We start from the raw sequence: 71299 nt of genomic DNA on the forward strand, positions 1-71299 counted from the left end.
CTGCTCTCCAAGCACACGCCTGAACATGGTGTGTTGGAGAACAACTGAGTTACACAACCGAAATTCCGCGTAAATCGTAAGACACATATCACAAATCACAAGCATCGGCCTACACTCTCAGGCTGTCCAAAATACGTGGACAATTCCGGAGCGGCAAACCTCACAAGCCAATGTGACGTTCGCCGTTCCCGAACGGGTGACGCATACGGTTCGCTACGGTTAACGATTAAAACTAAACTCTAAACATTAAAACATAACTCGGAGACAAAATATGAATTTGAATTAAAGCAATAAACAGTTAAACTAATCACAACACGACAAGATGACTAATATAAATTAATGACCTCGGAGCCTCGGCAATTATACTTGCCTGATGGCGCAAATGCGGGCGAGTCGAGGCGGGCGACGACGCAGCTGGGAGATCTTCGCGACGGAGCGGGCGGGCGTGTGGGCGGCGGCACGGCGCAGGGAGGCCGTCGCGATGCGGTGCAGCGCGCCTCGGGCGGGACGACGGCGCGGCGAGGGACGGGCGGGGTGCCTCGGACGACGGGCGTGCGGGCAGCGGCGTGGGGCTCGGCGGGGCGGGCGTGGGGCTCGGCAGGCGTGCACGGGCGAGGGGCGCAGCGTGTAGGGGTAGGGGCACGGCGTGCAGGGGCGGGCGTGGGCCTCGGCGGCGTGCAGGGGCGCGGTGAGCGTGGGCTCGGTGGCGCGGGCTCCCTTAGCGCGCGGGGCGGCGGCGTGGCACCGGCGGCGCGGGGACCGGCGGCGCGGGCACCGGCGGGCGGGCGCGGGCACCGGCGGGCGGGGTGGCACCGGCGGCGCGGGCACCGGCGGGCTCCCTTAGCGCGCGGGGCGGCGGCGTGGCGCGTCGGCGCGGGCACCGGCGGGCGGCGGGCGGTGGCGCGGCGAGGGGAGGGCGAGCGTGGGGCGGCGGCGTTGGGTGAAACGAGTGACGCGCGATTGAAACGAGCGGGGCCGAGGACGACGATGTTGGGCCTCTATTTTCGTCGGCCTCACTAGGCCGACGAAAATAGAGTACGGTTAATGATGTATTTTCGTCGGTTTGGCCATGGCCCACGAAAATAAGCGTTATTTTCGTCGGCCTAGTGACCGACGAAAATACGTTTTTGTATTTTCGTCGGCAGGTCGATGGGCCCACGAAAATACGCATTATTTTCGTCGGCCTAGGGACCGACGAAAATAATGTCAGTATTTTCGTGGGCCGGCCGACGAAAATATCTCGGCCCACGAAAATTTAGGCGTTTCCTGTAGTGAATCTTTACACCTAGTGCAAACCATAACATGTTCTACACAAGAGTTAGATTTACTAGCCACTTCTAGTTTAGCATTTAAATCATTATTAACACCTTTTAAAGTAGCAATGGTTTCATGACAAGAAGATAATTCACTAGAAAGCACTTCATTTCTTTTAACTTCTAAAGCATAAGATTTTTGAGCCTCTACAAATTTGTCATGCTCTTCATATAAAAGATCCTCTTGTTTTTCTAAGAGTCTATCCTTTTCATTCAAGGCATCAATCAATTCATTAATCTTATCTACTTTAGTTCTATCCATTCCCTTGAACAAACTAGAGTAATCTATTTCTTCATCACTAGACTCATCATCACTAGAAGAATCATAAGTGACATTGTTTTGATTACTTACCTTCTTCTCCCTTGCCATAAGGCATGTGTGACGCTCGTTGGGGAAGAGGGATGACTTGTTGAAGGCAGTGGCGGCGAGTCCTTCATTGTCGGAGTCGGAGGAGGAGCAATCCGAATCCCACTCCTTTCCGATATGTGCCTCGCCCTTGGCCTTCTTGTAATGCTTCTTCTTTTCTCTGTTGCTCCCGTGTTCCTGGTCACGATCATTGTCGGGACAGTTAGCAATAAAATGACCAATCTTACCGCATTTGAAGCACGAGCGCTTCCCCTTGGCTTTGGTCTTGCTTGGCTGTCCCTTGCTTCCTTTAAGCGCCGTCTTAAAGCGCTTAATGATGAGGGCCATCTCCTCATTATTTAGCCCGACCGCCTCAACTTGCGCCACCTTGCTCGGTAGCGCCTCCTTGCTCCTCGTTGTCTTGAGAGCAAGGGGTTGCGGCTCGTTGATCGGACCATTCAAGGCATCATCCACGTATCTTGCCTCCTTGATCATCATTCGCCCGCTAACGAATTTCCCAAGTACTTCTTCGGGCGACATCTTGGTGTACCTAGGATTTTCACGAATATTGTTCACCAAATGAGGATCAAGAACAGTAAAGGACCTTAGCATTAGGCGGACGACGTCGTGATCCGTCCATCGCGTGCTTCCGTAGCTCCTTATTTTGTTGATAAGGGTCTTGGGCCGGTTGTATGTTTGAGTTGGCTCCTCGCCCCTTATCATTGCGAACCGTCCAAGCTCGCCCTCCACCAACTCCATCTTGGTGAGTAAGGTGACATCGTTCCCCTCATGAGAGATCTTGAGGGTGTCCCAGATCTGCTTGGCATTGTCCAAGCCGCTCACCTTATGGTACTCGTCCCTGCACAAAGAGGCTAGCAACACAGTAGTAGCTTGTGCATTTTTATGAATCTGTTCATTAATAAACATGGGACTATCCGTACTATCAAAGTGCATTCCACTTTCTACAATCTCCCATATGCTAGGATGGAGAGAGAACAAGTGACTACGCATTTTGTGACTCCAAAATCCGTAGTCCTCTCCATCAAAATGAGGAGGTTTACCAAGTGGAATAGATAATAAATGAGCATTAGTACTTTGAGGAATACGAGAGTAATCAAAAGAAAAGTTCGAATTGACCGGTTTCTTCCTCTCGTATTCGTTGTGGTCGTCGTCCTTTTGGGAGGAAGTAGACTCATCGCTGTCGTAGTAGACGATCTCCTTGATGCGTCTTGTCTTCTTCTTCTTCCCATCTTTGCGTCTGTGGCCCGAGCCCGAGTCGTTGGACTTGTCATCCCTTGGCTCGTTGACGAAGGACTCCTTCTCCTTGTCGTTGATCACGATTCCCTTCCCTTTAGGATCCATCTCTTCGGGCGGTTAGTCCCTTTGTGAAGAGAACGACTCTGATACCAATTGAGAGCACCTAGAGGGGGGGTGAATAGGTGATCCTGTGAAAACTTAAACTAATAGCCACAAAAACTTGTTAAGTGTTAGCACAATAATTGCCAGGTGGCTAGAGAGGAGTCACAACAAAACACAATACCACAAAAGATCAAACACAGAGATGACACAGTGGTTTATCCCGTGGTTCGGCCAAGACCAACGCTTGCCTACTCCACGTTGTGGCGTCCCAACGGACGAGGGTTGCAATCAACCCCTCTCAAGTGGTCCAAAGACCAACTTGAATACCACGGTGTTTTGCTTTGCCTTTCAATATCCCGTTTGCGAGGAATCTCCACAACTTGGAGCCTCTCGCCCTTACACTTAAGATTCACAAAGAAATACGGAGTAAGGAAGAAACTCGCAACACACACAAGACTCAAAATCAGAGCAACAGCACGCACACAAGTCGCAACAAGAGCTCGCAACACAACTCAATGAGTTCACAACTCAACAAGAGCTCTAGATGCTATCACAATGAACCAAATGCGTGGAATCGATGTCTTGGTGCTTAGGAATGTTGTAGGAATGCTTGGTGTACTCCTCCATGCGCCTAGGGGTCCCTTTTATAGCCCCAAGGCAGCTAGGAGCCGTTGAGAGCAATCCAGGAAGGCTGATCTTGCCTTCTGTCGACTGGCGCACCGGACAGTCCGGTGCACACCGGACACTGTCCGGTGCTCGATATCCTTCCTAAAATGGCGCAGCCGACCGTTGCAGATCTGGGAGCCGTTGGCGCACCGGACATGTCCGGTGCACACCGGACAGTCCGGTGCCCCCTTCCGACCGTTGGCTCGGCCACGTGTCCCGCGCAGATCGCGTGGCCGACTGTTGGCTCACCGGACAGTCCGGTGCACACTGGACAGTCCGGTGAATTTTAGCCATACGCCGTCGGCAAATTCCCGAGAGCGGCCACTTCGCTCGAGGCAACCTGGCGCACCGGACACTGTCCGGTGCACCACCGGACAGTCCGGTGCCCCAGACCGAAACAGCCTTTTGGCTGGACACAGCCAACTCTCCTCTTTTCTTCTTCTTCCTGTTTCTGATACTTAGACAAGTATATTAGTACACAAAACCAATGTACTAAGACTTAGAAACATACCTTTGCTCTTGATTTGCACTTTGTCCATTCATGGGCATAGATTCACATTTAAGCACTTGTGTTGGCACTCAATCACCAAAATACTTAGAAATGGCCCAAGGGCACATTTCCCTTTCACCTTCAAGATGCTGAATTCGATTGGATATATATGCAGCAGATCAACCCAGCAAGTGTGTAATACACAGTTCAGTGCACATCTTTTGGATCGAAATCGACCCCCACCCACTCCACCTGCTCGCATTTGATACCTTCGACGTATAAAAACAAGACGACGCGATTTAATCGAGCTTCATCTTCATCCATCAATTGGTTAAAAGACGAAGATGTAATCGATGATCAGGGAAAATAAAGATAATAAGGATAAATATGTGTAAAGTAAAGAAGATGAGGCATATGGTTCAACCTTACAAGATATTGTTTTCTTCTATTATTACTACTTAGCAAGAGATTACAGGGTATACTTTCGGCTCCTTGTAATTACAAGATGAAGGTAAAAGAAATACAACTTCAGACAGAGCAATTCGACTTTCTTTGGCCAAAAATACGTGTCTAATGCATGACATTGTTACTCTATTTATAAGCGTACAACTTTGATTAAATTAAAAATATACCCTTGAGCCCTGCATATTTGTAATAAGGATAATGTTGTCTTTTCTTCCTGTATTCTTGTTGAACAAGTCTTAAGGATTTCATATAGCTCCGACTTGCTTCGTCTGCTACACATGCGTCGTTAGTCCGAAGCTGGTGTCTTCGTCCTCACATCTGTGATGGCTCGAGTCGAAGGTCTTCTTCGGCATTCTTCCTATTACACTTAAAACAAGCTAAAAAGTAAATGTTAAGCTAATGTTTTGAGAACCTTCGGGAGAATAAGACCCCCAACACCACCCCTCATTATTCTTTTCCAGATTTTTTCTGGGTTTATGTTGCTCTGATCTTGAACTTTAATTAGTGTTGTGCTCCTCCCATTAACCAAAGGGCAATCGCCCACGATTATAAATAGCTAGCCATACCTGTGCCGACCACGGTTCTAAATAGCGCTATATACTAAATTTTTGAATTGTTGTTGCCACTCTCAAAGAGTATAATTGCTTTCTTCTTCTTCTTCTTCGTCTCGCCTCTACTATCTACTGGCAAGTCTGAACTCCCGTCGCCTCAGATGTTTTCTTTTTTATCTACACTAAGAAAAGTGTAGATCATGCCACGTGGACACAATACTTTTTCCGCTCCCTAGGGCTCGGGATTTGTTGTCGACCGGTTCGTTTGACACAACAATGTCAATTCTATAGAGCAAGCTCAGGCTATCTCCAACGTCTCCCCCTCCCCCTCTGGCCTGTGTACGACTGCTCCCTATGATGCTCCAACGATGCCCCCTCCCCCTCCGGCCGGTGAGCGAAGTATTTCACCCTGTGGAGATGGGGAGCTGTAATCTTTCCCTCTCCACTAATTATTGTAAAATTAATTATTTTCAAGTGTAATTACCTGATAACAATCCCTACTACTCCTTAAGAGCCTATTGTAGGCGTCCACAACAGTGGTTCTGCCTCGGCGATCAACGCCTGCGTGACCCCCGCCATCCTCCCCACCGCCCGCGCGACCCCCACCATCCTCCCCACCGCCCGCGCGACCCCCGCCATCCTCCCCACCGCCCGCCCTGGCACCTTCGGCCTCCACCCGTGCGGTCGCGCCCCTGCGCCCCCAAATCTCACATCCCCACCCTCCTCCCCACGCCGTCAATGGCGCGCGCAGATCCCAGGTTGCTGAGGATCCGCCCCACCCTCCTCCCCACGCCGTCGATGGCGCGCGCAGATCCAGGTGGCCGAGGATCCGCCCCACCCTCCTCCCCCACCTTCTAGGCCCCTGCCGTGCCCCCACATGCAGGTATGTCCCCCATCGCGAGATTCCGGTCTCCATCAGCGCGATCTAGTCCCCCACCCATCCGCGCGATCCCTTCCCGTGTTGCGGCGCAGATCTCCTCGGCGCGCAGATCAGCGCGATCCACTCCCATGTCGCGGTGTCCTCCTCGGCCTCTCCCCCGTGACCCAAAAACTCGGTGTGATCTCTCTATGGATTGAGCCGACGCCTCCTGAAGGATCTACAGCGGTGGCGAGGTAAGCTCTTTTGGTCTTTTTTCTGTAGCGGTGGCGAGGTAATCTCTCGGGTTGGCACAACCGTACAGGTTCGCTTCTTGGTTGGATTTCCACCTCCTTTATGCTAAACCGTGACTTAATTAGGCTTGGGAGATTTTCTCAAATCCGACAGACATCATGAGTCGCCAAAAACATTACAACACCACATGTATAAGACCTTTTTAGCACATACGAATTATAAGAGGTAGCAGTCATTACAAACCTCCATACGGTGTGGTAGATTGGCTCATCCACATTTAAAAGTACTCGGATAGACATCAATTAGTATTAGACAATATGTTTCTACTATATGTATTGACCAACCTTGAAGAGGTGACGCCATACATGGAGCAATTTCTTCATGAATTCTGGCGTCGATCAAGGGACCCAACTCCACAGGAATATGATACCCTTCTTCGAAAGGGTGCGAGAAATGGATTGCCCGATTTCATTTCCTGGTTTAAACGTAAGGTACGTGCTTAGTTTGTCATTTGAAGTTGCTCTTACGTGCGAATAATATAACAATCTAGCGTGTTTGAACTTGCAGGGCCAAAGAGAGCCGTCTATGAGTGCCGAGTTGAGACAAGTAGCCAATGGCTTTGCCTATAGGGTCAGGAAATTTTCTGGGTATGACGTCAATGGATACCGTTTTCGCACAACAAGCTACGACCAAAGCCGGCCCAATCGAAAAACCACGTGTTCTGGAGTCTATACGCCCGGGCTTGACGAGGTCGAGTATTATGGAAGAATTGAAGATATATATGAACTCAATTTTTATGGTTCCAAACCTCTTACTCCAGTGATATTCAAATGTCATTGGTTTGACCCTGAAGTTACGAGACGGACACATTCTAATCTTGGGCTAGTCGAAATTCGACAGGATTCCACCTTACCAGGAGACGATGTCTATATTGTGGCCCAACCGGCCACACAAGTGTATTATCTTCCATATGCGTGCCAAACGAAACAACATCTTAAGGATTGGGATGTTGTGTATAAGGTATCACCGCACGCTAAATTACCTGTTCCAAACGATGAAGATTATAACTTAGACCCGGACACATATGACGGAGAGTTCTTCCAAGAAGATGGGCTCGAAGGGCAATTTGAGATAGACTTAACCGAAGCGATCGGAATGGAAGTAGATATTGAAATGGTTGTTGATGACGAGGATGATGAGGTGCAAAATGAGAATGACTTAGAAATACTTGAAGGCAATGCCAATGACGAAATTGCGCCTTCAGATGATGTCGACTATGAAATGGTTGATAGTGATGATGACACTTATGATCCGGCTAACCCGGACACATATGAAGATTATTTTTAATCGATGTAATGCTATATTTCATTTATTTTGCATATGTTTCTAAATACATATTTTTTATCTGTGCTTAATTGTTTACTCTTAATTGCAGGTTGTTGGACAAAGATGGTGGGCGGTGGGACGAGGACGAGGAGGGGGAGGGGGAGGAGGAGCACCCGTAGGACGGAGGAGCAGGCGCAGCAGGACGACGCCGTACAGCAGCAGGTGGAGCAGCAAGCCGCTGTCGATGCGGCACAGCAGGACGACGACGATGCGGCGCAGCAGGACGACGACGACGACGACGCCGCTCAGCAGGACGTCTCAGGTTCTGGCTCCTCAGGTTCGAGGAGTATCTACCTGCGAGGTCCCGCGAGCCTCCCTAAGCGACCCATACTTCGTGACAGACGTCCGCTGATACGACCCGATGGAGAGAGGTAGGTAACTTTAGATATTGTTGCTGCCTTTTCATATTATATGTTCAAATTAATAATAGAAACTAATACTTCATCTTAATCACTTGGACAGGTCTTGGATGGTTTTGGAGACTGCAGGGGGTCACGGCCGCAACCCCAATGGCATCCTGGGCCTTCTATGCCGGGAACACTTCCCTGGACTTGTCGAGTACGCCGGAGTGACGAGCCCAGCATACACCTTCGACCACTACGCCGTCGCCCCCGATGCAGTAGATCGGGACGGCAGACAATTCAACAACAAGGCGGAGCGGGTGAAGCAAGAGCCGTGGGTAAGTCTTCCTCGCACTATATTGTTTAATAAGTCGCATTTGTTGCATATTCTTGAAATAATGTATGGATACATCGTCTTTGTATGTAGGATTTCTTCAGGTGCGATGCTGGATACGAGGCCAGGGTGGATGTGGTGTCCACGACATGTTGTAAGAAGCTCGTCGTGGACATGCACTACGAGGCGCGCATCCAGGCCATCGTCACTTACCACGGCTCCGTCCTTGGGGAGAAGGTGAACAAGAAGGATGCCCGAACCATGTCGTTGACTCCGGACCAGTACTTGCAGGTAAATACAAAACTTTATTATTGGTACTAAATATGCTTATTTTTTTCTTCTGATATGCTGTGTACTTATATTTTTTTAGATGATTCCTCATTGGTGCGCCGCGCATCCTGAGTGCTGGGAGCAGATGGTGCAGAGGTGGTGCTCGGCTGAGTGGGATGAGGCGCACAACGCTAGCCGGGAATGGCGTTTGCTGATGCAAGGTCCCTCCCACCATCAAGGCAGCCGCAGCCTGGGCAAATACGCGGAAGCATGGGTACGCGCTCTTTTTTATTTAGGTATATAACTATCGATTAGACATGATTTCTAACCATCTCGTTGGTTTTCTCGCAGTCGGCGTCACATGGTGGCGCGCCTTGCTCCACGTTCTCGGCATATGCCATGGCCCACAAGGGGAAGGCGACGTCCGACGTCACCTACAACCCGGATGACGGGCCCGAGGCGTACACCAACCCCGCCATCCACAGCCGACTCAGTGAGTACACCGCCATGGCCAAGGAGGTCCATGGGCCAGATTACGATCCGAGGACCGAGGACATCGACGGAGATGTCCTCATGAGGGTCGGAGGAGGCAAGAGGCATGGGCGGTACTGGATTGCCGACGGGGCAATCGACTCGTCCTCCACTCCCACTCTCTCTCAGGTGCGAGCAAGGAGCACGAGCGCGAGCCCAGCCATACGACCTCGGCAGGACACCTCACAGCATCGTATCCAGCAACTCCAGGTTATTCCTTATCTATTCATCGTTCATTGATTTTTATATATCTTCTCTTTGCATTATCGTAACATTAGGGCGAAATATTACAGACTCAGCTAGATGATGAGAGGAGGCAACGTGAGGAGCTAGAGAAGAGGATGGCGGAGATGTTCACGTACATGCAGAGCCTTGGCGCCGCACAGGGTCATGCTCCACCACCTCCGTTGTTCCCTGCAGCTGACCCTACAGAGTTCACTACTCCTGTGAGTATCAAAATTTTAGTACTGCATGATATATATTCATATGTTCTCACACATACAATCTCTTCTCTGTGCAGGGTCAATCGGCGGCGTCGAACAACCCTCATGCTTCGTCCAGCCCTTCGCCAAACCAGTCCAGATGCCCACCTCATTGATGATTTGTTTTGTGATGATCCAGACTTACCTTTATGAGTGTTGGTGATGTTAGTTACACTTTATCTTGTGAGATACTTGGTGATGTTAGTGATGATGCAGACTTGTATCTGTTTTGTGATGATCCTGACTTTAGTGAGACTTGTGATCTGTTTTGTGAGACTTTGTGATATATATGGTGTTGATGATAAATGTGTTCATTCTGTGATGTGCTTGATATATAATGTGATGTGAATGATATATATCTTTTGTTTGTTTGGATGGAACAACAAAAGCAAATAAAAAAGGGACATCCTGGTCACTTTGCCGAGTGTAACACTCGGCAAAGGGTCGCTTTGCCGAGTGCTATGACCATGGCACTCGGCAAACAAGGCAACCTGGGAACCGGTAAAGCCATCTTTGCCGAGTGCTGACCATGGCACTCGGCAAAGAAGGAAACCTGGGAACCGGAAAAGACATCTTTGCCGAGTGCTTTTGCTAAGGCACTCGGCAAAGATACTGGCAAAGGGGCCCACTGGAGGGTTCTTTGCCGAGAGCCAGTCCACCAGGCACTCGGCAAAGAAACCTCCTTTGCCGAGTGCCTACTGGGGCTCTCGGCACAGGGACTGGCTGTGGGGTCCACTGGACCAGTCTTTGCCGAGTGTCGTCGTAGGCACTCGGCAAAGGATCCGTCACCGTCACTTGGCGCCGTGACGGTGACTTTTCTTTGCCGAGTGCCAAATGGCACTCGGCAAAGTCTTTGCCGAGTGCTCGACAAAAAGTACTCGGCAAAGATGCTGTTGCCGATGTACAGTTCGCCGAGCGTTCTTTGCCGAGTGTTACACTCGGCAAAGCCTTTGCCGAGTGTAAAATAGCCTTTGCCGTGTGTTTAGAACACACGGCAAAGGAGCTGATTCCGGTAGTGCAACCACCTGTCGCCGTTCCTAAATGTTTTTAAAATGACAAATGTAAATTATAGTCATAAACACTTACTTTTACTTAATATGAAGCTAAAAAGTTTTTTTCCTAAAACTTGGTATATATTTAAAAGTTTAGAAAAAACTAGACTTTACAACCTATATATATTATTAGAGCAGCGGCTTCGAGCTCTTGCTCTTCAACTTCTCCGAGAGAAATCCGATTCTCGGGATCAGACCACCCAACCCTGCACAACCTCCGGAACTGCTAGTTGGATTCTAGGTGAGTCACAAACCCTAAGTTAGGAAATCGATGAATATGAGGCGATTTGACATGTGTGTTAGTGCAATGCAACTAGTTTAGATCACAGAACCTATGTTAAGAAATTTATGAATCAGTTCAGTCTTTTGGTGAGCGTGCCCACGATGATGCTGGGTTGGGGCAGCATCCATCAAGGGCACGAGGGCATCGATTTATTTCTTAAATCGGTGTCCATGTGTTTCTCAGCCTCAAAGATATGATATACGATATATTTGGTGCATACTTGATGTTTGGGGGACGGAGCTCCATACCTTTAGGGGTCTAGGGCGGCGCCCCCATGCGCCCTCTATAGGATTGGATCTGGCTGTCAACTATTGTTGTACAAATTTTGGCCAACTCGACATGTTTGGTTCTCTAACCGAGCATTTCGACCAGATCACCTATATGGCCCCTACTATATACAATTTAGGTCTCTTGACCTATCTCCTAGAAAACGCTCCCCTCGACTGTTTCCATGGAGCTAGTCTTATTTCACTTCATTTCTTGTATTTTGTCGTCTCCCGGAGGCCACCTGAGCGCTATGCATGGTTGGCCACACCTCACTCTCCCTTTTTCTCGCCACCTCGTTTTCCTCTAGTCCTATGGAGCTCTCCTCTCCTCGCCATAGCTCCTCTCCCTGGTGGCTACGGGCAGACCTATGTTGCTTGGAGTGAGGGCGCAAGCCCCCGCTCATTTTTCTCGTGCAAGTAGTAGAGCACAAATTTTCACTGTTAGGTTCCCTGCCTAATCCAACTTAGATGCCCTCGCTCTGTTATTTTGGTACTCGTCCTCATAAATGCGCCCTCACTCCCGCTTTGTTCTGGGTCCGCCCCTGCTCGTGCCCGTTGTCTGGGAAGATGCGGCCTAGCATTCCCAGGCCGTCGCGGCACGTGCTCGTCGAAAGGAGCTCGATGCCCACACCGTCTGGGATGAGCTCGACACCCGCACCGTCTGGGATGAGCTCGATGCCCGTGCCCACATCTAGATCATCGAAGACGACGCCGCGCATGGAGGGAGCAGGAGTCTACGTTGACGCTGAGGTGGTGGATGACGTGCCAGAGAACGAGGAGTTTGAGACCAAGGATGTCGGCGAGGATGACGAGAACGCTTGCGCCCGTGCCATCATCATCAGTGCCACTACTGTGTTTGGATCAACAACGACAACGGCGGTGACAATTTGACACTGAGAGTAAGGAGGATGGTGTATGTAGGGCTAGAAAAAAGACTCGAGGCTCATGAGTCGTTAAGTAACTATAATAGTACATATTTTATATTTATATACTTGTCGGCGTTTCGAGACCGGGGGGTCCCTTGGGCCGACGAGTGAGTGTCGCCGCGTGCCCCAGCCCAGATGGGTCGAGCGCGAGGGCGAGCGCGAAGGGGGGAGAAGCGAGGCGGCCGGAGACCGGCGTGAGAGAGGTGGGAATCCCGCGGCCTTCGTGTTCGTCCCGTGCCTAGGTCGGGTGCGCTTGCAATAGGGGGTTACAAGCGTCCACGCGGGTGAGGGAACGAGCGGCTTCCAAGCGAGCGCCTGTCTCGTCCTCGTCCCCGCGCGGCCAACCCTCTCTAAGAGGGCCCTGGTCCTCCCTTTTATAGGCGTAAGGAGAGGAGCCAGGTGTACAATAGGGGGTGTAGCAGAGTGCTACGTGTCTAGCGGAGGAGAACTAGCGCCCTAAGTACATGCCGATGTGGCAGCCGGAGAGATTTTGGCTCCCAGCTGGTGTGATGTCGTGGCCGTCGGAGGAGCGATGGAGCCTGGCGGAGGGACAGCTATCGGAGCGGTTGAGTCCTTGCTGACGTCCTCTTGCTTCCGTAAGGGGGCTGAGAGCCGCCGTCGTCACAGAGCATGCGGGGCGCCATCATTGCCTATCTGGCGGAGCTAGCCAGATGGGACGCCGGTCTTGTTCCCTGCGGCCCGAGTCAGCTCGGGGTAGGGTGATGATGGCGCCTCCTGTTGACGTGGCTGGCCTGCGCCCTAGGTTGGGTGATGTGGAGGCTCCTCCGAAGCCGAGGTCGAGTCTGTCTTCCATGACCGAGGCCGAGTCTGAGCCCCTGGGTCAGGCGAGGCGGAGGTCGTCGGCAGAGACCGGGGTGGAGTCCGAGCTCTGGGGTCGGGCGAAGCGGAGTTCGTCGTCTTCTGGGGCTGAGCCCGAGTCCGAGCCCTGGGTCGGGCGGAGCGGAGTTCGCCGTCTTCCGGGACTTAGCCCGAGTCCGAGCCCTGGGTCGGGCGGAGCAGAGTTCGCCGTCTTCCGGGACTTAGCCCGAGTCCGAGCCCTGGGTCGGGCGGAGCGGAGTTCGCCGTCTTCTGGGGCTGAGCCCGAGTCCGAGCCCTGGGTCGGGCGGAGCGGAGTTCGCCGTCTTCCGGGACTTAACCCGAGTCCGAGCCCTGGGTCGGGCGGAGCGGAGTTCGTCGTCTTCCGGGATTTAGCCTGAGTCCGAGCCCTGGGTCGGGCGAAGCGGAGCTTCCTATGGTGCCTTTGGCAGGGCCTGACTGCCTGTCAGTCTCACTCTGTCAAATGGCACTGCAGTCGGAGTGGCGCAGGCGGCGCTGTCCTTCTGTCAGGCCGGTCAGTGGAGCGGCGAAGTGACTGCGGTCACTTCGGCTCTGCCGGGGGGCACGCGTCAGGATAAAGGTGTCAGGCTACCTTTGCGTTAAATGCTCCTGCGATTTGGTCGGTCGGTGCGGCGATTTAGTCAGGGTTGCTTCTTAGCGAAGGTAGGGCCTCGGGCGAGCCGGAAATATGTTCGCCGTCGGAGGGGGGCCTCGGGCGAGACGGAAATCCCCCGGGGTCGGCTGCCCTTGTCCGAGGCTAGGCTCGGGCGAGGCGTGATCGAGTCGCTCGAATGGACCGATCCCTGACTTAATCGCACCCATCAGGCCTTAGCAGCTTTATGCTGATGGGGGTTACCAGCTGAGAATTAGGAGTCTTGAGGGTACCCCTAATTATGGTCCCCGACAGTAGCCCCTGAGCCTCGAAGGGAGTGTTAGCACTCGCTTGGAGGCTTTCGTCGCATTTTTTTGCAAGGGGACCAGCCTTTCTCGGTTGCATTTTGTTTCGGTGGGTGCGCGCGAGCGCACCCGCCGGGTGTAGCCCCCGAGGCCTCGGAGGAGTGGTTTCACTCCTTCGAGGTCTTAATGCCTCGCGTAATGCTTCGGCTGGTCTGGTTGTTCCCTCATGCGAGCTGGCCGTAGCCCGGGTGTACGGTCGGGTCCCAAGTTCTCGGGTTGGTATGTTGACGCTGTCAACGGTTCGGCCGGAGCCGGGTTTGCGAGAGCAGCCCCCGAGCCTCCGCACAGGGTGAGAGGGCGATCAGGGACAGACTCGGCTTTTTTGCATACGCCCCTGCGTCGCCTTTCCGCAAGGAGGAGGGGGGGAAAGCGCCATGTTGCCCTCGATGGGCGCCGAACATGGTGTCTCCGGTGAGCTGCAAGCGGGTAATCCGAGTGGACGTCCGTACCCCGTTCGTTAGGGGTCGGCTAGGGGCCCAGAGGCACGCCCAAAAGTACCTGCGGGTGATCTGCCGGACCCGGTCCCCTGGCGACGGGGTCCGAGGGCTCGATGCCTCCCTTTGATGGGATTCCGTTACAAGATCGCTCCCGCTGGTCTCGGAAATGTCCTAGGGTACCTCGGGAGCGCAGCCCGAGCCTTGGTTATGTATCGAACGTACCCATGGTCATCCCTCGCTCGGCGTCTGAGGCGGCTGTGAACCCTTCGGGGGCCAGCCTTCGAACCCCTGATCAGTAATGGGCGCGGAGCCCGAGTAGCCTGAGGCGGTCGTGGAACCCTTCGGGGGGCCGGCCTTCGAACCTCTGACCAGTAGTGGGTGTAGGGCCCACGTGATCTGAGGCGGCTGTCGAACCCTTCGGGGGGCCAGCCTTCGAACCTCTGATCAGTAGGGAGGCTCGGAGCCTGGTTCCTTCCTGGGGAAGGATCCTTTTCGGGGTATCCCCCTTTCCCGGTCCCTGTTGCAAGAGAGAGAGAGAGAAAGAGGAAAAAAGGAAAAGGATACGAAATCGAACGACGCGGCGTACCTTTACTGACGCGGTCATTATGGCGAAGGTGAAGCGTCGCCCGCTTCTCCTGCCAGAGGCGCCGCCTGTCCCGCCGCGGAGTTAATGCGACGGGGCGAGTGGTTGGCGGGGCGGCCGTTGCGCGTGCGCGGGCCGTTCGAGGAACGGATCACGGGCGCGTTGTCTTCACGCCGTGAGAGGGGGTTCTCTCGCTGCCCCCGGATGGGACGTGAGCTTGGCTGACGACGTGACCGCTGCTCCCGCCCGCCTGCCACCGTCATTACTGCCGGCCCATTTTTGGCCGCATTGACCGCCGCGCCAGGCTGGCGCTGCTGGGTCGTGCGCTGGGTCGCCTCGAGTCGCGGTATTGGTTCCGCAATCGAGGAGGCGCGGTGGTGGCGCAAGTGGCAGTGCAGTTGCTTGCATGAAGCATCCGGCGCGCCGGTTGCGTAACGCGTGGGCCTGGGCCTCCGTGCTGGGCGTGTCGGGAGTCGGAGAAGCGCGTCCACTTGGCGCGGTTGCATGCCGCCTGCATGGCCGCCCGCCCCTTTCGCCCGCTGGTCTGGGCAAAAGTGGAGGGTCACTTGTAACCGCTGGGCGGTCGTGCGCACCACACGCGGCGGTTTGGCTTCTTCTGCTCTGAGCCGGTTTGCATGACGTGTGGGACCCAGCCCCCGCGCCGCAGGGGAGGGCCTTGGAGCGTGTTGGAGAAGACTCAGCCCGTGACGGCTGGGGACGCAAGTAGGGATAGTTGCCTTTAAAAGGAGGGTGATCCCCTTGGAAGGCGACCATGTCTTCGCTCTCCCTTATGCATCGTGTCTTTCCACCATCCAAGCCCCCGGATGGGGGATACCCGCCGTCTTTCCGTCTCATCGTTGGAGGAACGCAACTCCGCGGGAGTTGGTACCTTTTAGCCATCGTTCGGCTTCAAGGATTTTCATCAGCCAGCCCGGCTGTACCCCCCCGCCGGTGGTCACCCAAGACGGTGACCACCAGCCCCTGGGTGGGGAGAAGCAAGCCGGGCTGCGATCTTGGTCCCACCCTCAGCTTCAAGGATGTTCATCATCCTCGCTGGGGTGGAGGTCGGGCTGAGCCGGAGCTCTACCTCCCGCGCGGGTTCGTGGGTCACCCTCTCCTGCGGCGTTCGAGGGAGAGGGTGCTCACTGGCCCTGCGGGTGGCCCGGACTTCGACAACGCGGGGCTGGTCGACGGAGGGCGTGGTCACACCCAGCGTGTCGAGCTCGTTGGCTTGGCTCCCGGTGGCCCCTCCTGCCGGAAGGCGGTTGCCGCGCCGTGTGCACGGGAGGACCGCCCAAGATGCCGCGCGCTGCTAGGGCGGCGTTCGTGTTCTGGGGTGGTCCTGCCTTTGCACCGGTATGGCGCCTCCACGCGGAGGTCGGTGCCCCACTCGTCCGGGAGGATTTGAGTGGGGATCTGCCGGAGGGCTGATGGCCCCTGCCGTCGGTGCCGAGGCGGAGGCGGCTCGGGAAGTCCCCGTCGCCGACGGGATCACCGCCACCATCCGCGCTTCGGGCCTCCGGCTCTTTGTACTTGTCCTCGCCCCTCGAGCGTCGGCGTGGGCGAGGGCAAGATTGCAGCAGCGCCCACCCTGAGGCCTGCGCTGCTGCAGTTCGGCCACCCAGAGCGGGGGTCGTTGTCGTCGCAGTCGGAGCGGGCGGCGGCGAGCCGCCCGTCAGTCTTCTGTTGCTCCGCAGGCCCTCCCCCATCGAGTGGGGTTGTTCGTACCTGCGGAGGGGGAACCGGAGTTCCGTTTGTAATGGCACTTTGAATGCCAGTGTTTTTTTGTTCATTGTGGCTGTCGAGGCCTGAACATGTATGTAATCTTGGCACGGAGCCGTGTTTTTTCCTCATTTTCGAGCACTAAGACTCGCCTGTTGGTTATCTGAACCGCTTCACCAAGCGTGAGTCGCCCCGTGTCCAGGTGACGAGTGAGGTATCCGTATCCCGGAGGCGTAGGAATCCCTCGGCTCGGTCGGCCTTGTTGTCTGAGGCTTCTCTAGCTTAGTTAAAGGGACCCCTTGGCCGCTCTTCGATGAGCCGAGGCCAGGGGTAGCGATATCAGCATGAACAGGGGCAGAGTTGGCTCAAAAATGAAACCTGGTTGGCCGGAGCCTAGCCGGGTCGTCCGCTGGCGGGACCGATGCTGGAGTTGACCAGTCGAAGCCTCGGGTCGGGCTGGCGCCCTCTAAGGACGGCTGGCCGAGGCCCTGGGGCAACCGGCCGAGCCGCCTGCTCGGGCCGGATTCCTAGAGAAGACCCTGGCAGCGATTGCCCGGGCGTGGCGATGACGTCGTCCTTCGGAGTGGAAATCCTTGGACCACGTCGCCGTCCGAGGCTAGGTCGGACCTCGTCGAAGGTGTCGTCGATGCCGAGGGTGCTGCTGCCCCCTTCCAGCGTCAAGACCCGAGCCTGCAGGATCAGATTGTCTTGTAGCGTGTGCCTTCTGCGGCCGCCGAGGCCAGAACACACACCCTTGCTGCGTTGTAAAGTTGCGTCTCTTTTCCTCTTGTTTCAAGTATCTAGACTTTTTTGTCGGCAACAGGGATGTTTGTGCGAGCGAGAGTTGCTTCTCGCGGAAGGTGATGAGTGAGGTATCCGTATCCCGGAGGCGTAGGAGTCCCTCGGCTCGGTCGGCCTTGCCGCTTACGCGCACTTTTACCCGTCCATGAGGCTCTGTCACCGACTCAGTCGAGAAGGCTCGAAGGATCGCTTCGGCAGAAGAACTTCCGAACGTGAAGACTTGTTCGGTCCGCGGAACCACTTATCCGAACGTGAGTTACTTATCGCAGAAGGTGATGAGTGAGGTATCCGTATCCCGGAGGCGTAGGAGTCCCTCAGCTCGGTCAGCCTTGGCTGCTTACGTGTACTCCGTCGTTTTTAGGATCCACTTTTCGAAGTAGTCAAAAAGCACGAAAGATATTCTGGCAGAGGAGATCTTTTTTCGAGGAAAAATTTCGACGCAGAGGGGGTTGTCCCCCTTTTAGCCCCCGAGGGAGGGTCGGGCTTTGCCGAGGCGAGGCCGACCCTTCCTTGATGACTAAACTTTGCGTGGGTGCGAGGTATATGAACAACTTGAAAACATCTTAAGGGTAGAAGCGACGTAGCTGTTGGATGTTCCAAGCGTTGTCGTAGACCTCGCCTTGACTGTTGGCCAGCTTGTACGTTCTGGGCTTCAGAACCTTGGCGATGACGAATGGTCCCTCCCAGGGGGGCGTGAGCTTGTGCCTCCCTCGGGCGTCTTGTCGCAGCCGAAGCACCAGGTCGCCCACCTGGAGGTCTCGGGACCGGACCCCTCGGGCGTGGTAGCGTCGCAGGGACTGCTGGTACCGCGCCGAGTGTAGTAAGGCCTTGTCCCGAGCCTCTTCTAGCTGGTCCAGCGAGTCTTCTCGGCTAGCTTGGTTGCTTTGATCGCTGTAGGCCCTCGTCCTCGGGGAGCCATATTCCAGGTCTGTGGGCAAAACGGCCTCGACCCCGTAGACTAGGAAGAACGGCGTGAAGCCCGTGGCTCGGCTCGGCGTTGTCCTCAGGCTCCAGACCACCGAGGGGAGTTCCTTCATCCATCGCTTGCCGAATTTGTTGAGGTCGTTGTAAATCCGAGGCTTGAGCCCCTATAGAATCATGCCATTGGCACGCTCTACTTGCCCATTTGACATGGGATGAGCCACGGCGGCCCAGTCCACCCGGATGTGGTGATCCTCGCAGAAGTCCAAGAACTTTCTGCCGGTGAACTGGGTGCCGTTGTCGGTGATGATGGAGTTCGGGACCCTGAAGCGATGGATGATGTTGGTGAAGAACGCCACCGCCTGCTCGGACCTGATGCTGTTCAGAGGTCGGACCTCGATCCACTTGGAGAATTTGTCGATGGCGACCGGCAGGTGCGTGTAGCCCCCGGGCGCCTTCTGCAAAGGGTCGACGAGGTCCAGACCCCACACAGCAAAGGGCAAGGTGATGGGTATCGTCTGCAGAGCCTGAGCGGGCAGGTGGGTCTGCTCCGCATAGAATTGACATCATTCGTAGGTGCGGACAATTCTAGTGGCGTCAGCCACCGCCGTTGGCCAGTAGAAGCCTTGTCGGAAGGCATTCCCGACAAGGGCTCGAGGCGCTGCGTGATGGCCGCAAGCCCCCGAGTGTATCTCCCGCAGGAGTTCCTGACCTTCGGTGGAGGAGATGCATCGCTGGAGGATGCCTGAGGGGCTGCGGTGTTAGAGCTCCTTCTCATCGCCCAGCAAGACGAACGACTTGGCGCGCCGCGCCACGCGCCGAGCCTCGGCTCGGTCGAGGGGTAGCTCTCCTTGGTGGAGATATTGCAGGTACGGGGTCTGCCAGTTTCGATCAGGCGTGGCCCCGCTTCGCTCCTCCTCGATGCGCAGTGCCTCACCCTCGGAGGCCGAGGGTACCTCGGGCTGAACCGAGGGCGCCTCGGGCCGAGCTGAGGGTACCTCGGGCTGTGCCGGGGGTACCTCGGGCTGGACCGAGGGTACCTCGGACTGGGCCGAGGGCGCCTCAGGCTCGGGCGTGTCGTTGATCTTGACGGAGGGTTGATGTAGATCCCGGGAGAAGACGTCCGGGGGTACCGTTGTTCGCCCCGAGGCTATTTTAGCCAGCTCGTCCGCAGTCTCGTTGTAGCGCCGAGCGATGTGGTTAAGTTCGAGCCCGTAGAACTTGTCTTCGAGGCGCCGAACCTCATCGCAGTAGGCCTCCATCTTCGGGTCACGACAGTGGGAGTTCTTCATGACTTGGTCGATGACGAGCTGCGAGTCACCGCGGGCGTCGAGGCGCCGGACCCCTAGCTCGATGGCGATCCGCAACCCGTTGACTAGAGCCTCATACTCAGCCACATTGTTGGACGTCGGGAAATGGAGGCGTAGCACATAGCGTAGGTGTTTCCCGAGGGGCGAGATGAAGAGTAGGCCCGCGCCGGCTCCCGTCTTCATCAGTGACCCGTCAAAAAACATGGTCCAGAGCTCCGGTTGGATCGGAGCCATCGGTAGCTGGGTGTCGACCCATTCGGCTATGAAGTCCGCCAAGACCTAGGACTTGATGGCCTTCCGAGGGGCGAACGAGATTGTCTCGCCCATGATTTCCACCGCCCACTTTGCAATCCTGCCCGAGGCCTCTCGGCACTGGATGATCTCCCCCATGGGGAAGGATGACACCACAGTTACCGGATGAGACTCGAAGTAGTGTCGCAACTTCCGCCGCGTCAGGATCACTGCATACAGCAGCTTCTGAACTTGTGGGTAGCGGATCTTGGTTTTGGACAGTACCTCGCTGACGAAGTAAACTGGCCTCTGAACGGGCAATGCATGCCCCTCTTCTTGCCTCTCGACCACAATCGCGGCGCTAACCACCTGAGTGGTCGCGGCGACGTAGACCAAGAGGGCTTCTCCGACAGCTGGAGGCACCAAGATAGGCGCCTTTGTGAGGAGCGCCTTCAGGTTCCCGAGAGCTTCCTCGGCCTCAGGGGTCCAAGTGAAGCACTCGGCCTTCCTTAAGAGGCGGTACAGAGGCAGACCTCTTTCGCCGAGGCGTGAGATGAAGCGGCTCAGAGCTGCAAGACATCCCATGACCCTCTGTACGCCTTTTAAGTCCTTGATGGGCCCCATACTGGTGATGGCTGCGATCTTCTCCGGGTTGGCTTCGATGCCCCGCTCGGAGACGATGAACCCCAAGAGCATGCCTCGGGGCACCCCGAAGACACACTTCTCGGGATTGAGCTTGACGCCTTTCGCCTTGAGACATCGGAATGTCACTTCAAGGTCGGAAAGGAGGTTGGAAGCTTTCCTCGTCTTGACTACGATGTCATCGACGTAGGCCTCGACCGTGCGACCGATGTGTTCGCCGAACACATGGTTCATGCACCGCTGGTACGTCGCGCCCGCATTCCTCAAGCCGAACGGCATGGTGACATAGCAGTACATGCCGAAGGGCGTGATGAAAGAAGTCGCGAGCTGGTCGGACTCTTTCATCCTGATTTGATGATACCCTGAGTAGGCATCGAGGAAGGACAGGGTTTCGCACCCAGCAGTGGAATCCACGATCTGATCGATGCGAGGCAGAGGGTAGGGAACCTTCGGACATGCTTTGTTGAGACCTGTGTAGTCCACACACATCCGCCATTTCCCCCTTTCTTTCTCACAAGCACGGGGTTGGCAAGCCATTCGGGATGGAATACCTATTTGATGAACCCTGCTGCCATTAGCTTGTGGATCTCCTCGCCTATCACTCTGCGCTTCTCCTCGTCGAATCGGCGCAGAGGCTGCTTGATGGGTCGGGCTCCGGCTCGAATATCCAGCGAGTGCTCGGCGACATCCCTCGGTATGCCGGGCATGTCCGAGGGACTCCACACGAAAACGTCGGTGTTTGCGCGGAGAAAGTCGACGAGCACTGCTTCCTATTTGGGGTCGAGCCCGGAGCCGATCCGGATCTGCTTGGAGGTGTCGCCGCTGGAGTCGAGGGGGACGGCCTTAACCGTCTCCACTGGCTCAAAGTTGCCGGCATGACGTTTCACGTCCGGCACCTCCTTAGAGAGGTTTTCCAAGTCGGCGATGAGGGCCTCGGACTCGGCGAGGGCCTCGGCGTACTCCACGCACTCCACGTCGCATTCGAACGCGTGCTTGTACGTGGGGCCGACGGTGATGACCCCGTTGGGGCCCGGCATCTTGAGCTTCAGGTAGGTGTAGTTGGGAACGGCCATGAACTTCGCGTAGCATGGCCTTCCCAGAACCGCGTGGTAGGTTCCTCGGAACCCGACCACCTCGAACGTCAGAGTCTCCCTTCGGAAGTTGGAGGGCGTTCCGAAGCAGACGGGAAGGTCGAGTTGTCCGAGGGGCTGGACGCGCTTCCCAGGAATGATCCCATGGAAGGGCGCAGCGCCTGCTCGGACGGAGGACAGGTCAACACGCAGGAGCCCAAGGGTCTCGACATAGATGATGTTGAGGCTGCTGCCTCCGTCCATGAGGACCTTGGTGAGCCTGACGTCGCTGATGACGGGGTCGACGACGAGCGGGTATTTCCCCGGGCTCGGCACGTGGTCGGGGTGGTCGGCTTGGTCGAAGGTGATGGGCTTGTCGGACCAGTCTAGGTAGACTGGCGCCGCCACCTTCACCGAGCAGACCTCCCGGCGCTCTTGCTTGCGGTGCCGAGCCGAGGCGTTCGCCGCTTGCCCACCGTAGATCATGAAGCAGTCGCGGACCTCGGGGAACTCTCCTGCTTGGTGATCTTCCTTCTTGTTGTCGTCGCGGGCCCTGCCACCCTCCGCGGGTGGCCCGGCCCTGTGGAAGTGGCGCCGAAGCATGACACACTCCTCAAGGGTGTGCTTGACGGGCCCCTGGTGATAGGGGCACGGCTCCTTGAGCATCTTGTCGAAGAGGCTGGCACCTCCGGGGGGTTTCCGAGGGTTCTTGTACTCGGCGGCGGCGACAAGGTCCGCATCGGCGGCGTCGCGTTTTGCTTGCGACTTCTTCTTGCCTTTCTTCTTGGCGCCGCGCTGAGTTGACGCCTCGGGAGCGTCTTCTGATGGGCGGCCCTGGGGCTGCTTGTCCTATCGGAAGATAGCCTCGACTGTCTCCTGGCCGGAGGCGAACTTGGTGGCGATGTCCATCAGCTCGCTCGCCCTGGTGGGGGTCTTGCGACCCAACTTGCTCACCAGGTCACGGCAGGTGGTGCCGGCGAGGAACGCGCCGATGACATCCGAGTCGGTGATGTTGGGCAGCTCGGTGCGCTGCTTCGAGAATCGCCGGATGTAGTCCCGGAGAGACTCTCCCGGCTGCTGCCGGCAGCTTCGGAGGTCCCAGGAATTCCCGAGGCGCACGTACGTGCCCTAGAAATTACCGGCAAAAGCTTGGACTAGGTCGTCCCAGTTGGAGATCTGCCCCGGAGGCAGGTGCTCCAACCAGGCGCGAGCGGTGTCGGAGAGGAACAGGGGGAGGTTGCGGATGATGAGGTTGTCGTCGTCCGTTCCACCCAGTTGGCAGGCCAGACGGTAGTCCGCGAGCCACAGTTCCGGTCTCGTCTCCCCCGAGTACTTTGTGATAGTAGTCAGGGGTCGGAACCGGGTCGGGAACGACGCCCGTCGGATGGCCCGGCTAAAGGCCTGTGGACCGGGTGGCTCGGGCGAGGGACTCCGATCATCCCCGCTGTCGTAGCGTCCCCCACGCCTGGGGTGGTAGCCTCGGTGCACCCTCTCGTCGAGGTGGGCCCGACGGTCGCGATGATGGTGCTCGTTGCCGAGGCGGCCCGGGTGAAAGGGAATTAGGCTTACACCTAGCTCCTAATTAATTTTGGTGGTTGAATTGCCCAACACAAATATTGGACTAACTAGTTTGCTCTAGTGTATAAATTATACAGGTGCAAAAGATTCACACTTAGCCAATAAAAAGACCAAGTATTGGGTTCGACAAAAGAGCAAAGGGTCAACCGAAGGCTCCTCTGGTATGGCGCACCGGACTGTCCGGTGTGCCACCGGACTGTCCGGTGCACCAGAGGACTCAAAACTTCAAACTCGTCACCTTCGGGAATTTACAGAGGCCACTCCGCTATAATTCACCGGACTGTCCGGTGTACACCGGACATGTCCGGTGCTCCAAGGAAGAGCGGCCTCCGGAACTCGCCAGCCTCGGGAATTCACTTCGGCCACTCCGCTATAATTCACCGGACTGTCCGGTGTACACCGGACAGTCCGGTGTAACAGCGGGGCAACGGCTATTTCGGCGCCAACGGCTACCTGCAACGCATTTAATGCGCGCGCAGCGCGCGCAGAGGTCAGGCACGCCCATGCTGGCGCACCGGACAATCTACAGTTCATGTCCGGTGCGCCACCGGACATCAAGGCGGGCCCAGAAGACAGAGCTCCAACGGTCGACCCCAACGGCTTTTGGTGACGTGGCTGTCGCACCGGACATGTCCGGTGTGCACCGGACTGTCCGGTGCGCCATCGAACAGACAGTCTCACCAAACGGCTAGTTTGGTGGTTGGGGCTATAAATACCCCCAACCACCCCACATTCAATCCATCCAAGTTTTCCACTTCCCAACTACTTACAAGAGCTCTAGCATTCAATTCTAGACACACCAAAGAGATCAAATCCTCTCCAAATTCCACACAACGCCCTAGTGATTAGAGAGAGAGAGATTTGCTTGTGTTCTTTTGAGCTCTTGCGCTTGGATTGCTTTCTTCTTTCTTGATTCTTTCATTGCGATCAAACTCACTTGTAATTGAGGCAAGAGACACCAAACTTGTGGTGGTCCTTGTGGGAACTTTGTGTTCCAAGTGATTGAGAAGAGAAAGCTCACTCGGTCCGAGGGACCGTTTGAGAGAGGGAAGGGTTGAAAGAGACCCGGCCTTTGTGGCCTCCTCAACGGGGAGTAGGTTTGCGAGAACCGAACCTCGGTAAAACAAATCCCGTGTCACACTCTCCATTTGGTTGCGATTTGTTTTTCACCCTCTCTCGTGGACTCGTTTATATTTCTAACGCTAACCCGGCTTGTAGTTGTGTTTATATTTGTAAATTTCAGTTTCGCCCTATTCACCCCCCCTCTAGGCGACTATCACCGGGGCCGCAGGCGCGGTGTTGCGCGTGCGCCCGATGTAGACCGAGGCTTCCCGCATGAATCAGGAAGTCGCGACATGAGGTTCCGAGGGGTATCCCTGCCTTCGGGAGGCAGAGCTCTCGGCCCGTCGGACCGCGGCGCCTTCCAGGAGATTCTTGAGCTCCCCCTGGATTCACCGACCCTCGGTGGTTGATGGCTCCGGCATCGCGCGGAGAAGCATCGCTGCTGCGGCCAGGTTCTGGCCGACCCCACTAGATGCGGGTGGCGGCCTGACCCTGACGTCGTCGGCAACGCGGTGCTGGAAGCCCTGGGGTAGATGACGCATTTCTCCGGCCAGAGTTTGGCCCGCCCATGCCTGCCCGACGTCCCGGCGGATTGGCTCAAGCGCTCCTGCTCCCTCGTCGAGCCTGGCCTGCGCCCCGCGGACTTGCTCGAGCTATGGGTCATGACCCCCCGCCGGAACGGGGACCACAGCTACCTCCCGTGGGATGTCAGCGCGAGGCACCGACCTAGGGAGATCATCGTCCTCCGGCATGCCGAGATGATTGCCTTCGGAGGGACCCCCTAGATCGACGTGGAAACATTCGCGGCTTGGGCCGCAGTCCTCGCCGTCGAGGCTGCGGCTACCGTCGGAACAGTCGGAGAGGCAGTAGTCACATGTGGTCATGAAGTCCCGCATGGCACTGGGGTTGCCAAGTCCAGAGAAATCCCAACAGATGCTGGGCTCGTCGTCTTCCTCGAACCCAGAGGGCCCGTAGGTCGAGACGTCCGTCAACCGGTCCCAAGGCGACCGCATGCGAAACCCCAGAGGGTTTGGACTCGCCTCTACGAGAGCGCCCGCCAAAGCAAGGTCGCTAGGCGGGTTGAGGCTGAATCCGAACGACGTAGGATGGGAATCGGTCGGTACCTTTTGGTCGACGAGCGGCGATGAAGTCACGTCGGGGGCTGACTGCACCGTCGTCTCAGGTACGAGGGTGACGTCCAGCAAGCTCTCCGCGAGCGCGCTGGCGACGTCCGCTTGCTCGGGATTGGCGTGTCGCGGGGAGACGGCGCTCGTCTTCGTCTCAGGCGCGAAGTCGATCCCCGGTGCGCCCCTCGTTGAGGTGTCGGCGCTGTCGACTCGCTCGACAGCCAACGAGGCGCTGCCTCCTGCTTGGCCTTGGTTGCCCTGCCTTCCCCTCCGTCGGCGGGGAAGAAGGCGGGACGAGCTCGAAGGTTGTTCTTCCACACGCGGGGAAGACGTCGTCGATTCCGCCGCCGGCGGGCGGGCTGTCGGCCGCCATTGTCGTTGTCGCGCGGCGGTGGAAGGAGTATCATGTCGTAGCTGCCGTCGAGGGACATGAACTCAAGACTCCCGAAACGGAGCACCGTCCCGGGTCGGAGAGGTTGCTGGAGACTGCCCATCTGGAGCTTGACGGGAAGCTGTTCGTCAACACGCAGCAGGCCCCTACCTGGCGCGCCAACTGTCGGCGTTTCGAGACCGGGGGGTCCCTTGGGCCGACAAGTGAGTGTCGCCGCGTGCCCCAGCCCAGATGGGTCGAGCGTGAGGGCGAGCGCGAAGGGGGGAGAAGCGAGGTGGCCGGAGACCGGCGTGAGAGAGGTGGGAATCCCGCGGCCTTCGTGTTCGTCCCGCGCCCAGGTCGGGTGCGCTTGCAATAGGGGGTTACAAGCGTCCACGTGGGTGAGGGAACGAGCGGCTTCCAAGCGAGCGCCTGTCTCGTCCTCGTCCCCGCGCGGCCAACCCTCTCTAAGAGGGCCCTGGTCCTCCCTTTTATAGGCGTAAGGAGAGGAGCCAGGTGTACAATAGGGGGTGTAGCAGAGTGCTACGTGTCTAGCGGAGGAGAACTAGTGCCCTAAGTACATGCCGATGTGGCAGCCGGAGAGATTTTGGCACCCAGCTGGTGTGATGTCGTGGCCGTCGGAGGAGCGATGGAGCCTGGCGGAGGGACAGCTGTCGGAGCGGTTGAGTCCTTGCTGACGTCCTCTTGCTTCCGTAAGGGGGCTGAGAGCCGCCGTCGTCACAGAGCATGCAGGGCGCCATCATTGCCTATCTGGCGGAGCTAGCCAGATGGGACGCCGGTCTTGTTCCCTGCGGCCCGAGTCAGCTCGGGGTAGGGTGATGATGGCGCCTCCTGTTGACGTGGCTGGCCTGCGCCCTAGGTTGGGTGATGTGGAGGCTCCTCCGAAGCCGAGGTCGAGTCTGTCTTCCATGGCTGAGGCCGAGTCCGAGCCCCTGGGTCGGGCGAGGCGGAGGTCGTCGGCAGAGACCGGGGCGGAGTCCGAGCCCTGGGGTCGGGCGAAGCGGAGTTCGTCGTCTTCTGGGGCTGAGCCCGAGTCCGAGGCCTGGGTCGGGTGGAGCGGAGTTCGCCGTCTTCCGGGACTTAGCCCGAGTCCGAGCCCTGGGTCGGGCGGAGCGGAGTTCGCCGTCTTCTGGGACTTAGCCCGAGTCCGAGCCCTGGGTCGGGCGGAGCGGAGTTCGTCGTCTTCTGGGGCTGAGCCCGAGTCCGAGCCCTGGGTCGGGCGGAGCGGAGTTCGCCGTCTTCCGGGACTTAGCCCGAGTCCGAGCCCTGGGTCGGGCGGAGCGGAGTTCGCCGTCTTCCGGGATTTAGCCCGAGTCCGAGCCCTGGGTCGGGCGAAGCGGAGCTTCCTATGGTGCCTTTGGCAGGGCCTGACTGCCTGTCAGTCTCACTCTGTCAAATGGCACTGCAGTCGGAGTGGCGCAGGCGGTGCTGTCCTTCTGTCAGGCCGGTCAGTGGAGCGGCGAAGTGACGTCGGTCACTTCGGCTCTGCCGGGGGGCACGCGTCAGGATAAAGGTGTCAGACTACCTTTGCGTTAAATGCTCCTGCGATTTGGTCGGTCGGTGCGACGATTTAGTCAGGGTTGCTTCTTAGCGAAGGCAGGGCCTCGGGCGAGCCGGAAATATGTTCGCCGTCAGAGGGGGGCCTCGGGCGAGACGGAAATCCCCCGGGGTCGGCTGCCCTTGTCCGAGGCTAGGCTCGGGCGAGGCGTGATCGAGTCGCTCGAATGGACCGATCCCTGACTTAATCGCACCCATCAGGCCTTAGCAGCTTTATGCTGATGGGGGTTACCAGCTGAGAATTAGGAGTCTTGAGGGTACCCCTAATTATGGTCCCCGACAATACTATTACGTCACTATATATATAATACAATATTATGTATTAAGGTGTAGTTCATAAGCCAACTTCAAGCCAAGTTGAGTCTCCTTCAGCTTGTTGAGTGTATGAGCTACACTGAGCCGAGTTCCCATCCCCACCTGCCGCCGCAATCGCACTAGAGGCTGCTCTGCTCCGTCAGTGGTGCATGCCGAGCAAATCGCCTGTCTCTCCTGATGATTTTGTTGGAAATTTCCCTGCTTCAGATGAGCTCAGTAGGTTTGCAGCATTATCGTTTCAGTTTCAGAGATGAAATTGAGAACCTAAACTGAAAACCCACTCAATCGAGCACCCTGCTCGGAAGTCCGAACATAGGGAGTGCTGTACTGTAGGTTAATGCTTCCAATTTTGTTGCTTCCAGTTACTGTTCAAGATCACAAGGACGATTATACATACTAGATCAGGCGGCGCCCTTTCGGGCGCCCTATCCAGGTTGGGAAAACATAAATAAGCAACTATACATGCTATATTCAAATTAATTAGAGTATGATTGAATCTCCAACAAAACAGTTTAGTCTAGAGAGGAAGAAAGCAAAAGCGTGTATACCTCATCATACTTAGGTATAATCAAGTTCCTATCTACGCCATCTATCTTTACGATCTTCTGAACTGATTCAATAAATAGCAGGGGTTCAACGAATACAAATGAGGCTAAACATCGTCCCAGCCAAATCTACAATAAAATGCTAATAGAAACAATTAAGAGCTAACATGCACCATGCTATCCAGAAGCATTGTGAGCACTTTGAATAGACTGAACTACCTAGGCTTAGTGTGGCATCAATAGAACCATCCTCATTAGGCTTAGATGCAGCATCAATAGAACCACCCTCATCAGCCTTAGATGCAACATCAACAGAAACACACATATGTAGTACACAAAAGGTTAATCATAGCTACAATAATGAAGTTCCAGATTAACCTTAGCAGTCCAACAATGCAGCCCTCATCAGCAGCAAGTAGTAGCAAATAGAAGCAGCAAGCAGCAGTAGCACATATAGATGTAGAAGCAAGCAGCAGCAGGAAGCAGAAGGTTGCTTCTCTGCCTCATGCACGTACACGACCAGCAGTCCAACACCACTGCGTCAGTAGAACTGCAGAAGCAGCAACAACAAGCAGCCCTATTCACAATATAAATAGAAAAAGCCGCAAGAAGCATCACCAAGCAATGAGGCAGCAACAAACAACCTTGTTGACACTATAAATAGCAAAAGCAGCAAGCAGCAAGCAATGAAAAGACTGAAGCTTGCAGGGGAGTCAAGCTGGTTTACAAGAACTGTATGGCTAGTGGTTCCTAATTTTAAAGAACTGAAGCTATGGAAACTAAAATTTAATAACACCTATTTAGGGCCATGGAACCATGAATAACTTCAGTAATTAGTTGCTGGTGTTGCCACAACTGTATGGAAGAAAACCAATAACAGTTGAGGTAATGTCTACAGTTGTTAGTAAGTTCTTTATTAACATGAACCAAATATGCTTTATGTCAGGTGGCACTGGATTCAGGAATTGCCAAATGTGTAGCTTTTTCTAGTTTGTTTCATACTTTTGCAGACTATGTTCAATAACTAAATTGTAGAGTTTTATACCTTAGTAACCAAATTTCAGATTCTACAGAGTCCTCAAGTGCTCACTTATTAGAGAGTTGCAGACTGAAAACAAGAACATAACCTATAATTCCATGAAGCGCAAAAAAAACCATTACTTATTGTATACTTTAGTAACCAAATTTCGGAGTCCATAGAGTCCTTAAGTGCTCATTTATTAGAGAGTTGCAGAATGAACACAAAAACATAACCTATCAGTCAATGAAGTGCAAAAAACAGCAATATTTACATGTTACACCAATCAAGAAAAAATGTGGAGTAATTTCATATTCTGAAAATATCCGAACAAGAATTAATATGATTCAACTTGTCACGTCATAAATTGGAAACCATAAATTAAAAGGGTAAAATAAAAAATAATTTGCAAGTATGGCAACACTTTGAAACAACATATTTTAGTTCAGCTAGGATTAGGAAGCAAACCATACACAAAATGATTAGGAAGCAAATGTTCTACTCTACACCAAATTACTAACCGAAACCATGTAACACATAGACTGTAAGTGGAACATCGCCATATCAGGTTCCAAAGATCAGCCAGATCTTTGTTACTTTTCTAGCTGTTGTTTCATCATATCTTATCTGGGCATCATTCTTTACCTCCTAGGTCACATATCATTTATCATCAGCTCTCTCTTTTTTTCCTGCGAGGTTCTCTGCCTTTAAAAGTTAACATATGTGTGGGGTCATGTTTATTCATTCATACCATGCACTGCAATGAGACTCTATTTGCAACATGCGCTACAAAATAAAGACAATCCAATCTAACTAATGCCCCCAACCTTCCAATGCTAGTGGAGAATATGAATAAACTATAAATGTAATGGAGAAAATCATGAATTTCAGACAAGTAGGAGTAAGTGTCACAATTATATTTGCATAAAATGTATTCAATTAGGCTCTCCTTATCCATGCAAACCTGAAAAACAATAAATCGTTTAGCCTTGTGTAAGCACACAGAATTGAACAATCTAACTGCACGCGGTATGGAAGCATTCATTTGGTGGACAGCATAGTTCGTATTTAGTGCCATTGAAACCTGTAAAAGTGGGTTGGGCCAGCGCGATTCTACCTGGCATGTGACCTGGATCCAGACAAACCCATACGCAGTACAGGTGCCAAGAAACACACATTTCTCTACGAACACAGCCCAAAATGGCATGGCTAACAAACCCACGCCCAGCGAAGCATTCTAATTCGCGAACCATTCAAGAAGAAGAGAGCAAATATGCTGCGCAGTCTAATCCCTATCCGAACCAAAGGACGTAGAAGGCCTGAATTGGGACGACGAAGGATGGATACCTGGAGCAGGAGATTGACCTGGGAGAGGAGGTCGAGGGGGAGGTCGGGGAGGAGGGAGAGCAGTGCGTTGATCGCCGTCTCCATGCTCCATGGCGGCATCCGCCGGCCGCCGTATCAAATCCATCGTCAGCTCCATGTGAACGGCTCTCTGCTCGCCTTATTTTTTTTTCTCCCTGTCCACCACAATCCTCTTCTAGATCTCTCGTTTCTTCCCTTCTCCTGCAAAAAAAAAGGTTCTTTCTGTGTTCCACAAAAAGGCAACCAATCACGCCCATAGTGAGCGACCAAATGCCGAGTGAAAGAACCTTTTTTTGCAAACTGATGATTCACATCAGAACCCAAAGTTTAGATAATCTGGTTTGCATTTCACAAATCATAAAGTGACTTCAAAATGTACATGGAGTTCACATCAGAACCCGGACTGATGGTGGGGGCGCCTGCGTGCGAGTTGGAGAAGCCCTCCATCAGCGTGCCTGTGCCGACTCCTGCTCCAGCGGCCGCTCCGGCGACGGGCAGGCAGTGGAGGCCATCCGGGGACGTGGCCACCGTGGGATCGAACACCGCCAACATCTCATCGTCGTCCGATGTGACCAATCCGTCTCTCCCCTCCTCGCTTTATGTGTGCTTCCCTATTGCGGGACTCGCAGACGGGAGTGCCCTGGACGACGCGGTGAAGAGGGTGGACTCATCGTCCCAACTGGAGATGGCGCTCCTGTGTGAGCCTTCGGCGGAGGGGATCAGCAAACTTGGGGCGACAGCGGACCGAGGGGGCAGAGGCGGGAGCTGAGAGATGACGCGATAGCCGCCGCGGGGATGAGGGAGCGAGGACGGGACAAAGGGCCTGTTTGTTTCGGCTTCTGGCAGCTTCTGGCCACCAAAAGCTGCTGCGGACTGCCAAACGCTCAGCTTTTCAGGCAGCTTCTATAAAATTCATTGGGACAAAAACCATCCAAAATCAATATAAACACATAATCGGTTGAGTCGTTGTAATAGTAGGAATCCGTCACTTTCTAGATCCTGAGCCCTATGAACAACTTTATCTTCCTCCACACGTAATCGTAATTATACTCATATTCTCCTCACAGCCAGATTCTCCCCACAGCCAGATTTTCAGAAAAGCTGGTCAGAAAAAAGCTGAACCAAACATGCCCAAAGGCAGTAGTGGCCGGACGGAGAGGAACACGGACACGACACGCTCATAGCTGGATTGCAGAAAATATTTTCGGATCCGAGGCTTTGACACGCGCGATGTGTGTCTGCCAGAGAGAGAGGATCGGACGGTCACAAGATGCGACTGAACCAGCACAGACAGACACTATTTTTTTGCTGACGTGGGCAGCTCCATAGCTGGATATTTCCCGTGGCTTTTAAGACTTTAGATGTAAAAAAACCGTGGAATATGATAGATCGAAAAATCTGTCTTTTCTGGGTGATGAAACTACACAAGCACCATTTTCATATTACAATTCAATACAAGTGTTAGCAGATGGAGTGCAAGTAGAGATGGCAATGGGTACCCGCTACCCGAAACCCGGTGGGTTTTTGCTCTATTAGGGTATGGGTTTGGGTCAATTTCTCTACCCATGGGTTTGTTAATGGGTTCAAATGGAAACCCAACGGGTACGTGGGTACGGGTTCGTTCTTCCACTACCCATACCCGCAAACCCATGGGTTTTTAAAACCCGCCTTAAAATCAACATTCCTTATAAATATGTCTCATAATATTATTAATTAAATATGTTCTAATTGAAATAAACTTTATGTAACAAATTTTAGGCTAAAATTAGTTATCACTTGTTCCTTTTATGCTAGCTTATTAATGTATTGATTGTCATTTACATGATGAATTATTTTTTATGTTGATGTTAGTGGGTATGGGAAACCCGTTGGGTACCCGAAACCCGCATGGGTATGGGTTTGGGCAAAATTTCATACCCGTCATGGGTATGAGTTTTTTAGCGGGCGTATTTTTTCTTCGCGGGTATGGGTTTGGGCAAGTAATACGCAACGGGTTTTTACCCATTGTCATCTCTAAGTGCAAGTAGCCTAGTCTCTGCACCTTCTTGCATGTACATGTACACATAATCTGAAATAAACATAAATTTGTAAACAGGTTGTAACATTTGTAACATAATGTTTTTACCTTCAACGTCCCAGTTGTAAAAACAGCTGAATGCCTTGTACTAATATTTGGTTTAATGCAATAGTGAACAATCTTAAAATGTTGTCCACTCTATTTAAAGATATATATTGAGTTGTGCAAATGTTAAATAGTTCTAAATTCGCCCGGGAGAGAGAAGACTTAGCTAAATTCTCATTAAACTGTGGTCTAGCCAACACAACCAAACAACAGATCAACCTAAGCCTGACCTAGAAACCACCTAGAAAGACAGGTAAACCAAACAGAGCCTATGTTAGTGTACACTCTCGAGCCAGTTGAGTGTTTACAGTTACGAAAGTGGCTCTGGTTACCACGTGGAAAACTGAAAATCACCCTGATGAGGACTCAGTTGAGTGTTTACAGTTATGCATCTTAACAATAATCATGACAGTTCTGCTTCTAAAACTGTAGAAGACATGTTAATAAGAAACTGTTACTGTTTAGTGTACATAATCTATAACCTTCAGCATTTCCGTAGCAGCAGACTGAACCATGGCCAATATCCCGCTGTCAGAAATGAGACATCCTAGTCTCATCTCTAAACAAACAGCAAACAACACATAACAAACAAATGGATATATCTCAACTGTCAAGCAGTCATTCTGTACGTCGTATCATATCATGTACGCTACTGCTAGATAAAGAAACCCCAACAGTCCAATACCATTCTTCACATCATCCAAGCACCAAAACGTGGCTTGAACCCAAATGCAAAGATGTACAGTACAGTAAGCAGCAGGCAGTCTCTGTATGTAATGCAATGCAGGTCAGTCAGTATACTGATTGGGCCCCGCCCGGCCTGTGTAGTTCAGGCCAGGAGGCCAGGACGACGGCAGCAACATTTTCGCCTTCGCCTCCAGCTCCAGATACAAACTCCACTTGCCACTCCAAACAAGCAGACACCAAGCTGCAGTGCCCGAGCCCCAGCTTGCCTTCCCGGAAGCTCATCACAAGAAATGGAAGTACTCGATGCACCTGGACTGGCCGATCGGTAGCAGCGTCCTGGACGGAGCGTTGCCGGTGGTGCTGCCGTACGAACCGCTCGGCTTCTGCGTGGACTCCGCGACCTCCATCTTAGCAGGGCCGTTGCTTGTGGGAGATGGCACACCGCCTGTCCACCACTGGGGCTGTTGGTTGTAGGCGCTCCTGTCGGGCTGTCGGTTGGCGCCGTAGGAGTGCATAACCGGCGGCGCGACCGTAGTCGTCGTCAGGAACGAGGTCTGCTCGGAGGGGGCGTGCGGGCTGAAGCAGATCGACACCGCCTTCTTTGAAGACGACTGGGACGCGACGTCTCTGGCGCTGCCGAGGGCGCTTGAGCTGCTGCAGGTGTGCTGGTTGAAGTAAGTGACGGAGAACAGTGGCGGGTCGCTGCTGTCCTTCTGCTGCACTTGCTTCGTCGCGGGGCACTTCATGTCGTTCTTGTATGTGCATCTGTAGTAGAACCTGGAGATAAGATGGCATGTACCAAAACAAGGGTAAGAGAAAATGCAGTGTAAATGCTTTAACCGACAAGTACAAAATGACCGCATGTAAATACTTTTACTGTTTTGAGAACAGCACTTGCATATCTTCCACTAATAATGTAGTAACAAACAATACTTGCATATCTTCCACTAATAATATAACAACAAGAGGGGACACCACAAAAGTGACAGGAATGGACTTTCAGTTGAGCTGCTTAGCGTCGAAATTGAAACTTCTCAGTATCTTTTTTCACTAATTCTCTATTATAGTTAGACCACCGAAAGTTAGTGAGTAAAGCACACGGTCCCATTAACTTTCCTCCTTGAAGGTTGAGATTGAATATCACCTCGTAAAGATTTCTTTAGACTTTTCAGTGTACCAACTTGTCTTATTCTTCTTAACAATTCTGGAAGGACTTTGCACTAACATCCATATGTCAAAGGTCCACTTCCCTTTAACTCAGGTAAGTGGGTAAGTATTTTGGAAAATAGAGATGCATCATGTCCTCCTCCCTCACCCCTGCGTCAACATTCAGATTTCAGTCTACCTAAATTAGGTGGGACGCCATCTACAAATGCTTTCGAGATCTCTCCATCTACTGCATCCACCGCCTTTTAGAAAATAAACATAAAGACCTACATCAATTAATTAACATGCTCTTTATGGGTTAACCACATATACGGGGTCTGCACCGCATTCCAATCGCTCTCTAAAAAAAGCAGAAAAGAGCTGTCGGCATGGATAGTGATGGCTGAAGACTTGAGCTGCCAGGGAACTTTTAGCATGCTAGTGAAGTATTAGATTTCAGACGAGTTGCAGATGACAGGCACTAAAGGTGGCCAACTTGCGAACTGTATATTCATTCACATACAGCAAGTGTTAATTAAGAGGAAGCCTGAAGCAACGCTTTACAAGTTTCTTTATGTGCCTAGTTGGGCTGTCAGTTAGGAAAGAGATCTCCACTTTGAATGTTCTTTTCCTGTTTATCACGACCAAAAAACAGTTTTCTAACTGGCAGGCATTTGTTTTTCATTTCAGTCATTCAAGGGTGCAGCGACACCTGTCCACGGACAACTCCACCGGAGAGAGTGAGTAGTAGACGATCACACAGTTTGATACATCTGTCTCCCCTGATGTTCGAAACGTTAGGCGCGCTAAGCGGCAATGTGATTTGGGATGAAAAAGATAAAGTATTTGGCCCACAAACTGAACATACAAAAAATATATATTGACCTGGAGCAAGAGAAGACTTGCTTCTTTCTGCAGACACCGTGTAGTGGCAGCATTAGACTTATTTTAGGGGGTGTTTGGTTTCTAGGGACTAATGTTTAGTCCCTAGATTTTATTCTATTTTAGTTCCAAAATTGCCAAATATAGAAACTAAAACTTTATTTTAGTTTCTATATTTAGCAATTTATACACTAAAAAGGAATAAAATGAAGGGACTAAACATTAGTCCCTAGAAACCAAACACCCCCTTAGATATGTGAGAATTGGAGCTCAGTAGATGGACATGTCTGCAAGTGCTACACACTGTCAGTTTCAGATCTGTTCTCCACTCCATTCACTCAGACCGCTGAACCACCTATGGTATTCTGAACTCCAAAGCGAGCAGGGCGCCAGGGCCTTGGTGAATTGCAATTTTGATGAGCTACAAGTTTAGCACAAGAGGACTAGAGGAGATGGAGGAGAGACGCACGATATGATCTTCTGACATGTGCCATCAGGAGGTCATACTGAAAAAAAAGGTCAAGATGTGTGCCTGCCGTGCCCAGTGACCACAAAACTAGTGCACCAGCAAACACGCAGCATTTAAGATGCACTAAACTAGATCACTAGAGATAGGCACAGTTCATCTTTATTTATAGGGTACCACTCGAAGCCATGATATAGTATACAAAGAAAGATACTAAAATGAGGGATTAGTCCAGTCAAAACAAGACAAAAACTTGTTCCTAAATTCTAAAAACAAGTTGAGGTAACCATCCCCTAGTTGAACCAGCAACAGGTCCCACAAACACACTCCAGATCTGGTGAACTAAACTGACCATCCGCGCGACACATAGCTGAAACAAAAGACTCTTGTTTTGGCCTTTTGGGGGGAACAAACCGTAGGCAAGAGGAGCTGTGCTATGAAAGAACGAACCTTGGGAAGTGGGAGTTGGAGAGCTTCTTCTCGCCGTACTTCCTCCACTGGTGCCCGTCGTCGTACGGAGCGTACGTGTCCGAGGTCCAGGTGCGCTCCTCTTTCCTGCCGATTTCGAATTTTTGTTTTTGACAGAACAGAGGAAACTCGCGCAAATTTCGCGGCGGGGGGCAAGGAGGAATCGATGGGCCGATGACGCTGCGTACCTGATCCTCTGCTGGGTCCTGGCGGCGGCGGCGGCCCTGCTGGAGCCCAGGTCGCTGGGGTAAGGAGGAACCGAGTCCAGAGCCATGGCGAGGAGGACGGCGGACGGCGAGAGGGAGGGAGGGCCGGAGGAGGCGTTTCTTGCGGCCTGGATGATGGATTGATGGTGTTGGAGACGAGACGACGGTTCTGACCACCTTTATTTATACGCATTAAACAACGACGGTGCAGCAGCATTCTTCAACGTTAACACGCGTCGCCTAACGCCGCTTCCACCCTTCTTGGTCTTCACCAATTTGTTTATTTGTTTTCTTCTCCTCCTGTTTTGTTATTATGCCATCTTTTCAACAATAGACGGCGTAGTTTAAGAATACAATATACATGTTCGACAGAGAAAAGAAGAGGAAGAAGAGGCAAACTTTGGTTCCATAGCAATGATTCTCTCTCTCGCTTTTTTTTTCAAAATGCAAAAGGTAGTGGAAAACAAACCACGGATTAAGAAGGTACTACGCGAGATTTTAGTAGCTGTATTCAGTAACGGAGAGAGAGAGAGCTGACGGAGCGAACGACTGAGCGCCATTAACAATCCAAATCCATGTGCAGTGCAGTGCCGGAGGACAGCTAGCTGTCCACTTCTTTACATTTCTTCTGAAGACTCTCTCAGCTTGGTCTTACATTACTTGTTAAATGCTTAAAAAATTGGAAAGCAGGCACAGCCTCACTGCGAAATCTTGGGTTTGGTGGATGAATCCCCACCGCCACAGGCTAGCATGAATAGATTAAAAACCTTTAAATATATGTACCCTCTCGATCTGGCTCTCACTCTCTACTCTACATACTGCATCACTTTGAACAAACTTTCACCAAGTAGTCTTTTTCAAAGCAAGTCCCAAGAGACAAGCCCAAAAGGAAAATGTGTATATATTTTTCCCATTATCTAAAAAATATATAATCCTGCCGACGGGGCCTGGTTTAGCTGTATCATTAGTTACAATGTTAATGTAATGACCTTATGGGCAGAAGACAAATGCTCTGGCTAGGAACAGTTTCGTTGAAAATGACATGGTTTATATAGATAGTCTTTCCTCTGCTTTTGCATAATGAAGGATAAAATTGAAAGCACTTGACTAGTTGCAAGGAGGTGCTTCCTACACTCTTCTGAAGGCCAAATACATAATTCCCTAAAAAGGCTAAAGCAACAAATACTATATCAGTGGGAGCAGTCAGCAGTGTGTGTTTCACTTCTCTATTTCCCACAAAATCCATTCCACTGTACCTTGTAATCCTTTTTTTATCAATTAACTGTCACTTGTTCATGAGCAAATAATCTCCAGCTGAATTTGACACTGACAACAAAATTAGTGATACTCTAACCAGAAAAAAAAAGACTGCTTCATGCTTAGGTTCCATGGTTTTTGTGGGATTAAAAAGCTAGGTAAACATCTTTCTTGTAAACCAAAACATGGATAGCTAGTAGCATCCCTTCCCTGCTAGCACTCGGAGCTATATACTACAAGTACTCCCACGTCACCAATGAGCAGATAGAGAGATCAATGAAAACAGTTTGTCCTTTGAATAGCATTAATTAGACGGTGCTAATATTTTAGCCACTGAGGTCGTGGCTACCGAAGTAGCCGCATCATCTCACGCATTATTCTGTTGCGGAAGTAGGAGAGCTATAGCTAGTGGACTTTCTGGTGGGCAGATTCAAGCAGCCGAGCTTAGTTTATTTGCTTCAGACACATCCACGCGCACAAAACAAACAGCTCATCACCTAACCGTTCTTAATAAGGGGATGCACCTATATCCAATCTCAATCCATATACATTGCAGTGGATTAAACAGAGCTTATTTTTAATTTTCACCCTGATATATACACTAGCTTGAACACATGTGCATGCATTAAGCTGCTGGAATGGTATCTTACGTGGAATGAAGAAGACGGTTGCTTTATTCAATTACCAAACTGATGCAAAGGAAAAGCTATTTGAAGTGCACTGACACCTAGTCCCAATCAAGATTGAGAAGAGTTGTGAACGCCTCGGTGGACCAATCCGAGTTCCAAATTCACCCACCCTCCCTAAAAAAGGAAAATAAATTTCCCCAAACCAATAATTTACTGTAAGTTCTACTCCTTCTAATATATTGGAGCGGCAAGTCTTTTGCCTCTCCCTTTCAAAAAAAATAAAATAAATGGCTTCATCGCAAGTGATAAATGCTTGGAGGAGGAGAGGAGAGCTAGGAGAGAAAACAGTAGGGGACACTGTTCTCTACTCTACAAAACACACCCTTTCCACATCTAATCTGAATTTGTTTAAATAGTGGCAAATACTAGAAATACATTAATGAGTAAACAGAGCACTCAGTTACACAAGTGGCACAACAGCAACAACAAAAAGACCATTTAGAGCAAGTAACACTTGAACCCATCTTTACTTTCCAATAATAAAAGGCTATAAGCTAGCAAAACGCCCAGGTGAATGAGAGATGAGAAGAGGGCTATAAATTTACAGACGGTTTAGACACAAGAACCAAAGTAAGGTCATGCATTAATAATGAATAGTTAACTACTATAAGAATGAGATAAACAGTAGGCTACATGGATCCAGTGGTAAGCTATATTATTAAACTTGTTCTAAGTCCAGGATCAGCTCCTCCCAATAACAGTGGCTTCTAACTTTATATATTATTTCTTGAGCACGCCCAGGTGATGGGTCATAAACAATAGCACATACGCAGCGGAACCTGTGAGCAGCTAGCCCCTGATTAAACGAATAATCAAGAGAGAGCCCTGCATGCATATGTTGGAGGAAAACAAAGACGACCCCGGCCAGTCGATCCGCTATCTAGAAAGAAGTGCGCGTCGATGCAAGGCGCTTCCATGCATGTGCTGTTGCGCTGGTTCCGTGCAAATTGCTCCTCCAGCTTAGTCGATCTGCGTGGGAATCTCCCTAGCTAATTGCATCGTAAACAGTTTCTTTCTAGTTAATATATATATGGAGCGCGTATGATGATGAGATGAGAGAGCGCGGTGGGATGTTTCCTGGAAGCTATGATCTCTTCAGGGGGGGACCTGTGGTGGCGATGAGATAAGAAAATTAGACAGTGCTGTCTTCTGACTCACTCGGCTCAAGAAAAAGAATTTCAAAATAAGACGAGAAACATCAATTTTATATTCCTTTACAGAATTAAGGTGTATATCTTCAATCTCACTCGGCTCAAGAAAAGAATTGTACGTTCTCCAATAAGAACATAAAACGCGCGCGGCAGCTAGCAGGCACTCAAGTAATAATATTATTTATTTGATATCATGCCACCGCCCCCATGTGTGGGAATCAGGTATATATATATATATAGTTGATCTTGAGAGGAAAGGAAAAACCGAAATGATGTCGAGTTGGTTTTGGATTCCTATATGTTGAGCACCAAATTGAGCGCGGACGGTCCGGCCCTGAGGCCGGACGGTCCGCGGTCCGGACAGTCCGCGCCTGTAGGCCGGACGGTCCGCGCCTGCGCAGAATTGGTTAGGGTTCCGAGTTTTGTGCTATGTTTGTTAGCTATATTCGCGGATTTGGCTCGGAATCCGGTCGTGTAAAGGGTCCAGCCCCCCTCCTCTATAAAAAGAGGTCTACGGCCGATTTGTAATCATCAACAATCGAATCAATACAACTTCTATTCGCATTTATTTCCAGTACAATTAGGAGTAGTTCTAGTCTAGTTCTAGTTTAGCCTCTCGATCCCCAAATTCTCCGCCTCTCCTCGACTCTACGTCGATTAGAGGAGTCTAGGTCGGCCGGCCCGAGCCTAGACACCACCTAGGATCTCTCCTCCCCGACGGGGTCCCTCCCGGGAGCGAGATCCAGGCGCCGCCGGCGACTTCCGCCGCCTCTGCGTACGCGCGGACCGTCCGGCCTCAGGGCGCGGACCGTCCGGCCGTCAGGCAGAGAAGCCCTAGCCGCGCACCAGGCCGCGGACCGTCCGGCCCCAGGCCGCGGACAGTCCGCCCCTGCGCAGAGAGCACCACCGCGCCTCGCACCAGGCCGCGGACCGTCCGGCCCCTGCGCGCGGACCGTCCGCCCCTGTGCAGAGGGCACCGCCACGGTTCTTGTTGAGTGTTTGGCGCTCCGAAAAGGCGTCAACATACTTTTTGGCGACTCCGCTGGGGACAACACATCTAAGCTCATCAAATCGGCCCTCAATGGCCGGTTCAAGGGATAGCTCTGATGTTTCTCCAAGCAACATCATAGAGCCGACTTGGGAAACCTTGCCGGCTGACGAGCAGCTCCAGTTCGAGGAGCACAAGGAGCGGATGATCCAGGAGGCGAAAGCACGATTCTTGGCCAACTTCAAAGTGGACAGGAACAACAAGGTCGTCCGACATCGGGCGACGGATCCGGCTTCGCTCCAACCTACGCCAGATATCCCCAATGTAAGTAATACCGACGATCTGCAATCTCTTAGAAATTATGTAGAAGATCAGCGTGAACAAATGCAGAACATCATAGGGGGTATGCAAAGCGATCTTAAGAGACTAGTACGTGCGTTTGATAAATCTAGTGTCTCAAATTTTCCTTCGCACGAGGTTGAGTTAGGAGGTAACACGCGTAACACATCGGCTACAGGTTGTCACGACCAGTCACAACCCCTTTATGGGATGCCGATGGACACATACCCTGAGCAACCGCAAACCGGCAGCAAATCAGCCGATCTGCACATGCCCGGACCGTCCGCACGTGAGCGCGGACCGTCCGGACCAACAACAGTAGGGCCTGTTCTTAATGAGTTACCTAGATATGCGCCCGAACCACCACACACGACACAGAATTTAAACTACCCAGTCGGACCGTCCGCGTACAACGACGGACGGTCCGCACATAATCACGGACGGTCCGGGCCAATGTCCGGACAGTCCGCACATGACCTTTTTGAGGAGGATTGTTACCTGAATCCTCACCCGTCCCAGCAGCGCTTCCCATCGCACTATACAATGCATCAACCCATTAATTCGAGATCTAGAGCCCAGGAAAACTTTCCGGCCCCACCTAGAAGGCCGGAAAGGAACGATCAAACATATGAATCATATAGGGCAAATGGCAATGCACCACGTAGTTCAAACCAATGGGGGGAAAGACAACATGCTAATATCCAGCCAACCCCACCTATGTTTGACCAGAGAGCCGGTGGTCTCGCACCGGCTGCCATTGATATAGTTAGGGAAGAAATAGCCGGGGCGTTCCGAGATAAGCTCGGAGTAAGCATGGTCCCTGGGGGGCAATCATATCGGAAACCTTATGACAGCCGATTTGATCACCATCCATACCCACAGGGAACCAGGATACCCGAATTCGCAAAATTTTCGGGTGATCAAGGAAAAAACACGCGCGAACATATAGGCCAGTTCTTAGCACAATTGGGAGAATTGGCCGACACAGAGGCATTTCGCGTGCGCTTATTTTCATTATCTCTAACAGGAACTGCGTTTGCATGGTATGCCACTTTACCTCCTAATTCCATTTCATCGTGGGGGGATCTAGAACAAAAGTTTCATGATCATTTTTTCTCTGGTGACTATGAGTTAGATTTGGTAGATTTAGTGTCATTACGACAGACAAAGGACGAATCGGTTAATGATTACATCCGGAGATTCCGCGATACAAGAAACTGATGCTTTCAAATTCATTTAGCAGAAAAACAGCTAGTAGGATTAGCCTTTAATGGTCTGCGATATTATTTAAAAGAAAGATTAGAAGGCATCCAATTTTTTACACTAGCACAATTACACCAGAGAGCTTTGGCTTGCGAAAGCCGAAGCAAAGAAACTGCTAAAACAATTCGTCACAACGTGCATGTAGTAGAATGCGACCAAAGTAGCTCAGAAGACGAATCAGCAGAAGTCTATGCTGCTGAAATGGTTTGGCCAAAACAGGCCAAATCTTCGGCTTGTGCCTCCTTACAGCCGGTTCAAAAGAAACGGCAAGAGGAGGTTAAGTTTACATTTAATGTTGGTAAGTGTGATAGAATATTTGATGAATTACTCAAAAATGGCAACATTAAAATAAATCACACTGTTCCGTCCGCCGACGAGCTAAAACGTCGTGCATATTGCAAGTGGCATAACTCATTTTCTCATGCCACTAATGATTGTAATGTATTCCGTCGACAGATTCAATCGGCCATTAACGAAGGACGATTGAAATTTCAGGAAATGCAGGTGGACACGGAGCCCTTTCCAATGAACATGATCGACTTTGAGGGCAAGAAAGTCCTGACTCGGCCGAACACAGCCGATGAAGGCAAAGGCAAAAAGATAGTCATCGGCAATGCAAGAGAGGCCGGTGGGAATCATAAAACTTCTTGCAGGAAAGTGGTGGCCGAGAAGACTCCTGATGGAGGGGAGACCTTGAAGGTGACCATCACAGCCTCTGACACTGGGGGGCAAACACAGACAGAGACACAGGCGCAAGAACCCATTCTGCGCATCGCGGACTGTCCGCCATCCAGACGCGGACGGTCCGACGCCTCCCCGGACGGTCCGGCGGACTCCAGCGGACGGTCCGACCATGCTCAAGACTCGCAGCGGCCACGTACCTTCAAGCCACGACGACCAGAAATAGGTACGTGGAAAACAAATACATTTAAAGCAGCTGGTCGGCTGATCAAGCCTGGCCCGACTTTCGATCAGTTGTTATCTAAATATGTGAAAAAGAAGGCCGGCCCCAGTGACCGGCCACTGAAGCGACCCCACTCACCCATTCATGAGCGACGTCAGGTTAGACCGATTGGACCACCTCACCAATCGGAAGAAATGAAAGGTCCTATTATACAAGTGAGACCTAACGTACCTGCATGGACACCTCCACCTCCATATCCACCACCTTATCCATCCATGCCATATCCATACACATACTTACCTCCACCATATGTTCCAAATCAAATGTGGGGTATGCCACCATATCCATTTGGGATGCCACAGTACCCCGCCTGGGGGGCACCCCAAACATCCGTTTTTGATAGGTTGGCGCCGCCAGTGCGAGACCGATTGAGCGCTGCTGAATCTGGTCACCAGGCACAGGCCCAACAAGATTGCCGGACTACTCGGCCTCCTAAGCCGACCAATCCGGCAGGGGGGCATATGCCTGTAGCAACTCAAAGAACAACGAAAAAAGACATCATCAAAATAGGCACTGCAGATGTTGTCATACAGGGAGACAATAAAGGGCCGATGATTTTCGGCGAATCGGCCAACACAACCGAAAAGGATACGGCTACCATCAAAACAGCCGATCCAAAATACTCCATGCCTCGATGGTGCCCAGCGGGATTGACACGATCCCAAAAGAGAAAATTGCAGCGCTTAAGAGCAAAGGAGAGCCAGGAGAAGGAGGCGGAGAAGACATTTAATGACACACATCCACTATACCCACCACCGCAAAAGAAATGGAGACCGAAGGCCGTTGAGAACAAAGAAACGGCCACAGAAATAGAAAGTCAACCTGCATCAGGCGCGGACCGTCCGGCCTCCGCGCACGGACCGTCCGCCGTTCACCAGGAAGCTTCTGGACAACCTGCACCAGGCGCGGACCGTCCGGCCCCCGCACGCGGACCGTCCGCCGTTCAACAGGAGACCTCCAACGACACGACAACATCAATGGAGGAGGACGATCTGCTGGGAGAAGACCTGGTCGACTACGAGGCTTCTCCAGAACGCCCAGGTATGGATGTAAATATTATTACATTTTCCGCTGATTGTACTATTATCGGCGACAATGAACCTGTTGTTGCCCAGTTTGATTTTGGTCCTAAAGAAGCCGCCTTTACTAAACCAAAGGAATCGGTAAATCATTTAAAGCCGCTCTTCGTGCGCGGTCACATTGATGGGATACCGATTGCTAAGATGTTGGTAGATGGAGGGGCGGCTGTGAATCTAATGCCTTATTCATTATACAGAAAATTAGGTAAACAAGATGACGAACTTGTCAAGACCAACATGACCCTCAGCGGTGTTGGAACTGATAGTTCGATCAAAGCCAGGGGAGTCACGTCCGTTGAATTAACCATCGGGACTAAGACCCTTGCTGCTGCATTCTTCGTCGCCGATGTAGAAGGAAATTACAGTTTAATTCTAGGCAGGGATTGGATTCACGCCAATCAATGTATACCTTCTACATTACATCAGATGCTAATACAATGGGTAGGCGATGACATAGAACAAGTACATGCTGATGTATCGGCCTGCATCGCTGTGGCCGATGCCCCTGTACTCTGGACTTATGAGACTGCTACATGTCTCACAGGAGTAGACTTTTCTGATTATCAATTCATAAGTATAGATAAGAAAGGTTTCATTCCTGTAATGCTAGAGCCGATGGAGAATCGGCTAAATCCTAAATAAAGTTAAATGATGAATACACACAAAGTTCATGAGTCTTTGGTCACGAACAGTTCGGCCGCCAAGGCCGGATGGTCTGGTTTTTCACAAAAGAGTTCGGACTTTAAAACCGAACATATACCACAGCGAAAAGACAGTATTATGGATGATCCGGTCCCCGAGACCGGAAAGTCCGCCATCACACAAAGATCATCTGATTCCTCTGTGGGAGACATGATAGAGGAATTCAGAGATCTTGATAAACTAGGACAGGGGTTTACATCGGCCGATCCTTTGGAGGAGATTGACATAGGAGATGGTAAAACTCCAAGGCCGACTTTTGTAAACAAGACCCTGGAGACCGATTCTAGAAATGAGATGATCGGTCTATTGAAGGAATATTCAGATTGCTTTGCTTGGAATTATACTGAGATGCCTGGATTAAGCCGAGAGATCGTAGAGCATCGGCTGCCTATTAAATCTGGTTTCAGACCTTTCAAGCAAAGAGCTAGAACATTTCGTCCGGATCTTCTCCCACGCATCAAGGACGAAATCCACCGGCTGCTAGAAGCTGATTTTATCAGACCTTGCAGATACGCAGAGTGGGTCTCCAATATTGTGCCGGTGGAGAAGAAGGAGACAGGTAAACTTAGAGTATGCATTGATTTTCGCAATTTAAATAGAGCAACTCCTAAAGACGAATATCCCATGCCCATAGCCGACACATTAATCAATAATGCATCAGGAAATAGAATTATTAGCTTCCTTGATGGTAATGCCGGATATAATCAGATTTTCATGGCCGAAGAAGATGCGTCTAAAACGGCCTTTATATGTCCAGGCTTCATTGGTTTATTTGAGTGGGTTGTCATGACATTTGGTCTGAAAAATGCTGGTGCTACTTATCAGAGGGCTATGAATTTGATCTTCCATGAATTGTTAGGAAACACTTTGGAAGTTTACATTGATGATATTGTAGTCAAATCGGCTGAGTTTAGTTCTCATATAGCTGATTTGCGCAAGGCCTTTGATAAAATGCGTCAGTATGGTTTGAAAATGAACCCACGTAAATGTGCTTTTGGGGTGTCGGCTGGTAAGTTTTTAGGATTTGTCATACATGAACATGGTATAGAGATAGACCCTGACCGAATCAAGTCTATTCGGAATGTAGGGCCTCCGACCTGTAAGGTCGAGGTACAAAGGTTCCTCGGTAAGGTGAATTATTTACGAAGGTTTATTTCTAACCTAGCCGGGAAGATTGATGCGTTTACCCCTATTCTTCGGCTTAAGAATGATGCCGAATTCGCTTGGGGGACAGAACAGCAAGAAGCATTTGATCTCATCAAAAAATACTTATCTTCGGCTCCCGTATTAAAAGCACCACGAGCAGGAGTGCCATTTCGATTATACATTGCAGCTGAGGATAAGGTCATTGGGGCTGTTCTGATACAAGAAACTGAGGGGAAGGAGCATGTGGTGACATATCTAAGCCGAAGGTTGGTGGATGCTGAAACAAGGTACACTTTTATTGAAAAGTTATGCTTATGCTTGTTTTATGCCTGCACCAAATGTAGATGTTATTTACTGTCTAGTCATTGCACTGTTTCTGGTCAAGCCGATGTGATCAAATACATGTTGCACAACCCAATTATGAGTGGTAGAATTGGTAAGTGGGCTTATGCACTAATAGAGTATGACTTGGCCTACGAACCACTGAAATCTATGAAAGGCCAAGTCGTAGCGGATTTTATTGTAGAGCATCGGGTTAATGATGTTTATGAGCTAGACATGTCATACCTCACTATTACTCCTTGGACTTTATATTTTGATGGATCGGTTTGCAATGAAGGGCAAGAGATTGGCATTGTGCTTGTGTCACCAAGTAATGTCTCCTTTGACTTCTCTAGCCGATTGGAAACTTATTGCACTAATAATCAAGCTGAATATGAGGCCCTCCTATTCGGTTTAGAACTTTTAGATGGTATGGGAGTAAAACATGTGATGGTATTTGGTGATTCTCAGCTGGTTGTCCAACAAGTGTTAGAAGAATATCAATGTCTTGATGGTACTCTAAATAGTTATCTTGAGAAATGTTGGAGCATAATCCATTCTTTTGACGAATTCAGTATTCGACATATCTCTAGAATTGAGAATCATAGGGCTAACGATTTGGCACAAGATGCATCAGGTTATCGGATAAAGAGAGGGAAGTTTCACAAAACTGAAAATCTGATAACCAGTGCAAAGCCAAATTCCCAGGTCGCGGACCGTCCGCGTTATGACGCCGGACCGTCCGGGGTGACCAGAAATGTTCTTCTAATCAATTCGGCTGACAATGAAGCCGATGAAAGTGATTGGAGGACACCTATACTTAATTATTTACGAAATCCCAATATCAGGACAGATAAGAACATTCGGCGAACAGCTTTCAAGTATGTCTTGATGAGTGATGAACTTTACCGCCGGACAGTCAATGACATCCTACTTAAATGCTTGGGCCCAGATGATGCTATATTAGCCATGGCCGAAGTACATGAAGGAGTTTGTGGTACTCATCAATCAGCCCCAAAGATGAAGTGGTTATTGCGAAGGTCTGGTTTTTATTGGCCTAGTATGATAGCTGATTGTTTCAAGTACTACAAGGGTTGCCAAGTATGTCAAAAATTCGGTGACCTACAGTTGGTCCCTGCAGCCGAATTACATCCTATCATCAAACCTTGGCCGTTCAGAGGATGGGGATTAGACTTTATTGGAGAAATTCATCCTTCATCATCAAAGGGGCATCGGTTCGTGTTAGTTGCCACTGACTACTTTACCAAATGGACTGAAGCCGTTGCTCTGAAGAACATGACACACAAGGAGGTAATTGAGTTCATAACTGAGCATATTATTCATAGATTCGGCATTCCCCAGACCTTGACTACAGATCAAGGGACTTCTTTTATGTCAAAGGAGGTACGTGAATTTGCTGAATTATACAGAATTAAGCTGCTTAATTCATCTCCATATTATGCTCAGGCCAATGGTCAGGCCGAGTCTAGCAATAGGACATTGATTAATTTGATAAAAAAGAAGATATCTGATAATCCTAAACATTGGCATAAGATTTTGTCTGAAGCTTTATGGGCTCATAGGATATCTAAACATAGGGCTACTAAAGTATCTCCTTTTGAGCTTGTCTATGGGCAGGAAGCAGTGTTGCCTGTGGAAATAAGTTTGAATGCTGTCAGGTTTGCCAGACAAAATGATCTAACTGCTACTGATTATTATAATTCAATGATGGATAATATTGATGAGGTGACCGACAAGAGGATGATAGCCTTGGGAGCAATAGAAAAGGACAAGATCATGGTAGCCAGGGCATACAACAAGAAGGTCAAAGCAAAATCATTTCAGGTAGGGGACCTGGTGTGGAAGACTGTTCTACCTCTAAGGAATAAAGACCGGAAGTTCGGGAAATGGTCACCAAGCTGGGAAGGTCCTTATAAAGTAAAACAGGTGATGTCTGGCAACACCTATTTGTTACAAACATTACAAGGCAAAGATTTACCCAAAGCCTTGAATGGGCGTTTCCTTAAGCAGTACCATCCTAGTATGTGGCAAGATGCATAAGAGAACCGATGTGATCACATCGAGTTAGTTGCTTTTGGTTTGCTCAGCTCCACCAAAAGGCAGGGGGGCATATGTTGAGCACCAAATTGAGCGCGGACGGTCCGGCCCTGAGGCCGGACGGTCCGCGGTCCGGACAGTCCGCGCCTGTAGGCCGGACGGTCCGCGCCTGCGCAGAATTGGTTAGGGTTCCGAGTTTTGTGCTATGTTTGTTAGCTATATTCGCGGATTTGGCTCGGAATCCGGTCGTGTAAAGGGTCCAGCCCCCCTCCTCTATAAAAAGAGGTCTACGGCCGATTTGTAATCATCAACAATCGAATCAATACAACTTCTATTCGCATTTATTTCCAGTACAATTAGGAGTAGTTCTAGTCTAGTTCTAGTTTAGCCTCTCGATCCCCAAATTCTCCGCCTCTCCTCGACTCTACGTCGATTAGAGGAGTCTAGGTCGGCCGGCCCGAGCCTAGACACCACCTAGGATCTCTCCTCCCCGACGGGGTCCCTCCCGGGAGCGAGATCCAGGCGCCGCCGGCGACTTCCGCCGCCTCTGCGTACGCGCGGACCGTCCGGCCTCAGGGCGCGGACCGTCCGGCCGTCAGGCAGAGAAGCCCTAGCCGCGCACCAGGCCGCGGACCGTCCGGCCCCAGGCCGCGGACAGTCCGCCCCTGCGCAGAGAGCACCACCGCGCCTCGCACCAGGCCGCGGACCGTCCGGCCCCTGCGCGCGGACCGTCCGCCCCTGTGCAGAGGGCACCGCCACGGTTCTTGTTGAGTGTTTGGCGCTCCGAAAAGGCGTCAACACTATATATAGTTATTAATTAGTTCATGCATCTGATATTTATTTATTTATTTATTTTTCTGCAGGCTTGTGGCTGCAACGGGTTACTGGGACAGTAGAAAATTCGTCGGATCAATCAATCGGACGTACGGGCGAAAGAAGCACACACGGGACGAGAGAGAGAGAGAGAGAGAGAGAGAGGGTCGCCGGGGAAGAAGGACTGGACACTGGAGGAGAGGAGACACCGTGCTTGGTGGGCCTTTGAATAGGCCCAGCACCAACTGTTTGTGCAGATTGGGCCTACAGTTTGACCGTTTGTTGGGCTTCATGAAGCCACGCTACTCATTTCTGGTCGCCCTTTCGGGCAGGCTGGGCTTACTACGCGGGTCTCATCTCATCCATCCACGGTGCAGCATAGCACCTGCGCAATGCGCACGGCGGGGCCGTCGCCCCTCCCTCCCTGTCTCTCTCTCTCTCTCTCTCTCTCTCTCTCTCTCTCTCTCGGGGAGCAGACATTCGCTCTGGGTTTTCGTTTTCCTGCCAAAACCGTGGGCAGTTCAGAGTCGTCGGAGAAGGAATCGTCGGTCGGCGGCCGTGTTTTGCGCTCGTTCCAGACCTAGGCACGTGCTTTGTGTGAATCTTTCTTTCATCGCCTTGTTAATCTATTTCTGTGGTCGACAGGTGGTTTTATTTCTGTGGCTGCAGACGTTCAGTTTAGGTACAGTTCAGTTCAACGGCAACTGCAAACTTAACAACGTGAAGCAGTTAGGCGAGAATATGACCGCCCCGATTGCTTGCTAGGCTGCATTAGATCAGCGACAAATTTTTTTTTTGAGTTACTCCGCTACAGTATATGAGTCCATCCAATATTATACTATATACATTTTAAATTTTAAGGGCTCCATGGGATCGAGAGCTGTAGGTGGCTTTACACTGTATATTAGGAGTGAAGTTTAAAATAAGAGACGATAGAATAGCTGCTAGAGAGAGTATAGACTGGAGTGGATTAGGAGTTCGCGCAGAGGGGATCAGTGGTGCTGGACAGTGGAGACGCCGGTGATCTGGATCTCTAGCAGCCGCCGGCACAGAGACACATGTAGGATTTAGGCAGCCTTAGGGTTTCGGCGGAGGAGAGGAGAGGAGAGGCGGAACTTAATATTCTTGTGGATGGGCCGAAAACATTGGTCAAAAATCCTAGCGCCAATGACCATAAGTTAGAAAAGTGGACAACTAATCACCCTTGTCATTAACTAATCGGACGGTCAAGACGACCAGGCTTCCTAATCGAGTTGTCCGCCCAATCGGCTGTTAATAGGTGACCAACCCGTTAGTCGGATGACTTGCAATTAATCATTGGTTTTTGTAGTTTGTTGCTCATAACCGTTTAGGCTAGCGCCTCTGAGGCAGTATGCAGCAGGTCGTGTAAAATAGAGGATTTACATTGTATATTAGAAGTGAAGTTTAAAATAAGAGATGATAGAATAGCTGCTAGAGAGTATAGACTGGAGTGCACGAGAGAAGGCGCATGAGCTTCTCACCTTCTATTTGTTGTAATCTAACATTTTGGTATTCAGAGCCAGCAATTCTGCCCACCTTCGCCATTCCCTGCGCCATCTCCATCACTTGCGCCACGCCACCATGGTCTCTTGACAGCAGCCACAAAAGCCGTCCACGCTCACCGACCTCACCACCAAGACCATCACCCTCAACGATATGCTCAGCAAGGTGACCAGCAATTCACCACGTTGGGTGGGTGACCAGCATTAGCAGAGTAAGCGATGTGAGGAGGACTTTACCGATGGTAAGACTTTTGCAGGGTGTCCTTTTACAGACTTGGAATGACAAGTAATATAATCATGATGCATCCCTTACAGCTCCATATCCATCACAAAATATAATTTTTTCTAGCCTTTTATTTTTTTTCCACATTCAAATAAATGATAATGAATATAGACATATATACAAATAAATTCATATATTAAATATAAAACAAATTATATTTTGGGATAGAGATAGTGAGGGATCTAGGAATGAATTAAAGGAAGGGCTACTAAGCCAACGACCAGCCGTGATATTATTGGTCTGGCGACAGGTAGCTGGTACCTTGTGGTGGACAACTTGGCCAATTAGCTACTGTCGCCTGCTGATCTAGAGCCTAGGCATAGGTCCCTGTCGATCGTAGCCATGTCATAAAAGGAGATGGACAACCACACTCAGACAGCAACGAGCCGATGACTAACGAATAGCGCGAATACCGATGACTAACGAATAGCGTGAATACCAGACATCATCAGATGACTAGCGTTAAGACACATGCTAGGACGAGGCTACAGTTATGGTACACGTGTGTTGGATAAGGATATTTAATCTTTTTGTTGTTTTTACTAATGAAACTAAATCACTGGTCATTAACAACTAAGTCGTTAACATAGTATTGTATGTGACATCCAAATAAAAACAACAAAAATTAAATTATCACGTTAGATATACGAACATGGCTCATACATGATGGTTATAAAGTGGGAGATTTAAGCTCGTCTGAACATCTACTACCTTTAATATATGGCGGCGGACGGGGCTGCAGCGCCCCTGTGAATCCGCCCCTAGACAGAGGGAGAGGGAGTATGTCATAGGAAAGTCTAAATATAGACATAAAACTTCATTCCCTACTTAAGTGAAATGCAGAGCTATTGTAAACGTGTTTAAAAAAACAAAGTCTAGACACGTTACATCAGCATTCTAGACTACAGGCCGTTTTGTACGACGTGGTTTTGTGTCTATTTTCGAAGTACTTTCTGCACATGCTCTTTTACTTTTCTTACCCCCACACTCATGCCCTCTTCCTTCTCTTGCCACAACTCTTGGTGCCGTAGTACGTGGCTGACTGCATATATTCAATTCAACAAAAGGACACTTGTTCGCTTCGATTTCTCACTCCTTCATGCCCATAATATATCTTCAGAGACCAGTAGTGGCGAGTTCATCGAGGCGGTAAACCCAAACGCATTCGCCATTTCAACATCTGTGAGCTCTGTCAGGTATTCCGGCATGTCAGGCACCATGAACAAGTCCCCAAAGCTCTCATCCTGAACTCCATGGGCATACGACGTCGAGCTGCTGCTGCTTTGGTTGACAATTGGCACGCCGCCGTCGTCATGCGTTGCTGGCTCATCAACGACGACATTTGGATGAACTATGCGGCCATGGCTGTTGCAAATGTGCTGGCCGTAGTAGTCAACGTCGAACAACCTCACCGTTCCGTAGTTTCCACCACCTTCCTTCTGCTGCACTGTCTTAGTTGCAGGGCACCCTAGCTCTTTGCTGTAGGCACATCTATAGTAACTCCTGTTAGACATAATAACCTCATGCATCAGACCCCTTTTTTTTGCATTATTGGGCTGAAATAGATGAGAAATTTGATACCCAAAATTCAATATAGAAATCGAACATATATACACTAAATGCATGCATCAGTGCAGATGTTTTCTTTCAATTCCATACGTACGTCGTACCTAGAATGCTTTGCTTTGGAGATCCACTTCTGCCCGTACTTTCTCCACTGATACCCATCAAAGTTTGGTGCTTGTGTCACAACTGAACTCACTACGTGTTTTGCATTCTTCCTACCATTACCAAGAGAAAGCAATCAAGATTTTCATAAATAAAAGCATGCTTCTTCTACCGCTTATTAATTATTAATCAATTACCTTCTCCTGTTTCCACGGCCCTTGCCGCCGCCGCCGTCGTTCTCCTCCGATACGCGATTATTCTCCACGTTTCCCATACATCCTTTTCTTTTACATTTGATAAGAATGGCCTGTTTCTCTCTGTCGTTACGACCAGGTTGTAGTGAGGAGATGATCTTACCGGAGCAGCTGAATACTTCTTCGAAGAGTTGCTGCACGAGCTTCGCTTGCCCGCTGCAGGGATCAAGTATCGGTAGCACAAGGTCGTGTAGGTCCACCATGAGAGCCCTTTGGTGCTCAATTTCATCCATCACCTTCACCTCTTTGTAGCCGCCAAGATCGGAAGATTCAAGGATGTTCATCATGCGATGGTTTGGTTAATTCTCAGTGTATACATATATAAGCAGCTAGCTAGCAGTTGGATTATTGTCGGAATGGAAGGTCACCTTTGGGCATCTATTTATACAAGCAGATAGCAGCACGCAGTCTGAGAGAATGATGGAGGGAATGGGTTGTTGTTCAAATTTTCTCACTGCAATAAGGACTAGGGAGCATACTGTCTCTATCCAACAGCTAGCTTGCGCGCCAGATCGAAGGCACTATTCAAGATCTTGTTTTTTAAAACTTAAAATGGCACATGAATGGGTAAGAGGTTATGGTGACTTACGACTTGTTAGACATATCTGTCATCATGCAATGCATCACATCATCGTGTGATGGTTCTTAGGGGACACATTTGATGTAGTAGTGTTGTATTTAATTTACATGGCTGGAGGGATGAATTGCTTGATATATGATTAGATGCCATATTAGGGCTGGTTCGGTTCTACCCCAATCCATATGGATTGAGGGAGATTGAGGGGGTTTCAATCCCTAGTAAGTTAAAATCTCTCCCAATCTATATCAATCCCCTCCAATCTACATATGGATTAAAAATAACCGAACAAGTCCTTAGTGATATCAGTGTTTTAAATTGTTGGAGGAAAGACAGATCTGTATGAATTGCTTGGATGTAGTTGATTAGATTGCATAAAAGAGCTCAAATGATTTTTTTATATGCATATAAATTTACTACAGTAGAGTCTGTCCATGAGAATACATTCATATAAGACCCGACTATATTTTTTTTTGATATGTGAACAAACGTTTCTGTTGGTTCGCCTTTTCAGGTTGAAAAGGGATCGCCAGTTTGTGGGTATATGTTTTAAAAATCATATGGTTGATAGTTGTGGCCAATGAAGAGGACTTTACAAAATTTTGCATGATGACATAGAATTTCAGAAATGGGGTAGAATCATATATGGCCAATAATTCTAGTTGTTATTTCTTTCAAGAGAAGAATTCTAGTTGCTATAAAGAGCAAATGGTGTGTGTCGATGATGGTTGGTCTATTTTGGACCCCTCTTTTTCTTGATATAACGATGCATGGCTCTCCTGCTCGTTTGAGAAAAAAAATAGCAATTGTGTCATTAATCCTCTGGTCCTGGAGATAGGAACATATATGGTGTGGCTCTAGTGGCATGTCTCATGAATTATATCTACGAACATGGTTGATATGTGCCCATATAGTCTTTCTTAATGATGAGCGATTGTCAAGAAGATAATCATAGTCATGCATTGAGTTGTTTGACTAACCATGCCATGAGTGTGTGACCAATATGTTCCTTAGCTTGTACCATGCCATGATTGTGTGACCAATATGTTCCTTAGCTTGTGGTTCATAGGTGTGGAACATGAAGACAATGGTCGACAGTGAAGGTGAATGTCAAGCGGGTTCATATCGATGGACTGAGAAAGGTGAAGGACAGACGACAAGGCTTGTACTAAGGAATTGGAGAAGTCGGAGGATCGACTGTGAGTAGCCGACACTTAGGGTCATCGATAAGTGCAAGCGTACATTGACAAGTAAACCATGTTGACCAAGTCGCGAAGCTTGCTTCAATGCAAAGCAAAATCGCGAAGAGCCCATAGTCGTTCCCAGAGTTAATGATTCGGCTCTAATTAGAAATGTGCAATAGACACGTAAGCTATTTTGGATAGCATTGAAGAGAATAAGATACATGTGTACGTCATGTTCGTTGTGACTTGCCGCGGCTTTAATCCGGTTGTGGCTGTGGCTTCTACAATATTTTGTCTCTCTGAATTACAGTTGTAGCAGTCTGAATAGCTAGATGCAGCACTCGAGGAATTTGTAAGAATTGCTCGGAAGTTTACTAGCTTAAGTCTGTAGTTTAGGGGTCAAATGCACAAACCCACAAAAAAACCAACATGTATGCATAGGTTCATTTGAGTTTATTAATTAAGCTATTCTCTTAAATATATGCTAAATAAATAAAAAGAAATAGCAAACCCATATAGTATATAAATGTTGGTCTTCTTTTGTTTTTTAACTCAGAATTTGGGTGTTACAGGATGACAAACAAACGGGTTTAAAACCCACGGGTGGAGGGCTCACAAATCCGCACTCACGAGTTTAATATTAAACCCGCACCTGTTACCCAGCGATGAGTATAATATGTTACTCATACCTGCTATCCGTGGGATATATATATATATATATATATATATATATATATATATATATATATATATATATATATATATATAGGGACGAGATAATGGAAGCCCTAGGCTTTCATTAGTATGGGAAGCCCCAGTCAGGTATACCCACGCGCGTCCGATCGTGTGCTGGTTCTAGCTCGGTCGGATTCCAGTGTAAAATGTGATCTAAAACAGCGTAAATGAGTACGAAATTTAGCATAAATCCTATATCTGTTTTATAACAGCAAACGGGGTCCAAAATTACGGCGTGAAAATCGCGTGCAACCAATCGTGCGTGGGTTCTGGCTCGAGCGGATTCCAGCGTAAAACGTGAGCTAAAACAGCGCAAATGAGTACGAAATTTAGCGTAAATCCTATATCTATTTTGTAACAGCAAATGAGGCCCAAAATTACGGCGTGAAAATCGCGTGCAGCCGATCATGCGCGGGTTCTGGCTCGGGCAGATTTCAGCGTAAATGAGTACGAAATTTAGCGTAAATCTTATATCTGTTTTGTAACAGCAAACGGGGCCCAAAATTACGCCATGAAAATCACGTGCAACCGATAGTGCGTGGGTTCTGGCTCGAATGATTTCAGCGTAAAACGTGAGCTAAAACAGCGTAAATGAGTACGAAATTTAGTATAAAACACGCGCACAATCTCACTTCGCAAAGATTGCTGTAAAACACATCAAAAAGTGTCATAAATTTGGCGTAAAACGCAGTAAGACTGTTTTTTAATGGAAACATAAAACACAACAAGAAGTGTCGTAAAATTTAGTTTGAAAATGCATAAATCATGATGGTCTCAGAGGGCACTTGTTTTGTTCACAGTATATCAAAATATAAAGTACAACAATATTTTGCCAATATTGTTGCAATCATACACGATTTTTTTGACATGACAAAAAACGAGGAACTAGCCCTGTCTTCGGTACTATCGGGTACCATAATTAGGGGTACCCCCAACACTCCTAAACACGGCTGGTAACCACCATCAGCGCAAACCACAGAGACTGATGGGCAAGATTCAGGTCAAGGCTTCGTCTACCCAAGGGACGCGATCTCGCCTCGCCCGAGCCTAGCCTCGGGCGGGAACTGTAGTCCCGGACGAAGTTACATCTCGCCCGAGGACCTCCTCAGGTAGTGGGCGCACCCTCGGCACGCCCGAGGCCCAACTCAGGCAGGCTTCGTCGAGAAGCAACCTTGGCCAAATCGCCTCTCCAACCGACCGTATCGCAGGCGCATTCAATGCGAGGATCGCCTGACACCTTATCCTGACACACGTGCCTCAGTCGGCAAGGTCGAAGTGACCGCAGTCACTTCGCCCTTTCACTAATCGACCTGACAGGAAAATAGCGTCGCTCGCCCTGCTCCGACTGCTGTGCCACCCACCAGGGTGAGGCTGACAACAGCCAAGTTCAGCCTCAGGCGCAACAGGAAGCTCCGCCTCGCCCGACCTTAGGCCTCGGCCTCAGGAGGAGGTCTCCGCCTCGCCCGACCCCAGGGCTCGGCCTCAACCTCGGCCTCGGGAGGAATCGCATCCTCGCCCGACCCCGGCCTCGGCCTCAGGAGGAGTCTCCGTCTCGCCCGACCTTGGGCTCGGACCGACCGCGCCACGGGGGATACATCATTGCCCTACCCCTAGCTAGCTCAGGCTACGGGGGAACAAGACCGGCGTCCCATCTGGCTCGCCCCGGTAACAAGTAATGATGGCTCCCCGCGTGCGTCCATGACGACGGAGGTTCTCAGCCCCCTACGGAAGCAAGGATACGTCAGCAAGATCCCAGCAGCACCAACAGATGTGCTTCTACAGGGCTCAAGCACTTCTCCGACGGCCACGTTATCGCCTACGCAGGGCTCTAGCACCTCTCCGACAGCCACGTTGGCATGTACACAGGGCTCAGGCACCTCTCTGCCAGACACGTTAGCGCCTAGCTACACCCCCATTGTACACTTGGACTCTCTCCTTGCATCTATAAAAGGAAAGTCCAGGGCCTTCATGCAAGAGGGTCGCACGGAGGGACGAGCTGACGAACAGGCTCACTCTCTCTCTCTCTCGCGAACGCTTGTAACCCCTACTACGAGCACACCCCCCTGGTGCGAGATAACACGAGCCGCACTTTCCCCTTGTGTTCCATCTTGCGCCAACCCATCTGGGCTGGGACGCGCAGCGACAAATTTACTCGTCGGTTCAGGGAACCCCTGGGGTCGAAACGCCGACAGTTGGCGCGCCAGGTAGGGGCCTGCAGCGTGTTAACGAACAACTTCCCATTGAGTTCCAGATGGGTAGCCTCCAGCAACCTCTTCAGCCCGGGACGCTGCTCCGCTTTGGGAGTCTTGAGTTCATGTCCCTCGACGGCAGCTACGACATGGTACTCCTCCCTCCGCAGCGCGACAGCGACAACGACGGCCGTCAGCTCGCCCGGCGGTGGCGAACTCGACGACGTCTTCCCCCCCGTGGCAGGAGAGCAGCATCCGGGTTTGTCCCGCCACCCTCCTCGCCACAGGAGGAGGAGACGGGGCAACTGTGGCCAGGCAGGAGGCGACATCTCGTCGGTGAAAGGGAAATGTACCCTTGGGACATTTCTATAAGATTTTGGTGATTAAGTACTCCACACAAATGCTTTGAGTAATATTTGTGCCAAAGACTTAAGAAGTGCAAATCAAGAGTAAAGGTATGTTTCTAAGACTTAGTACATTGTTTTTGGAGACTAATGTATTGTGTCTAAGTGCTAGAAACAGGAAAAGACCGATTTGGAAAAGACTTGGCTGAGCAGCCAAGACTCTGCGCAGCCTGGGTACACCGGACTGTCCCGTGGTGCACCGGACAGTGTCTGGTGCGCCAGGCTGGCTCTGGCGAACTGACTGCTCTCGGGTTTCGTCGGCGGCGTACGACTATAAATCACCGGACTGTCTGGTGGTGCACCGGACTGTCCGGTGAGCCAACAGTCGGCTGGGCCAACGGTCGGCCACGTAATACGCGCGCGACGCGTGGCAGAGCCAACGGTCAGAAGGGGGCACCGGACTGTCCGGTGTGCACCGGACAGTGTCCGGTGCGCCAACGGCTCTGAATCTCCAACGGTCAGCTTCGCCAAAGAAGGAAAGAAATCCGTACCGGACAGTATCCGGTGGTGCACCGGACTGTCCGGTGCGCCAGGTGACAGAAGGCAAGAATTGCCTTCCTGGAATGCTCTCAACGGCTCCTAGCTGCCTTGGGGCTATAAAAGGGACCCCTAGGTGCATGGAGGAGAACAACAAGCATTCTCTAAGCATTCCTAAGCACCAAGACTCCAATTCCGCGCATTCGATTCTTTGTGATAACAACTAGAGCTCCATTTGAGTAGAGAACTCTTTGGGTTGTGTTGTGAGCTCGAGTTGTGACTTGTGTGCGTATTTGTGCTCTGATTTTGTGTCTTGTGTGCGTTGCTCATCCCAGCCTTACTTCCGTGCTTCTTTGTGAACATCAAATTGTAAGGGCGAGAGGCTCCAAGTTGCGGAGATTCCTCGCAAGCGGGATAAAGTAAACAAAGCAAAACACTGTGGTATTCAAGTGGGTCTTTGGACCGCTTGAGAGGGGTTGATTGCAACCCTCGTCCATTGGGACGCCACAACGTGGAGTAGGCAAGTGTTGGACTTGGCCGAACCACGAGATAAACCACTGTGCCTATCTGTGTTAATCTTCTTGTGGTTATCGTGTCTTGCAAGAACTCCTCTCTAGACACTTGGCTGTATTGTGCTAACTCCTAATCAAGTTTTGTGGCATTAAGTTTCAAGTTTTTCAGGATCACCTATTCACCCCCCTCTAGGTGCTCTCAATTGGTATTAGAGCCGTTCTCTTCACGTAAGGGACTAATCGCCCGAAGAGATGGATCCTAAGGGCAAGGGGATGGTGGTAAATGATAAGGAGAAGGAGTCCTTCATCAATGATCTAAAAGATGACAAGCCTACTGACTCAGGCTCGAGCCACAAAAGAAAAGACGGGAAGAAGAAGAAAACAAGGCGCATCAAGGAGATCGTCTACTACGACGACAGCGATGAGTCCTCTTCTTCCCAAAAGGACGATGACTACGAGAAAAAGAAAACGGTCAATTCAAACTTTTCTTTTGATTATTCTCGTATTCCGCAAAGTACAAATGCTCATTTACTCTCCATTCCACTTGGTAAACCTCCTCACTTTGATGGAGAGGAGTACAGATTTTGGAGTCACAAAATGCGTAGTCACTTGTTCTCTCTCCATCCAAGCATATGGGAGATAGTAGAGAGTGGAATGCAATTTGATAGTACTGATAGTCCCATATTTATCAATGAGCAAATTCACAAAAATGCACAAGCTACTACTGTTCTTCTAGCATCATTGTGTAGGGATGAATACCATAAGGTGAGCGGCTTGGATAACGCCAAGCAGATCTGGGACACCCTTAAGATCTCACATGAGGGGAACGACGTCACCATGCTCACCAAGATGGAGTTGGTGGAAGGTGAACTAGGAAGGTTCGCGATGATCAGGGGAGAGGAGCCAACCCAAACGTACAACCGGCTCAAGACCCTCGTCAACAAAATAAGGAGCTATGGAAGCACGCGATGGACGGACCACGACGTCGTCCGCCTAATGCTAAGGTCCTTCACTGTCCTTGATCCACATCTTGTAAACAATATTCATGAGAATCCTAGGTACACCAAGATGACGCCCGAGGAAATACTTGGGAAGTTTGTAAGCGGGCGGATGATGATCAAGGAAGCAAGATACGTTGATGATGCGTTGAATGGCCCAATCCATGAGCCTCAAACCGTTGCTTTCAAAGCAACAAGGAGCAAGGAAGTGCTACCTAGCAAGGTGGCACAAGTTGAGGCGGCAGGGCTCAATGAGGAAGAGATGGCCCTCATCATCAAGTTTCAAGACAACACTAAAGGGTCGCAAGGAGCATCCAAACAAGAACAAGACGAATGGGAAGCGCTCATGCTTCAAATGTGGTAAGATTGGTCATTTTATCGCTAATTGTCCCGATAATGATAGTGACCAAGAACAAGAGAAGAAGAGGGAAAAGAAGAAGGCTTACAAGACGGCTAAGGGCGAGGCACACCTTGGCAAGGAGTGGGACTCAGATTGTTCATCGTCCGACTCCGACAACGAAGGACTCGCCGCCTCGGCCTTCAACAAGTCGTCCCTCTTCCCAAACGAGCATCACACATGCCTAATGGCAAAGGAGAATAAGGTAAACACTCGAAAGTCTACTTATGCTTCTAGTGATGATAAATCTAGCGATGATGAAATAGACTACGCTAGTTTGTTCAAGGGCTTAGATAGAACTAAGATTAATAAGATCAATGAGTTGATTGATGCCTTGAATGATAAGAATAGATTATTAGAAAAGCAAGAGGATCTTTTGTATGAAGAACATGATAAGTTTGTAGAAGCACAAAATTCTCTTGCTTTAGAAGTTAAAAGAAATGAAATGCTTTCATGTGAATTGTCTACATGCCATGAATCTATCTCTAGCCTAAAAAGTGTTAATGATGATTTGAATGCTAAGTTAGAAATAGCTAGTAAATCAACCTCTCATGAAGAACATGTTATGATTTGCAATAGGTGCAAATATTTTAATGTTGATGCTTGTAGTGAACACCTAATTTGCATTTCTAAACTAAATGATGAAGTGGCTAGTCTTAATGCTCAACTTAAGACTAGCAAAAATGATTTTGATAAACTAAAATTTGCAAGGGATGCCTACACGGTTGGTAGACACCCCTCAATTAAGGATGGGCTTGGCTTCAAGAGGGAAGCCAAGAACTTGACAAGTCATAAGGCTCCCATCTCCACCAAGGAGAAAGGGAAGGCCCCTATGGCAAATAGTATTCAAAAGAACAATGCTTTCTTATACCATGATAGGAGATATTCTAGGAATGTTCATCATGATAGAAGTTGCAATGATGTTGTTTCACATGCTTATGATTCAAATGCAATGTTTGCCTCAAGTTCTTCTATTATGCATGATAGAAGTTTGGCTAGGAAAAATGTCATTCATCATGTGCCTAGGAGAAATGCTCATGTACCTAGGAAAACAAGTAATGAACCTTCTACAATTTATCATGCTTTAAATGCTTCCTTTGCTATTTGTAGAAAGGATAAGAAGGTGATTGCTAGGAAATTACGGGCAAAATGCAAAGGAGATAAACCTTGCATTTGGGTCCCTAAGGATATTGTTACTAACCTTGTAGGACCCAACAAGAGTTGGGTACCTAAGACCCAAGCCTAATTTGCCTTGCAGGTTTATGCATCCGGGGGCTCAAGCTAGATTATCGACAGCGGATGCACAAACCACAAGACAGGGGAGAAGAAGATGTTCACCTCCTACGCCAAGAACAAAGATTCCCAAGACTCAATTGTATTCGGTGACGAGAATCAAGGCAAGGTGAAAGGGTTAGGAAAGATTGCCATTTCATCCGAGCACTCCATTTCTAATGTGTTTTTAGTTGAGTCGCTTGGATATAACTTGTTGTCTGTTAGTCAACTGTGTAATATGGGATATAATTACTTATTCACAAATGTAGATGTGTCCGTCTTTATAAGGAGTGATGGTTCATTAGCTTTTAAGGGTGTATTAGACGACAAACTCTACTTAGTCGATTTTGCAAAAGAGGAGGCCGGTCTAGATGCATGCTTAATTGCTAAGACTAGCATGGGCTGGCTGTGGCATCGCCGCTTAGCACATGTGGGGATGAAGAACCTTCACAAACTTCTAAAGGGAGAACATGTGATAGGTCTAACAAATGTTACTTTCGAAAAAGATAGACCTTGTGCAGCTTGTCAAGCAGGTAAACAGGTGGGAAGCTCTCATCATACCAAAAATGTGATGACTACATCAAGACCTTTGGAGTTACTTCATATGGACCTCTTCAGACCCGTCGCCTACCTAAGCTTAGGAGGAAGTAAGTATGGTCTTGTTATAGTCGATGATTTTTCCCGCTTCACTTGGGTATTCTTTTTGCAGGATAAGTCTGAAACCCAAGGGACCCTCAAGCGCTTCCAAGGAGAGCTCAAAATGAGTTTGAGCTCAAGGTGAAGAAGAAAAGGAGCGACAACGGGTCCGAGTTCAAGAACCTTCAAGTGGAGGAGTACCTTGAGGAGGAAGGGATCAAGCACGAGTTTTCCGCTCCCTACACACCACAGCAAAATGGTGTGGTAGAGAGGAAGAACATGACGCTCATTGACATGGCAAGGACGATGCTTGGAGAATTCAAGACCCCCGAGCGATTTTGGCCGGAAGCCGTGAACACGGCTTGCCACGCCATCAACCGGGTCTACCTTCATCGCCACCTAAAGAAGACGTCATATGAGCTTCTAACCGGTAACAAACCCAATGTGTCTTACTTTCGTGTATTTGGGAGCAAATGTTATATTCTAGTAAAGAAAGGTAGAAATTCTAAGTTTGCTCCCAAAGCTGTAGAAGAGTTTTTGTTAGGTTATGACTCAAATACAAAGGCATATAGGGTCTTCAACAAATCATCGAGTTTGGTTGAAGTCTCTAGCGACGCTGTATTTGATGAGACTAATGGCTCTCCAAGAGAGCAAGTTGTTGATCTTGATGATGTAGATGAAGAAGACGTTCCAACGGCCGCAATACGCACCATGGCGATTGGAGATGTGCGGCCACAGGAACAAAAGGAGCAAGAGCAACCTTCTTCCTCAACAATGGTGCATCCCTCAACTCAAGACGATGAACAGGTTTATCAAGAGGAGGCGTGTGATCAAGGGGGAGCACAAGATGATCATGTAATGGAGGAAGAAGCACAACCGGCACCTCCAACTCAAGTTCGAGCGACGATTCAAAGGAATCATCCCGTCGACCAAATTTTGGGTGATATTAGCAAGGGAGTAACTACTCGCTCTAGATTAGTAAATTTTTGTGAGCATTACTCTTTTGTCTCTTCTATTGAGCCTTTCAGGGTAGAAGAGGCCTTGCTAGATCCGGACTGGGTGTTGGCCATGCAGGAAGAGCTCAACAACTTCAAGAGAAATGAAGTTTGGACACTGGTGCCTCGTCCCAAGCAAAACATTGTGGGAACCAAGTGGGTGTTCCGCAACAAATAAGACGAGCACGGGGTGGTGACAAGGAACAAGGCACGACTTGTGGCAAAAGGTTATGCCCAAGTCGCAGGTTTGGACTTTGAGGAGACTTTTGCTCCTGTGGCTAGGCTAGAGTCAATTCGCATATTGTTAGCCTATGCTGCTCACCATTCTTTCAGGTTGTTCCAAATGGATGTGAAGAGCGCTTTCCTCAATGGACCAATCAAGGAGGAGGTGTACGTGGAGCAACCCCCTGGCTTCGAGGATGAACGGTTCCCCGACCACGTGTGTAAGCTCTCTAAGGCGCTCTATGGACTTAAGCAAGCCCCAAGAGCATGGTATGAATGCCTTAGAGACTTTTTAATTGCTAATGCTTTCAAGGTTGGGAAAGCCGATCCAACTTTATTCACTAAGACTTGTGATGGTGATCTTTTTGTGTGCCAAATTTATGTCGATGACATAATATTTGGTTCTACTAACCAAAAGTCTTGTGAAGAGTTTAGCAGGGTGATGACTCAGAAATTCGAGATGTCGATGATGGGCGAGTTGAACTACTTCCTTGGGTTCCAAGTGAAGCAACTCAAGGATGGCACCTTCATCTCACAAACGAAGTACACGCAGGACTTGCTAAAGCGGTTTGGAATGAAGGATGCCAAGCCCGCAAAGACACCAATGGGAACCGACGGACATGTCGACCTCAACAAAGGAGGTAAGTCCGTTGATCAAAAGGCATACCGGTCTATGATAGGGTCTTTACTTTATTTATGTGCTAGTAGACCGGATATTATGCTTAGTGTATGCATGTGTGCTAGATTTCAATCCGATCCAAGGGAGTGTCACTTAGTGGCCGTGAAGCAAATTCTTAGATATTTAGTCGCTACACCTTGCTTCGGGATCTGGTATCCAGAGGGGTCTACCTTTGACTTGATTGGATATTCAGACTCCGATTATGCTGGATGTAAGGTTGATAGGAAGAGTACATCAGGGACGTGCCAATTCTTAGGAAGGTCCCTGGTGTCATGGAGCTCTAAGAAACAAACCTACGTTGCCCTATCCACCGCTGAGGCTGAGTATGTTACCGCAGGACAGTGTTGCGCACAACTACTTTGGATGAGGCAAACCCTCAGGGACTTCGGCTACAATCTGAGCAAAGTCCCACTCCTATGTGATAATGAGAGTGCTATCCGCATGGCGGATAATCCTGTTGAACTCAGCCACACTAAGCACATAGACATCCGGTATCACTTTTTGAGAGACCACCAGCAAAAGGGAGATATCGAAGTGTTTTATGTTAGCACCGAGAACCAGCTAGCTGATATCTTTACCAAGCCTCTAGATGAGAAGACCTTTTGCAGGCTGCGTAGTGAGCTAAATGTCTTAGATTCGCGGAACTTGGATTGATTTATAGCATACATGTGTTTTATGCCTTGATCATGTTCCTTATGCAAATTGTTGTTTATGTATGGTGCTCAAGTTGTACAAGTACTCCCCGGACCTCACAAGTCCATTTGCAAGTGATGCACATATTTAGGGGGAGTTGTGCTACAACTTGACCCTTTGAGACTAACCATGTGCTTGAGTTTTCTTAATTTAGTCTCAAAGGAGGTTTGAAAGGGAAAGTTGGACTTGGACCATGAAAGACTTCCACTGCACTCCGATGAAAGAGTAACTAACTCCAAGTTCATCTTCATGCTCTTATTGCCTTTTTACTCTTAATTGAAGATTTTGGTGAGGCAATGGGGTTTAAGGGCCAAGATTGATCCCGTTTTGGTGCTTGATGCCAAAGGGGGAGAAAATAAGGCCAAAGCAACAAATGGATCAGCTACCACTTGAGAATTTTGAAAATAGTAGAATAGAGCTTTTGTTTTGTCAAAAATCTCTTATTGTCTCTTTTGTCAAAAGTTGGCCTCTTGTGGGGAGAACGGTTGATTATGGGAAAAAGGGGGAGTTTTTGAAATCTTTGATCAATTTCTCTTGGAACAACTCTCTTTATGCCTCAACAAGTGAATTTGACTTAGAGATAGGAAATTGAAGTTGATTTGCAAAAACAAAACCAAGTGGTGGCAAAGAATGATCCAAATATGCCAAATTTGAATCAAAACAAATTTGTGTTCTCATTTGCATTGATGTTGCACTTCTCTTAGTTGCTTTTTGTTGTGTTGGCATTAATCACCAAAAAGGGGGAGATTGAAAAGGAAGTGTACCCTTGGGACATTTCTATAAGATTTTGGTGATTAAGTGCTCCACACAAATGCTTTGAGTAATATTTGTGCCAAAGACTTAAGAAGTGCAAATCAAGAGTAAAGGTATGTTTCTAAGACTTAGTACATTGTTTTGGAGACTAATGTATTGTGTCTAAGTGCTAGAAACAGGAAAAGACCGATTTGGAAAAGACTTGGTTGAGCAGCCAAGACTCTGCGCAGCCTGGGTACACCGGACTGTCCGGTGCGCCAGGCTGGCTCTGGCGAACTGACTGCTCTCGGGTTTCGTCGGCGGCGTACGGCTATAAATCACCAGACTGTCCGGTGGTGCACCGGACTGTACGGTGGTGCACCGGACTGTCTGGTGAGCCAACAGTCGGCCGGGCCAACGGTCGGCCGCATAATCCGCGCGCGACGCTTGGCAGAGCCAACGGTCAGAAGGGGGCACCGGATAGTGTCCGGTGCGCCAACGACTCTGAATCTCCAACGGTCGACTTCGCCAAAGAAGGAAAGAAATCCGTACCGGACAGTGTCCGGTGGTGCACCGGACTGTCCGGTGCGCCAGGCGACAGAAGGCAAGAATTGCCTTCCTGGAATGCTCTCAACGGCTCCTAGCTGCCTTGGGGCTATAAAAGGGACCCCTAGGTGCATGGAGGAGAACAACAAGCATTCTCTAAGCATTCCTAAGCACCAAGACTCCTATTCCGCGCATTCGATTCTTTGTGATAGCAACTAGAGCTCCATTTGAGTAGAGAACTCTTTGGGTTGTGTTGTGAGCTCGAGTTGTGACTTGTGTGCGTATTTGTGCTCTGATTTTGTGTCTTGTGTGCGTTGCTCATCCCAGCCTTACTTCTGTGCTTCTTTATGAACATCAAATTGTAAGGGCGAGAGGCTCCAAGTTGTGGAGATTCCTCGCAAGCAGGATAAAGTAAACAAAGCAAAACACCATGGTATTCAAGTGGGTCTTTGGACCGCTTGAGAGGGGTTGATTGCAACCCTCGTCCATTGGGACGCCACAACGTGGAGTAGGCAAGTGTTGGACTTGGCCAAACCATGGGATAAACCACTGTGCCTATCTGTGTTAATCTTCTTGTGGTTATCGTGTCTTGCAAGAACTCCTCTCTAGACACTTGGCTGTATTGTGCTAACTCCTAATCAAGTTTTGTGGTATTAAGTTTCAAGTTTTTCAGGATCACCTATTCACCCCCCTCTAGGTGCTCTCAGTCGGCTGTCGAGCGAGTCGACGACGCCGGCACCCCAGCGGGGGACATGTCGGGCGTTGTCCTCGCACCTGAGACAACGACGGAGGTCGTTTCCCCACAACGTGCCAACCCCAAGCGGACAGATGACACCAGCACACTCGCGAAGGACTTGCTGGGTGTTAGCCTCGTACCTAAGATAACGGTGCAGTCCGTCCCCGACGCGACTTCATCACCGTCCATCGATCAAGAGGTACCATCCATTTTCCACCCTATGCCTTTTAGATTCAGCTTCGATCCACCAAGCGACCCCGCTTCGGTGGGTGCTTTCATAAATGTGTACCCTAACCTTCCGGGGTACCACATGTGGTCAACCTGGGACCGACTGACAGCCGTCTCAACCTATGGGCCCCCGGGTTCCGAGGAAGAAGACGACCCCGACTCCGGTTGGGATTTCTCTAGGCTTAGTAATCTCAGTGCCATGCGAGACTTCATGACCGCATGTGACTACTGCCTCTCCGATCGCTCCGATGATGGCCACAGCCTTGACGACGAAGGTTGTGACCCAAGTCGCGAATGTTTCCACGTCGATCTAGTGGGTCACGACGAAGGCAACCACCTCGGTATGCCGGAGGGTGATGATCCCCCTGGGTCCGCTTCTCGCGTTGACATCCCATGGGAGCTGGCTGTGGTCCCAGTCCCTACGAGGGGTCAGGACACACAGCTCGAGCAAATCCGCGAGATGCAGGCTAAGCTCGACGAGGAAGCAGGGCAACTTGTGCAGCTCCGGCAAAACATCGAGCAGGAGTGGGCAGGCCGAGCACTCGCCAGAGAAGCACGTCATCAGGCCCGGGACGTCCAGCGCCGTATCGTTGACGATGCCAGGGCAAGGCTGCCCCCGGCCTCCAGTGGGGTCGGCCAGAATCTGGCTGCAGCGGTGATACTACTCCGAGCAATGCTGGAGCCATCCACCACCGAGGGGCGGCGTATCCAGGAAGAACTCAAGAATCTCCTGGAGGATGCCGCGGTCCGATGGGCCGAGAGCTTTACCTCCCGAAGGCAAGGGTTCCCCCCGGAGCATCGCGCAATGACTTCCTGACTCATGCGGGAAGCCTCGGTCCACACCGGGCGCACGCGGGACGCGACGCCTGCAGCCCCGGGTCGCCTCGGCAACGAGCACCACCGCCGCGACTGTCGAGCCCGCCTCGACGAGAAGGTGCACCGAGGCTACCACCCCTGGCGTGGGGGACACTACAATAGTGAGGAGGATCGGAGCCCCTCGCCCGAACCACCAGGTCCACAAGCCTTCAGCCGGGCCATACGACGGGCGCCGTTCCCGACCCGGTTCCGAGCCCCGACTACCATCACCAAGTACTCGGGGGAAGCAAGGCCGGAGTTGTGGCTTGCGGACTACCGGTTGGCCTGCCAGCTAGGTGGGACGGACGACGACAACCTCATCATCCGCAACCTCCCCCTGTTCCTCTCCGACGCCGCCCGGGCCTGGCTGGAGCATCTGCCTCCTGCGCAGATCTCCAACTGGGACAACCTGGTTAGAGCCTTCGCTGGAAACTTCCAGGGCACGTACGTGTGCCCTGGGAACTCCTGGGATCTCCGAAGCTACCTCCAGCAGCCAGGGGAATCCCTGCGAGAGTACATCCGGCGGTTTTCGAAGCAGCGCACCGAGCTGCCCAACATCACCGACTCGGATGTCATCGGGGCGTTCCTCGCTGGCACCACTTGCCGCGACCTGGTGAGCAAACTGGGCCGCAAGACTCCCACCAAGGCGAGCGAGTTGTTGGACATCGCCACCAAGTTCGCCTCTGGTCAGGAGGCGGTCGAAGCCATCTTCCGGAAGGACAAGCAGCCTTAGGGACGCCAGCAGGAAGACGTCCCCGAGGCGTCCGCCCAGCGTGGCGCAAGGAAGAAGGCGAAAAAGGAGTCGCAAGCGAAGCGCGACGCCGCTGACGCAGATCTTGTCGCTGCTGCCGAGCATAGGAACCCTCGGAAGCCTCCCGGTGGGGCCAACTTGTTCGACAAGATGCTCAAGGAGTCGTGCCCCTATCACCAGGGTCCCGTCAAGCACACCCTTGAGGAATGTGGCATGCTTCGGCGCTACTTCCATAAAGTCGAGTCCCCAGCGGGAGATGGCAAAGGCCAAGACAACGACAAGAAGGAGGGCGACAAGGCAGAGGAGTTCCCCGAGGTCCACGGCTGCTTCATGATCTACGGTGGGCAAGTGGTGAATGCCTCGGCTCGACACCGCAAGCAGGAGCGCCGGGAGGTTTGCTCGGTAAAGGTGGCGGCGCCAGTCTACCTAGACTGGTCCGACAAGCCCATCACCTTCGACCAAGGCGACCACCCCGACTGCGTGCCGAGCCCAGGAAAGTACCCGCTCGTTGTCGACCCCGTCATCGGCAACGCCAGGCTCACCAAGGTCCTCATGGACGGGGGCAGCAGCCTCAACATCATCTACGCCGAGACCCTCGGGCTCTTGGAGATCGATCTGTCCACGATCCGGGCCAGTGCGGCGCCCTTTCACGGGATCATCCCCGGGAAGTGCGTCCTGCCCCTTGGACAACTCGATTTGCCTGTCTGCTTCGGAACTCCCACCAACTTCCAAAAGGAAACCCTCACGTTCGAGGTGGTCGGGTTCCGAGGAACCTACCACGCAGTGCTGGGGAGACCGTGCTACGCCAAATCCATGGCCGTCCCCAACTACACCTACCTCAAGCTCAAGATGCCGGGCCCCAACGGGGTCATCACCGTTGGATCCACGTACCGACACGTGTACGAATGCGACGTGGAGTGCGTGGGGTACGCTGAGGTCCTCGCCGAGTCCGAGGCCCTCATCGCCGACCTAGAGTGCCTCTCCAAGGCGGTGCCTGATGCGAAGCGCCACGCCGGCAACTTCAAACCAGCTAAGGTTGTTAAGTCCGTCCCTCTCGACCCCAGCAACGACGCTGACAAGAAGGTCCGGATCAGCTCCGAGCTCGACCCCAAATAGGAAGCAGTGCTCGCCGACTTTCTCCGCGCAAATGCCGAAGTTTTTGCGTGGAGTCCCTTGGACATGCCGGGCATACCGAGGGATGTCGCCGAGCACTCACTGGATATCTGAGCTAGAGCCCGACCCGTGAAGCAGCACCTGCGCCGCTTTGACGAAGAGAAGCGCAGGGCCATAGGCGAGGAGATCCACAAGCTGATGGCGAGGAGATCCACAAGAGGTATTTCATCCCGAATGGCTAGCTAACCCTGTGCTTGTGAAAAAGAAAGATGGGAAATGGAGGATGTGTGTAGACTACACTGGTCTAAACAAAGCATGTCCGAAGGTTCCCTACCCTCTGCCTCGCATCGACCAAATTGTGGATTCCACTGCTGGGTGCGAAACCCTGTCATTCCTCGACACCTATTCAGGTTATCACCAAATCAAGATGAAAGAGTCCGACCAACACGCGACTTGTTTCATCACACCTTTTGGCATGTACTGCTATACTACTATGCCATTTGGCTTGAGGAATGCAGGTGCAACATACCAAAGGTGCATGAACCACGTGTTCGGAGAGCACATCGGCCGAACGGTCGAGGCTTACGTCGATGACATCATTGTCAAGACGAGGAAAGCCTCCGACCTCCTCTCTGACCTTGAAACGACATTCAAGTGTCTGAGAGCGAAGGGCGTGAAGCTCAATCCTGAGAAGTGTGTCTTTGGAGTCCCACGAGGCATGCTCCTGGGGTTCATCGTCTCCGAGCGGGGCATCGAGGCCAACCCGGAGAAAATCGCGGCCATCACCAACATGGGGCCTATCAAAGATTTGAAAGGAATACAAAGGGCCATGGGATGCCTTGCGGCTCTGAGCCGCTTCATCTCGCGCCTCGGCGAAAAAGGCCTACCTTTGTACCGCCTCTTAAGGAAGACCGAGCGCTTCACTTGGACCTCCGAGGCCGAGGAAGCCCTCGGAAACTTAAAGGCGCTCCTTACAAACGCGCCCATCTTGGTGCCCCCCGCTGCGGGAGAAGCCCTCTTGATCCACGTAGCCACAACCACTCAGGTGGTCAGCGCCGGGATCGTAGTCGAGAGACGAGAAGAAGGGCATGCACTGCTCATCCAGAGGCCGGTCTACTTCATCAGTGAAGTGCTATCCGAGACCAAGATCCGCTACCCGCAAATTCAGAAGCTACCGTACGCAGTAATTCTGATGCGGCGAAAGTTGCGACACTACTTCGAGTCTCATCCGGTGACTGTGGTGTCATCCTTC

At 50.7% G+C, this 71299-nt stretch overlaps 3 protein-coding genes across 3 annotated transcripts; all 3 read right to left on the reverse strand.

Moving 5' to 3' along the window:
• Positions 1–33183: 33183 nt before the first annotated feature.
• LOC100192722 (uncharacterized) lies at positions 33184–36764 on the reverse strand. Its single transcript, NM_001137923.1, has 3 exons — positions 36601–36764; positions 36395–36499; positions 33184–34227 (listed from the first exon to the last, which is right to left on the reverse strand). Exons 1-3 carry the CDS (start codon positions 36684–36686, stop codon positions 33732–33734), a joined length of 687 nt encoding a protein of 228 aa, NP_001131395.1. The 5' UTR covers positions 36687–36764; the 3' UTR covers positions 33184–33731.
• Positions 36765–52090: 15326 nt separating this feature from the next.
• On the reverse strand, positions 52091–52723 carry LOC109945885 (probable WRKY transcription factor 62). Its single transcript, XM_020552265.2, has one exon. The coding sequence runs from the start codon at positions 52721–52723 to the stop codon at positions 52292–52294; it is 432 nt and encodes a 143-aa protein (XP_020407854.1). The 3' UTR covers positions 52091–52291.
• An 86-nt stretch (positions 52724–52809) lies between these two features.
• LOC103654284 (uncharacterized) lies at positions 52810–53447 on the reverse strand. Its single transcript, XM_020552266.1, has 2 exons — positions 53060–53447; positions 52810–52975 (listed from the first exon to the last, which is right to left on the reverse strand). The coding sequence occupies exons 1-2, from the start codon at positions 53401–53403 to the stop codon at positions 52810–52812; spliced, it is 510 nt and encodes a 169-aa protein (XP_020407855.1). The 5' UTR covers positions 53404–53447.
• Positions 53448–71299: the final 17852 nt, after the last annotated feature.

The sequence above is a fragment of the Zea mays genome, chromosome 4 (assembly GCF_902167145.1).
Source record: "Zea mays cultivar B73 chromosome 4, Zm-B73-REFERENCE-NAM-5.0, whole genome shotgun sequence".
Taxonomy (NCBI): Eukaryota; Viridiplantae; Streptophyta; class Magnoliopsida; order Poales; family Poaceae; genus Zea; species Zea mays.

Excerpts from the sequence above, each read along its gene's own strand:
- LOC103654284 (XM_020552266.1), bottom strand. The coding sequence starts at position 53,403 with ATGATGAACATCCTTGAATCTTCCGATCTTGGCGGCTACAAAGAGGTG. Across the intron at positions 52,976-53,059 it reads GGCCGTGGAAACAGGAGAAG|GAAGAATGCAAAACACGTAG; the intron begins GTAATTGATTAA and ends TGGTAATGGTAG.
- LOC109945885 (XM_020552265.2), bottom strand. The coding sequence starts at position 52,723 with ATGCATGAGGTTATTATGTCTAACAGGAGTTACTATAGATGTGCCTAC.
- LOC100192722 (NM_001137923.1), bottom strand. The coding sequence starts at position 36,686 with ATGGCTCTGGACTCGGTTCCTCCTTACCCCAGCGACCTGGGCTCCAGC. Across the intron at positions 36,500-36,600 it reads AGGACCCAGCAGAGGATCAG|GAAAGAGGAGCGCACCTGGA; the intron begins GTACGCAGCGTC and ends CGAAATCGGCAG. Across the intron at positions 34,228-36,394 it reads TCCAACTCCCACTTCCCAAG|GTTCTACTACAGATGCACAT; the intron begins GTTCGTTCTTTC and ends TCTTATCTCCAG.